Here is a 72,089-nt window from a genome sequence, read left to right as displayed (position 1 = left end):
GTCAGATTGTAAATCAGTAGTCGCTTGATAATGCCATAAGGCGAAACAGCTGTCGTGACAAAATTCAATAAATGGAAGAAGGAAGTCTGCGTATTTTTCACCAGAAATTGACGAACGAGAATCGGAAAAAACTTCGTCGGTATGAAGATACCTGCAAGAAACTTATTGATGCCACTAAAGCAATTGCTTTTAACGAAAATTGTATTAGAGAAAAACTATGCCCTAAAAGTGATATATATGTAGATATATATATATATATATATATATATATATATATATAATTATATATATTATTTTTTCTTTTTTTCTTACAAAGGCTACCGGTAGTTACTAGTAAAAAAGAAAAGAAAAAAATCATATCAAATGCTACTAAAAGTTACAAAAAGCAAAACATTTGCATGAGAAATGCTAAAAATATTTCTAAAAAAAAAAATGTTCCTAACAAATGCTGCTAATAGTTACGAAAATCATAGTATTTTTCAAGACAAATGCTATAAAAGATTATCAAAATCAAAGCGCTTTCATCACTTCAGTAACGGCTATTAATAGCAACTATTCATAACAGCTTTTCACAGAACTTCTATATTGGTATGAAGACAAGTAATTTACAACGCTTCATTCGAAATCTTTTCCAACAACGGGAGCATTAGAAAGATTCAATAAAAAAGAAGAAAAGAAAATAAAAATAAAAATAAATCATAGTACATCACTTCATTAATTATATACTTAAATTGGTACACTTTAAAAAGCTGCATCAAACGTTCTCAAAAACAAAGCAATATCTATAGGGGGAGGTGGAGGGCGGTTAACCCCCCTGTGTATCTATGGGTTAACACCCCCCCCCCCCCCCGTGTTGATTTTGAGTTAGTCAAAAATGGACAGTATAATTTTGTTGTTTAAAATTGTATAGAAAGTTTTCCCTCTAATGAATCCTCGTGTTATTTGTTCATCACACTGAAATTAACTTATGTCACCTTTTTTTCTTGCTTCAAATTAACATATACTATAATCTTTATTTCCTTTGCATTATATAATAATCTCATGGAAAAATAGTGTTGTTGTATAAAAACAAAAATTAACAAAAGATTAGGTTTGCCCTCGTAAGATTACCTGTAGGATATATATTTCATCTAGTTCAACTTGTTCAAAATTGCTAAAGTTGGTCAAAATAGTCTTTAACCCCCTTGATTCAGATGGTCCTGGCAATATCACACTCTTTAGTCAACCCCAGAAATCTTGCAAGTGCTTCAGTCAACAAAACAAAAATCCAAACAAAAGCAAAGAAATGTACACAACTCATTCTAGACCATATTAAATGTGTTACAACTTTATGGTAAAAAAGAATATATATCACTATTATCTGCCTAAAATTCTTTAACCTATCTACAAACACCACAGCCCCCTGGATCACTGGCACTGAAATCTTTTACCTAAAAAGAACATTCTGTGATTTTAAGCAAAAGCTGTACAAGCATTAAAATAAATGACAAATGAATGTTTTTGTTGCAATTCATGAACAATAACGTGTCGTAACTCTGCAAAAAAAAAAAAAAAAAATCCATCAGGGATAACAAACCATTCAAAATTTTAATGATGACACTACAAACTCGCACGGAATCAACAAAACCAGAAAAAAATTATGAATTAAAAAAATACGCTTCCCGATGTATAAAAACAAGATAGTTATCTACCGTTTTTATCCCTTATCGTGACTATGGACCGTCCAGATAACTAGTAAATCGTACGATGATAACTCGAAGTAACTCAAGTACGGCATTATCTCTCGAGTGCTTCATGGACGTAGAGAAACCCAAGCCACGTGTTGCTTGCTATTGAACGTGTCACGAGTGGTATCTTTCTAACAGTTTATTCCTGGGTTTTCATTGAGGAAAATGAGTAAGAAATGATACTGGACGAAACAAACCTTATAATATATATAATATGCTATATATATATATATAATATATTAATATATATATATAATATATATATATAGATATATATATATATATATATATATATATAATATATATATATATATATATATATATATAAATATATATATATATAGTGTGTGTGTGTGTGCATACTTGAGAAAACACGCATTTCCCAAATACTTCGGAAACTACACCTACAAAGTGTTCATTCTCCAAGGCAGACCTTCTGCGTATAACATTCCCAGAAATACTCAACTGACCTAACGTACTACACAACCATAACATCTTATTATCTAGCGTTTATCTTTACCTTGGCCTCCTTCTCATCATGCCTAACCACAAACTTGAAATTATTTAGAAGCTGACATGGTCGCCCAAAGATAGTTCGTGATCAATCATCGAAAGGCCTTGTAGTGGGGTTGAGATAAGGATTTACTATATATCTATGAATTTAATACTGGCATTACGACGTTCGGCAATGCGTTACGTAACGAACAAATTTAAAACGTAACGTTATATTTACTACCACGAATACTTCTATCAACGTTACATACGTGCTTCCAGCCAATCCGTATAAAATTAAAATCAATATTTCAACCTTACTTTTCCCGGTGAAATTAGCCAGGAGCCGTTAAATCCCGTTAGTCTTGGAAATCTTGGAAACACATAAATATTCACTATACAGCACAGAACGTAGTTTAAGACTGGGGGACGATCGATCATTGACGAAACTACAACAGCATTGCAGCACTGATTCGGTCTTTCAGTACCGGGCAAATTGAGGAAACGACCACAGTTAAAAAGGAGAATTGTCGCACAGCCATTCAGTACTTTTCACCACCGTTAACTTGATCGTTTATATGCTTGAACTCGTCTGTATCAGAAGGGGGAAAAATGCCGTTTCATTCGACCTTTATTGATTGATTTTCTTCTAAAATATAAACGTACACGCAAACTAAAAAGAGATCAACGTTTTTCTTAATCGTTTTTCTTGCTCCCTTCATCATCGTTTTCTCTATCTCCGTCTTGTTGTTCTTCATCATCTTTTTCATCCCCGCTCGGAAGGCTGAGATGCCGAGCGAACTCCTGCTGCTGTTTATCTCTCCACAAGTCTCTCTTCTTCTTCCAGATCTCTTCTTTATTAATCTGGAGCTTGATGAAGCCATCCCAGGCTAATTCGACGAAGCCTCCCCGATGCGCAATCATCGTTTTTACTCTGAAAGTTATAAGGAGGACTCTAGAACTTACGAAAAGGATCGATGCATCATCATGATAAAACTGAGGTCTGGAGTTAAAAGAGTAACAAATATATAGCTATCTATCACAGAAAATAATTTTCTAAACATGATAATCCCATTCATCCTGGGAAATAGAACCAACTGGAAACACTTTAGAATACAGTGAAGGTAGCAATCAAATCTGTAGGCCTATTTGTATTGCATATAGTAAACATTTTCTAATCTTGACCATCCTATTTACTAAGAACTGAAGTGATAAGTCAGAGCAAGGATGTTCACTAGAATATATTAGACCCATAAAAATCTGAACGAATTTGTATCAAAAGGGCATCTTACGATAATTGTGTCTAAGTACAATCGTGGTTTTTTTCCCCCACGAATTAAAAAATTAAAAATATGACATTAAATTACCCGATGTATTCATTATGAAAAAATATTTCCTATCGTGATAAACCCGTAAATATGATGGTAATAAGATAAATAAGGATTATATACGTGATGCAAAACCAGTATCGAGGAGATTTAACTATACTCTGTTTTTTCCATCTGTCCACCCGCCTGTGGTGTTTCCGTATGGTAACACTGCGTCCCGGGCTTTATATAGTTACGCTATGTGTAAGTTTTAGGTAAATAGAAGGATCTCCGGGTGTACATTTGCAAGTGGAAAGTGTTTTAATAATTTACTGTATGCGAATTACACCGTTAATATTCGAAATAGGATATCATGATTATTGTTGAATGTAAGCTGAATGTAGTAACTATCTAAAGCCTGGGACGCAATGTTACCATACGCAAACACCATAGGCGGGTGGACAGATGGAAAAAAAAACGAGTAAAGTTGTTGCTGAAAAACATAACAAGCAACTTTACGGTAAATATGATAATGATGATAGGAGAGAGAGAGAGAGCGAGAAAGAGACCTTTGCACAGTTACGTAAAACGCTACTACTATCTACAAACATAGCGACGCCAAAGTCATTCACTCGGTTAATCTCGCCTCCTGGAAAAGCAGCGTTCGAATCAATCTTCAAGATAGTCTCACCCCTTTTTCTTCTTCTTCTTTTTTTACTTATTCTCAACTTCCCGTAAAAGCACAAACAGATTCATTCACTCAGTTGTGTATACCTCTAAAAAAAAAATGTCCTGTATTCATTATCTCTTATTATCAACCTTGTGCTTAAAGAAAAAAAACACTATTCTCTTTTCTGAAAATAAAAAAACACAAGACTCTTTCCATAAATCATTCTCACTTCCGAACGCAGTGTTGCCAGAATAGAAGAATATAGGATCGAGGCAAAAAGGCCAAACGATGGGACCTGTGAGGCCATTCAGCGCTGGATGGGAAATTGACAATAAAAAGGTTTGAAGGGCGTAACAGGAGGGAAACCTCGCAGTTGTACTAGAAAATAATTGTTAGAAGCTGAAAAGGAAGTTGTCAGAGAGAGAACATGAACGGAGGTACGGCAGAAGGATTGAAAGGGGTTGCGGCTGGGGGCCCAAGGGCCGCTGCAATGAGCCTTAATTAAGTAATGCCTATAGTGCACCGCATAAGGTGCACTGACGGCACTACCACAACAGCGCAGAGGGCCTCTGGGCAAGACACACACAAGATCCGCTCGCTCCATTAGTCTCACCTCTGAGCGAAGGCAACTGCCGACTCGTTCTCTCTCCTGCGGACGGGGGGCATGTACCACACGTCGTACACGATGGCCCACGAGGTCATCATGTCGAAGGCATAGGCGAGGAAGGAGTCTTGGTACCAGAAGGCGTTGCCGTACCGTTGGTCGAATCTGATGGCGATCGGGTAGATCACGCTGTCGATCTGGGGATTGGATATGCGAAGGAAATGTGGTAATGGAAGCTGTCAGGTCGGTCGTTCAGGGCTGAATGGGAAAATCATAGAAAAAAAAATCATATTTATAATAAAAGGAAAATATTGGAATTGCACCATGTAACAATTGTCAGGAGAGGGTGGAAAGTAAGTTGGAAGTAGGAGAATATGAACGGAGGTACTGTCAAAGGAATTAAAGGGGCTGCAGACAAAGGCTAAAGAAGACTTTTCAAAGAAATTTTAGTAATACCTACAGTGGACCACGCTAGGCACACTGACAGCACTGGTAAAATAGATTGGACAATTGTTGCAAGTTATGAAACGGTTTCATTTTATTCTTTCATTTATCAAATACATGACTAGAGTGTTACAAATTTCATGTTGAAAAATCAATAGATAGACGCCATTCGTTTTGTAATTTCTCAGTGTACGAAATTGATGTACGTGATTTAAAAGCATAAGCTGTATTGAATTTGGTTATTCATTTACATATTCTCTTCTGAAATGAAATCACCTAATAAAATAGTTCGATTTTGAGCTGTATGGCTACTTGAAATTAAATCGGGTTCATAACTTCATAGATGATTTCCCGATGAAGGAAAGGACTGACGTTTTTGTTTCATATAACCTTATGTGGCTCGTTTCTGATATTACTTACTAAAAAAAATGTCATTGCATCCTACAATCTTACCTCAAAAGCTCCTTTTTTGAACTGCATAACTGCAGTGTTGTTCACGCAGGTCCCCTCGGGGTAGATGAGAATCGGAGGCAGCTTGGTGTTCTGCGCATGCGCCTGCAACCTGGGTGTTTAGGAATGGGAAATTGATGGCACGGTAGTTGGTATTAATAAATGGGCCGTTTGAACGCTATAAGGTTGTATTCTGCATCGGTAGTACAATAACGGCTTTTCTTCAATATGGTGAATCATGAGATTTTGTTATCTCTCTCTCTCTCTCTCTCTCTCTCTCTCTCTCTCTCTCTCTCTCTCTATATATATATATATATATATATATATATATATATATATATATATATATATATATATATATATATATATATATATATATACGTGTGTGTGTGTTTGTGTCGCGTATGAGGACAATTCACGACTAGTTCCCATATGCTTTTATTTAACGAAATAACACAACCCTTCAGTTGTTTATACACACACACACACACACACACACACACATATATATATATATATATATATATATATATATATATATATATATATTGTAAAGAGAGAAGGGGGCGTTTGAACTGAATACAAAAGAAAAATATGTATGCAAAAATTCATGTAAATATATCAAACATTATTACTTTCCTAGGTAATTAATGTAGTCTTCTATAAAAATATAGATTTAAACATGTAACAGAAATAACATTGGAGAATTATAAAAAAAATTTAATTAACAATTGCAACAGACTCAAAACGAGGAAAAATTCAGCTTACTGAAAAAAAAACCTACTTATTGAACGTAGCATTTCTGTCCTTGACTTCGCTTCTTTCAAACCAGATGTGCCCAGAAGACTTCGAAAGAGCCGTCATGAACATCCCCAAAAGTCCCGTGGCTTTTTGGCCCACCTGGAACAAGCAGTGAAGTTTACCTTTCGTCAGGAGTATTGCAAAGACTTATTGGTTGCATTATCATTTCGCCAAGTTGTCATGAGTTAATATTTCATAAAATAATTAAGGTTGTTAAAAAGGTGCCTTTTCATATCAATCGTCATTTTCGTTATTTATCACTTTCATTAACATTTCTCTCAGTTGTCATTATCATTTAACATGATAATTAAGGTTGTTGTTATAAATATGGCTTTTTATATAAAAATAAATCTTTATTTTCGTGATTTATCATGAAAATATAGTCAGCATAATAAACAAGGTTATTAAAAAGGTGCCTTTTAATATCAACAAATCGTCAATTTCGTATTTAATCACAGGGCCACAATCTAGCCATATCCTAATCAGTCGACATCATTGTGATTCCAGTTTACCCACCATATCGTAGCACTGATCCGTCGCCAAGACCATGGAATCTATAGGGGAGCTGTGGTTGGCAACAGCTATGCCGTGGGTCGGTCGATTTTCTGGGTTGTGGAACCTTTGGGATGGGAAATCAGGTTTCAGTTGTCAGATATCAATTCGGTTTATTGGATTATTGAAATATTCAGGACAGTATGTATGTCTCATAAAGCATAAATGAGAGTATGCAGCCAAGAGAGAGAGAGAGACTCCTTAAACCCAGTGAAAATTAACTGAAGATAAAAGAACAGCATGGAAAACTATTTATTGTTTAATATCATTACCACAAGAAGGCCCTCTGGTTTGTGGAACCTTTGGGATGGAAAATCGGGTTTCAGTTGTCAGAAATCAATTCGATTTATTGGGTGACTGAAATATTCAGGATAGTACGTATGTATGTCTCATAAAGCATAGAGGAGAGTAAGCAGCCTAGAGAGAGAGAGAGAGAGAGAGAGAGAGAGAGACTTTAAACCCAGCGAAAATTAACTGAAGATAAAAGAATAGCATGGAAAACTATTCAATGTTTTATATCATTACCGCAAGATGGCCCTAGTTGTACTATATAAACACGAAATCACCTGGTTTGTCGTTGGCACATAAATACGAACACAGACATCACCGAAAAGGGATTAAACTCGCGACCGGTACCTGGCCACAACAGAGAGAGACCCAGCGACAAAGTCGAAGCACCACGTGACGACCCAGGCGTTGACCTTCGACTTGAAGTCCCCTTCGGGGAGGAACCCGACGGCCGAGCAGAGGACGGTGAGGGTCACGACGCTGAGGAACAGCACCAGAAGTCTCATCGGGACCAGGAAGAAATAGCGGATGATGACGCCCACCATCCAAAACACCGTCAGGGAGGGACTCATTCGGAGGTTCCTTGTGTGCATCGTCCTTCGGGAGGATGGAACGGAGATGTGTGGGACTGAGAGGGACTTGCAAACTTATTGGAAAAATGACTCTCGTGTTGACTCGTTCAATGCAAATTACAGCATACAGTTAAAAGAGATTGTCAGTGACATGCTAATAGGTAAAATTCATTATTTGTCTCTTTATCTGTTTATGATTCGTTTCCTTTTATTAATAAGAATTTTTATTTGACAAAGTAGTGAGTTAATAAGCAGTTAAAATTTGAAGTTACCTTTCTCACTGTGAGGTTAAAGAAAATCAAAGCAAATTAAGATCAAAGGGAATGAAAGATGTTCATATTGCGAAAAATTATTACCCATAAACGTCATTAAAATCTCTGAAACTTCAAACAACTATTCTCACAATCTTTTACTAATTACTGTAGCAAACCTAAAAGTTACCTGCAAAAAAAAAAAAAAACTCTATGAAGGTGTGTACATTGTTAGATGCACCTAGGAACCATGTTTCATGACCAGTAAAATACTTTCTCTATTTTCCAAGGGTACTTGATAGGATAAAACATCTTTTTTTTTTCATTTCCCTCTAGAATGTTCATTGGAGTAAGACACATTGCAGTCATTGGTTCTATTTTCTAAGACTGCTAGGTCGATCAAAAAAAAATAATTCCTCTGTAGAATGTTCATTGAAGTAAGACACACTGCAGCCATTTCTGAAAATGTGTAACATATAAAAGAGAAAATGTTTATTCCTATCATTGTATCTATAGCAACGCCCTCCCCCTCCCCCACCACCACCCCCGCCCCCCACCACCACCCCGCCGCAAGAAATGTTGAATCACATTTTTGGAAAATGTGTACCACGAAGAAGAGATAAATTCTTATCATACCTGGGAATGTGTTTCAGGCAAAACAGAATCATTCCAGTACCAACCTGGAAAGCATGTTCCAGGTCCGAAGCTCGGATGGACTGAAGCTCTGGTTGACGCAGTCCTGTACAACGGCCCTCATGCCAGCAGCCATGTAAGGCATGGCATCCTCGAAAGCGTAGGACCCTTCGTGGGAATAGGATCCCGCGTGAGGTGATTCAGGATCTATCACTGCTGCACTGAAAAGGAGGAGACAGATAAGGTAAGTTAGCCGAAGTTTTTAGTGGAGAGAATAACGTCCTTTTCCCACAACGAAATCGAACTGTGAAAGAACCTTGTCGAATTGATTTGAATATAGAATTTAGGCCAAAAGGCCAAACACTGGGACCTATAAAGTCATTCATCGCTGAAACGGAAATTGACAGTAAAAAGTATAAAAGGTGTAACAGGAGGAAAACCTCGCAGTTGCATTATGAATCAATTGTTAGGAGAGGGTGGGAAGTAAGATGGAAGAAAGAAAATATGAAAGAAGGTAAAGTAAAAGATACGAAAGGGGGTTGCAGCTAGGGGACGAAGCCACGCTGCAAAGAACCTAAAGTAATGCCCACCGTGCACCGTATCAGATGCACTGGCGGCACTAACCACCCTATGGGGGAAAGAAAAAACCTTGCTAAAAAATGTTGACGGACTCCGTCCCTGAATTCAAAATGTTGTTCTTCTTTTAACGCAGTAGAAATTGTGGTCCTGAAACTTGAAAATCAAAAGGCGAAAGCAAATTTGGACTGATCAACTCAAAAATTGCAAGTGCATACTATAATCATGATATAAATATGTTTTACATGTGAAAAAGTGCCAGCAAGCATTGCCATTCGACTCTAAAGTAAAATGTCGAATGTTGTAACAGTGAAAAGCAGATGACTCGAATTTTTGAAGGAGTGAATGCAATGAGAATTGAAATGCCAGCAATTCCAGCATATACTTTTGCATATCCATGTATGATAGCTGAGTGAGATTCTATATGAAAAGAAAATGACTTAAGACTAGTAAGTAAATCGTACTCAAAGGTGTGAGGGAACTACAGTGTATGTTCTAACTACTTTGCAAGCACTTCACAATCAAGTATAGCAATTTAGAACACTGGTCAAACGGAATGAGTCTCAATTAGTCTCAGATGATATTGAAAATCAAATCTTTCATTATGAGATGAGAATGAAGGGGGAACTTAGCAGCTTTTGAGACGTGATTTCAACATTTAAAGAATGGTGTTTAATGCAATTGTGAACAATTCGACCAAATTTTGATGAAAATCAAACTATTGTCTCTAGGAATCTGGTAGCTCCAGAAATTAAAACAAAATTACGATAACGATTATGGATATAATGACATGACTTCTGAGCATGACCGTAGCTATATGGGGATACAATCCACAATGAAGTAAAATCCTCTTGTAGTTTAAAACATATATTTCTTGTACAGGATTAAAGCTTTCGACCATCAACTGTGGTCTTGTTCACTAAAATGAACAAGACCACAGTTGATGGTCGAAAGCTTTAATCCTGTACAAGAAATATATATTTTAAACTACAAAGAGGATTTACTTCATTGTGGATTGTATCCCCATTTACTTAGAGGTACGACATAGTACCTGGCTTCTGCATATATATATATATATATATATATATATATATATATATATATATATATATATACACACACACACACACACACACACACACATATATATATATATATATATATATATATATATATATATATATATATATATCACACTTACCAATTGCCTTCACCATCTTTTCGTAAATCCTCCCCACCCTCTCCTACTTCTTCTTCTTCCTCTTCCTCCACGAGAGGAGGGATGGCGACGCTAGCGAAGTGGAAGACTCTGTCCAGCACCGCTACGTACTTCCTACGGAGCCTCAGTCTCCTGCCGACGGAGGCGACGACGAGGAGGCAAAGGAAGACGATCCTTTGGCCCCAGATTATGTATGGCAGCAGGAACTCCCAGACGCCGAGGGAGAGCAGGAGGGATTCGTAGCTCTTCCTCAGCACGTAGGGACTCCAGGCTTCGAGCTCCATCTCGAGGTCTGAGAGGTCAGTGTTCTAGCTGAGTTAAGGGATGAGTCTACACACACAAAGATATATATATATATATATATATATATATATATATATATATATATATATATAATCATATGTTACAGTCAACATGCGTAATCAGTCATTACGCGTAATGACTAAAACTTTTAGTCATTTCACGTAATGGCTGAAATTTAGGGTCAGGCATTTCACGTAATGACTAAACTGAATTTTAAGAATTTAGAAATAGCAATGTTATTTTGTTCATTATTTAAAATCAATCGTTGTACACTTGACAAACAATATTCAAATTCAACAACAAACAAACAAATTCAGAAAAAAATCTCACTTTCGAATTATTTTTACACAACACTTTCTTATTAAAATCAACTGTAAGAGTCGAAGCATTTTCATTTCTATATCATTTACTTGTTTTTGCAGTCCAAACAGCTATGACAACGGCTAGAGCATTTTATCTTGCTTTTGTAGCACTTACAACGATTACTTTCACAACGTCTGTTCCCGGCACAATTGCAACGAACAAAACCTTGGCCACCAGATTTCGATTCTTTTGTTACAGCTTGGCGTAAAGATACTTCCTGTGAACTATTTACATCACTTTCTTTTAACAGCTTTTGAGGACAGAGATCAAACTGATTGCGTGAAAACCTTGCTTTCAACATTCCAGATTTTACACTAATTTTGTACATGTCTAGATTTGTGTCTAGATTCTGAAAATTAAGCCGGAGTACAAAATTATATTATTTTAAAGAAAAACAACAGATAGTATACGATAAATATAAGTTATTATAGATTACGTTAATCTAAGTATGATAAATTGATAGCAATTTAAATAAAACATTACAATAATATGGTAAAAACAGAAAAAAGGGGGAGGGTTATTACCACTGTGTTGGAGAGGGCAGGTGGAGGCGGACTGAGGAGGGAGGTAAGGTAGAAAAAGAAGAAAAGTCTGGAGTGAAGCCTTAAGTGTCTGAAGATTGAGACGAAGCATTGGAGGGAGTATTGAAGATAGCTAACGGATAAGAAGTACTTTGATTGTTTAGTTCCGGCCTAATGTGGTGTATAACTAGCGATTCGAGAATTTAAACATAATTTGAAGCATTACGCGTGTTGACTGAAACCTTGTCAGGCAACTAGTGTAATGACTGATTACGCATGTTGACTGTAACATGTTTATATATATATATATATATATATATATAATATATTATATATATATATATATATATATATATATATAATCACGAAACAGTAGCCAAGATGGCTGCAATCAACAGTACTTTACATATTTATTGTTAGAAACGTTTGGTGCTACCTAAACACATCGTCGGTCTGTAAAATTGAATATTCATATTAATTCTCTTAATTCAAAATCTAAATTAAAAACAATAGTACATTATTTAAACTTTTAAAAAAATTAAGAAGCACTTGCCCTAGGCGTTCTCTGGACATGCGTGAGCTTATGGTCTACTTTAGAAAATTCTTTCTTCATTTTTCTTCTTACCAATTTTCCTCATTTTAAAGAATATAACGATTGTTTTTAATTAGGTTTTATTTTGAATTAAGAGAATTGATATGTACCTTTCATTTTTACAGACCGATGATATGTTTAAGTAAAGCGAAAAGTTTTTAACAATAATTAGTACTGTTGACTATCGTCTTCTTTGGCTCCTGCTTCCTGATGTATACTTCCGCCTGAATATATATATATATATATATATATATATATATATATATATATATATATATATATATATTCGTGTGTATGCGTGCATACACACGAGTTTTTGTTTCAGTAAAAGTAAACCGGGATAACCCACCCTCATTTGTCAAATAAAAAAAAAATACTCCTTATCAATCCGCATTAATCAACAGCACTCAATATCACTCACCTCATTCACAAGGAAAATGGAAACAGTGAAATGAGAACACTTTTTAAAATCCTTTTACGACAGAAATACCTCTCCTTCCTCTAGATCTTACTTTGCGACTAATGTTTTCGAGTTTAGACAGAGCGAGTTCGTACTGGCAGCCTTCTACTGTATAGTGTGTCCGGGCAGACACTGAAGGAAGGTCATATTCCTTTATCTCCATCCTTAAATTTTTCTCATCTTAATCTTTATACGCTATCTGTGTGTGTGTTATCACTGATTATTGTGGTTACCTTCAATCGATTTTTTTTATTTGCACATCTATAAAGAATGCGTATATGCGTCTGTGTTATATATATATATATATATATATATATATATATATATATATATATATATATAATATATATACATACATATATATGTGTGTGTGAGTGTGTGTAGATACTAAGGTATAGGCTACTTATACAATCATTCCCACACACATAACTACACGTGTGTGCGTGCGCGCAGCATATATATATATATATATATATATATATATATATATATATATATATATATATATATACTATATATATATATATATAGATATATATATATATATATATAATATACGATATATATATATATATACATCATATCATATATATATATATAGATATATATATATATACTATATATATACATATCTATATATATATATATATATATATATATATATATATATAAGTATATCATATATATATATACATATATATCTATATATATATATATATAGGCTAATAAAAGGAGCCCATAAAAACACCAAAATGTAGAGAGAAAAGTACTATATTTCAGAGACTGCTGTCTCTCTCTTCAGGTATATGAATGAGAAAAGTTTACAGAAAAGGTGGTATTTATACCAAGAGATTCGTCCACAAGTAAGCCAATTTAGGTCACCCCGCTGATAATCTTCCTTTAATCTTCTTAAGCGTTGGTTGAATGAACACTGCGTCGACGATGTCCGATGTCCAATTCCCTTTTGAGATGTTCATTACCTGCTTCTCTTTTATTAAGGCCGATTCCATCATTTGACTCTTGTACCGGCAGTTGCTGCTATAAATTACACGTGACATATTCCAGTTTATTCTATGGTTATGTTCATTTATATGATTGAAAATAGCCGAGTTCTGTTGTCCATACCTAACTGACCGTTTGTGTTGTATTAATCTCTGGGGAAGTGATTTACCTGTAAATCCGATGTAAGATTGGTCACAGTCCTGGCATGGGATCTCATATACCCCAGAGTCTTTGGGCGATGTCTTTTGTTGGACGTTAATCAGGGATTTGGCTAAGGTATTTGGGTAGGTAAATGCAAAAGGGTGGATTTCCCAAGGGTGTGAGTTACTCTCTTAATCGTCTCCAGGTGGGGAATTTTTATTTTATTGTTGGGTGTGTCTCTGGTCTTGTCTTTAGGGGGTCGGTAGAAAATTACGTTTGCTTTTTGAATTGCTTTCTCAATTATATGGTCAGGATACTTTAAAGATGAAAGTTGCTTGCGAATTAGTTCAAATTCTTTTTCCAGGAAATCTGGGGAACAAATTCGTAAGGCTCTTAAGAATAGGTTGCTAGCTAGACTTATCTTGATAGTATTGTCATGATAGCTAAAGTAGTGAATATATGAAAGTGAGAACGTTGGTTTTCTGTATATGGTAAATTTGTATTCTGTCGTGTCTCTGATTATTAAAACATCAAGAAAAGGAATTTTGTTGTCTGTTTCCCATTCAACTTTAAATTTGATGCTGGGCACTAATGCGTTTAATTTTGAGAGGAATTCATTAAAATTACCCCACTTATTATCCCAAAATGTTAGTATGTCATCCACAGCATGTTTTTGGGTTTTATTGCATTTATTACTGTAGTTTCAAAGTATTCCATGTACAGATTGGCTAAAATAGGACTTAAAGGACTACCCATACTACACCCGAATTTTTGCTTGTAGAATGATTCCCCGAATGAAAATACGTTATTAGATGCACATAATTCAACTAACTTTATTATTTTGTCAAGTGCCAAAGGGAAATGATCTGAATAGGGGGATAATTTTTCCCTCAGATCATTTCCCTTTGGCACTTGACAAAATAATAAAGTTAGTTGAATTATGTGCATCTAATAACGTATTTTCATTCGGGGAATCATTCTACAAGCAAAAATTCGGGTGTAGTATGGGTAGTCCTTTAAGTCCTATTTTAGCCAATCTGTACATGGAATACTTTGAAACTACAGTAATAAATGCAATAAAACCCAAAAACATGCTGTGGATGAGATACGTGGATGACATACTAACATTTTGGGATAATAAGTGGGGTAATTTTAATGAATTCCTCTCAAAATTAAACGCATTAGTGCCCAGCATCAAATTTAAAGTTGAATGGGAAACAGACAACAAAATTCCTTTTCTTGATGTTTTAATAATCAGAGACACGACAGAATACAAATTTACCATATACAGAAAACCAACGTTCTCACTTTCATATATTCACTACTTTAGCTATCATGACAATACTATCAAGATAAGTCTAGCTAGCAACCTATTCTTAAGAGCCTTACGAATTTGTTCCCCAGATTTCCTGGAAAAAGAATTTGAACTAATTCGCAAGCAACTTTCATCTTTAAAGTATCCTGACCATATAATTGAGAAAGCAATTCAAAAAGCAAACGTAATTTTCTACCGACCCCCTAAAGACAAGACCAGAGACACACCCAACAATAAAATAAAAATTCCCCACCTGGAGACGATTAAGAGAGTAACTCACACCCTTGGGAAATCCAACCCTTTTGCATTTACCTACCCAAATACCTTAGCCAAATCCCTGATTAACGTCCAACAAAAGACATCGCCCAAAGACTCTGGGGTATATGAGATCCCATGCCAGGACTGTGACCAATCTTACATCGGATTTACAGGTAAATCACTTCCCCAGAGATTAATACAACACAAACGGTCAGTTGGGTATGGACAACAGAACTCGGCTATTTTCAATCATATAAATGAACATAACCATAGAATAAACTGGAATATGTCACGTGTAATTTATAGCAGCAACTGCCGGTACAAGAGTCAAATGATGGAATCGGCCTTAATAAAAGAGAAGCAGGTAATGAACATCTCAAAAGGGAATTGGACATCGGACATCGTCGACGCAGTGTTCATTCAACCAACGCTTAAGAAGATTAAAGGAAGATTATCAGCGGGGGTGACCTAAATTGGCTTACTTGTGGACGAATCTCTTGGTATAAATACCACCTTTTCTGTAAACTTTTCTCATTCATATACCTGAAGAGAGAGACAGCAGTCTCTGAAATATAGTACTTTTCTCTCTACATTTTGGTGTTTTTATGGGCTCCTTTTATTAGATGGAATTCTGTTGTTACAGAACACTTTTACCAGTCATATATATATATATATATATTTGTGTGTGTGTGTGTGTGTGTCGTGACAGTAACTGACTGTCTGTGAGTAAAATGCGAAGTAACTCCAAGTAAATCCTTACTTAAAGAGCAGTCCCATGTTTCCATTCACCTTCATCCGTAGCAACATGACGCCGTTACGTAACTTAGAGATAAACACGTTCTAGCTAACTCACTATCAAGAGAATGTTTTGCAGTCTACTTTACTCTGCCACTGATATCTTATCTCTACGACCTAGAGTAGGGTAATAGATTACGAGAGTAGGTATGCGATAGGGCAGATTTTAGTTGTTGACTTCAAACTGAGTCACGTGGTACTACTACGAATTCTTCTTAAGCCTTCTGAATTATCTGGAGAAGTAGACCTTCATAATGGTAGCAATACCAACTAAGTTAAATCCCTGCAATACCAGATGACAAATCAATAAATCAAGCTGCCTTTTATCTAAAGAGTTCCAGACTTTCTTTAAACTGAATGATTTCGTTAAAAAAATGTTTTATACACTTCAATTGAGAAATAGACCTATATACCTCTCTCCAGATCGAATCTGATAGACTGACTTATTTATTTTGTACAAACCTGCGTCGTAATCTGAGTTTTTAAAGAAGCCAAGTTATTCGACGATAGTGTGACATCACTGTACGTAACTAACGCAAACGAAAGAGCGTACAGATATATGAAAGAAAGATAAATGCTACTTGATGCAAAGTTTGTCGAAAGAAGCTAACAAAAAAGACAGATGTAATCTTGAGCGTCACAGTCCTACGACCAGTCCCAGTTAACTAGTACTTCTTGGTCAGTTGGCTTAGATTTTGTCTTTACGTGAATGCGTCTAAAATGTTGCTAACGCTTCGTTATCTCATTTTGATTGATTGATTTATTCTTTAAAGTAAAGTGAACTTTCTTGACTATAGTAATGTTCCAAAAAAAAAAAATGCTCTGCCATTCGATAGACCGCATGTGTTCGATTTACTTCAGTCAGGTTCATCGTGAAACTGGACAGTCAGTCAGTACTAATAATTTAGTTCGGTGTCATTTTGACCGTGAGTTGACAGCTAGTCTAGTCTTTTGTCATATAAGTGTCACGGGCGGTTTTTCCCCGCCATGACATTAAGATACGAAAAGAATAATACTATTGTACATATACATATACACTTTTGTCAGTCTTCTTGCCTGGAGACACAGGTTGGAGAATGGTACTGTGTCATAGTTGACACGGTGGGTATGAAGACTGACGTTTACGCTGCCTGGAAAATAGGGTAGGCCTGTCCTACCTGCTATTACATGATATTCCTTGTGTGTATGGGTCTTACTGCTGATGAGGCCAGGTGAGGTCTTCCCACTGGGAGGCAATTGAAGTGATGATTTCCATTTTAGGGGTATTGAAGAAAATTCCTGGTATTCAGCTTGTTTCTTTATTACTCATTACATCATGCCAAATTTCTCCCAGGCCTAGTCTCCTGGACTTGGTTAATTTACCTAGTCTTCAGAACTCCTGGACTAGATTTCTGGACTAGATCCCCTGGACTAGATCCCTTGCAAGGGATAGATAATCATTTGTATTAATATTTGGTAAAATAGCCAAAATGAAGAGCGGACAGGTTGACGACCCCTCACACGAAAGCATTCGTGATTCTTACATGTGTTGCTAGTGTTACCAAACTGCAGACGAAAGATTCAGGGCAGCGTCCCCATACTCAAAGTGAGAAAAAACAAAACAAGGGACTGGCTACACTGCCACACTCGTGTTCACAACAAAAACGAAAACATTTTATAGTTCCAATCATTTTACAACAGCAGTGTAAAGATATTAGAGGAGGATGATGAATCAATTCCTAAATAAATCACTAATAATTAAAGTAATATTTTTTCCATTACAAAGCTTTTCCCTCGGGGAAGAATTGATTCATGTCCACTCTAATATCAAGGACAACTTTCCCTAACGGAACCAAACAGCTCCTTAGATGGGTCTGCGACTGTGGAAAAACAGGTCTTGTACACTAGAAACAAGCAACAATCTCAACTAGAGACTAAAGGGGCTCTTGCAACAACATAACACAAGGATTTACTTGAGTACTAAATGGGGACACTACCCTATAGGTGTGCGTTCAATACAGCTTTCCTAATAGCTTTGTGTAGCCTAATACTGGGGTTAGATTGACTCAACTTACACAGGATGTCACATCACTCTGCAACAAAAGAGTTCTCCACATGTGAAGACAGAATTTACTCCTATTGAGGCGTCCTAATGATTATCAAACTCACCAGCGCTATTGGCTAGAAACGACTCTAAATTTGAATCTAAAAGGGGTTTGGAAAGTGGTGTACTCTATCCTCTAAGGTGTACCAAACCAGTACCACAAGAGCAAAACTCTGACAATTTCCTATAAGACAAGACCCATAAGACCACAATCGCATTCCCAACCAGGGCACTATGTGAATTCTTGTACAAAATGTTTTACATTATACCTTTGTTCATTACTTGGAATGTGAGACATATGTGGTGTAGACATTATGGATGGTTGAGTGTTATTATGTTTGGGTGTAAAGTGTTGTATTGTCCCCTGTATGTCAACCAACTTCTGGTCCAAGTCCTTGATTTGATTTGATAAATCTCCCACTTGAGACCAAACGTCCTGGTAGGATTGAGTGAAGCTCTTAACTGTTTGTAATGTTTGTTGTGTTTCTTGTTCTAATTGACTTGGATCAATATATGATTCATCAGTACCAGTCGCCATTGTTACAATATTTCAAACACTTACATATATATAATCAAATAACAAAATGCAAACTACATTAAGAGACAATACCATGCAATCTGTTACTATAGAAATAATGAATATGCATGTAAATAAGTCATGACCTTAATCAGACAAAAATCAACAATATTGCATAAAGAAATGCATACAATACGACAAAACATTAAAAGTGACCTACATACTATATAGGCACAGTGGGTCCAGATCAATAGCACTGGGCTACAGATCCAACACAGCTGCCACCAAATGTCGCGGGCGGATTTTCCCTCACCATGACATTAAGATACGAGAATAAGAATAATAATATTAGTACATATACATATACACTTTTGTCAGTCTTCTTGCCGGGAGACACAGGTTGGAGAATGGTACTGTGTCATAGTTGACACGGTGGGTATGAAGACTGACGTTTACGCTGCCTGGAAAATAGGGTAGGCCTGTCCTACTTGCTATTACATGATATTCCTTGTGTGTATGGGTCTTACTACTGATGAGGCCAGGTGAGGTCTTCCCACTGGGAGGCAATTGAAGTGATGATTTCCATTTTAAGGGTATTGAAGAAAATTCCTGGTATTCAGCTTGTTTCTTTATTACTCATTACATCATGCCAAATTTCTCCCAGGCCTAGTCTCCTGGACTTGGTTAATTTACCTAGTCTTCAGAACTCCTGGACTAGATTTCTGGACTAGATCCCCTGGACTAGATCCCTTGCAAGGGATAGATAATCATTTGTATTAATATTTGGTAAAATAGCCAAAATGAAGAGCGGACAGGTTGACGACCCCTCACACGAAAGCATTCGTGATTCTTACATGTGTTGCTAGTGTTACCAAACTGCAGACGAAAGATTCAGGGCAGCGTCCCCATACTCAAAGTGAGAAAAAACAAAACAAGGGACTGGCTACACTGCCACACTCGTGTTCACAACAAAAACGAAAACATTTTATAGTTCCAATCATTTTACAACAGCAGTGTAAAGATATTAGAGGATGATGATGAATCAATTCCTAAATAAATCACTAATAATTAAAGTAATATTTTTCCCATTACATAAGTAAATCTACCTCTTAACTCTGTGTTTCATTCTATGGGTGAGGTATTTGTTTTTTCATCTTTATGTTAGTGTACCTACCTTACTGGCCAATATATAAGTAATATAGAAAGAAGAACGTCAAAATAGCAAGAAACTGTATGCTGATAAAGACCGTTGATGAGAAAGGGTTGGCCACGGGCTGGAAAACCGCAAATTTAAACGTGGGGCTCATAACTCACACAATAGGCCATATTCTCATCGCATTTACAATAATGTCCCAAATTTTTTTTATATCCATGTCATTTCGCACAGAAAAACTTCATTATTAACATTATTTTTCTCTTTAGTCTTCTTAATTAATATCCTTTTTCACAGTCCTGCAATAGTAGTAGTATTAGACGGGATTTGCCTTTGAAACTGATCCCTTGCCTGTTTTATTCCTCCTTTGTTTATTTTTGTTTAAAATTCTTCTCTCTGAAATACCACAATTCTTTTAGAAATTAATCCCTATTTTCAACTTCCCGCCTCAATAGATCTGCAAATAATAGCTATCAATTCCTCTTTATTTTCCTGATATGGCTGCTGCACAAAACTATATCTATTTTTAATCTCATTGTATGCTGGGCAGTAGAGTAAGAAATGCGCTAAATTTTCATTTTTGTTTTCCTCACAGCACAAACTTTTGCATCTTATCCTTTTATTCTATTTCTGTCATTTAATCCTAGTGTACCTAGTCTGGCCCTACTGATCAACATTGTTTTTTCAGTGTTGGTGGGTCTGAATTCTTAAAAATTAAAAGAAAAAGAATTTTTAGAAGAAACTTTAAATTAGCATTTTCTTATACCGATAAAGCCAGAATCTGGGACACAGTGAAGTGGAAAGAAGACTTGGAAAATAAAGTGACCGTAAATATATATATAAAATGTGGAAAAGAGAAATAAAAGATGAAGAAATTTATGACAATACTGTTGGTTCGATACTTCTCTTTAGAGCCAGAACCAACTCTTTACATTTAAATATAGCAAAAAGGCACCAGAATGGGAGCACCTGTTGTCCTTTTTGTCATAATATAGAAGAAGACATATTTCATTTCCTACTATATTGTTGTACTTATAAAGAAGAACTAATTAAAGCAATTGGACTTCAGCAACCTTATGAAGAAAAGGACAGTTATCTTGTAGGAAAATTTCTATTTACAGGCCATAATGAAATAAGAAAAGAAATCTTATACATGATGTGGGAAAAAAGAGAAAAATAGTGAAAGAGCTAAACGGTTAAAATTAACTCAAGATTAAGAGGCGCCGTTGTAAGAGAATTGCCTCGACCCATAACCATCAACCATCATACCGTAGGGCATTTTATATATTCTTTATATATAACAAGTTGTTTCTGATGTGAAATTATACTCTTAAATTTTAATTTTATCAAAATTCATAAATTTCCGAGTAGGGGATCGCAGAATATCTTGTGCACTGTGCCTACCCTTTATAATAAGATATTAGTACCTAAGTAAATGAGGGTTTACAGTTCGCTTAACTAATTCTATAGTTTATAATAGTATTCTGCTTATATAATCGGTATAATATTATATATTTTAGTCTGATATGGTAAAGCTAACCCCTATGATAAGCCATAAATCTTGAAATGTGCGTTAAGCTTTTGCAACTCCTAATGTCTGCCGTACACCAACCAAAACAGCTGTTAGCCGTCGCCATTGCAGTAATAGTATTTGTATGACGAAATGGGAGCCGAAGGACCTCCGGAGAACGCCTTTTCTAAGGCTGTGGATACTGCCCTCGGCACATTAGAGGCCCCTGCAAAGTGGTTCAGAGGTAGATATAGTTATTTTAGTGTAATGACCGTCAAGCATTTTAAAATAAAAAGAAAGAAGCAGCCGGCAGTCTTCCTAGCCTATTGATGTTTACTTTTGGTGAAGGCTGCCGTAGTTTGGGCTTTTATTGTAATTCCCTAAGGGCTTCTGCTCTGAGAATTCCGTTAAAAACAGTTTAACCAACTTGCATAACATACGTTTGTGTGTAGCCTAACCTAAGCGAGTGTCACCCTGCTTAGCATATCTTAGGTTAGGTTAATGTAATGAAGAATGGCTGGTAACCCAGCTGCTAGGGTAAACAACCCCAATGACTGGCCCAACTCACCGACGGTCACGGCTGGCCACCCTCTGAAAAAGTACTTATAATGTGGCCTGCAACGTAAAAACACCATACAAACAAACAAACCAGAGATGGTCCTCCGTCGTGAGTTGTTGTTGGTGAGAGAAACAGCCAAATACCTTTACTCTCCTTTCGAAGTAAATATTTTCTCCAAAGTTAGCAATTAAGGCCAAATTTAAAGCTTTAAACAGAAGGTAATGAAAAGGGTGGCCAACGCAGTGCAAACTTCACCAAAACACTTTCGAAATTTCTACTTACGATTCAATAACTTAGAAGATTGACGCCATCTCGATGTTTGCGGAGTCGCTTATGTCAACAAACTTCCCATTTCCTGTGCTAAATCCGCACACCACTTTTACCCATAGACGCTGGGGCACTTTCATCACAACAATCGTAAAACGGTCCCTTGCCACAACGTTTTTAAGGAAACTACGGTTTTGGTAGAAGACGACAAAGCATGCACTAGATAATGGTATTTCTACAGAAGCAATCCGCGGTGGCCTAGACTATGGTAATTGGCTTTTTCCTATGTTATTTTACTTACTGAACAAGAATTTAAAGTAATATTTATTCAGACGACTGTAATTAACCCCCAGGGGCCAGTACTAAACATGGAGAAATACATTGGACACCCCAATCCCTAGTGGATGTCGTATCTGCGGTTACGTTCCTTTCAGTTCGTAGGGAACTATTCTTTAGAATTACCCTGCAAGAAACGTAACCGCGGATACGACATCCACTAAGGATCGAGGAGTCCAATGCATTTTGCCGTGCTTAGTACTGGAGTCTGGGGGTTAATTACAGTCGTCCGAATAAATATTACTTAAAATTCTTGTTCAGTAGATAAAACTGCATAGAAAAACCGCAACTGCCACAGTCTGGGCCGCCCCGGATAAGTACCCTAGATCTACCTAGATCATTATTTAAATAAATAGTAAAACATCAATATTTTACATATTTGTGATGATTAATTTGAAAATACTCGTTATTGAAAAAGTAACTCGATTCCTGACTCAAATTTAAGTAATTATTTTTCGGAATTAGAAGTTCTTTTAAGTCCTGTATTATGACGTCACGACATCTAGACTTTCGTACCAATTATAAATGAGTTGCTACACTCAACTTTCTTGCAGAACAGTTTACCAGTTATTCATGCAGATTGTTATCATCTATTCGTGTAATTGTTATATTGTTCCGATACGAATACAAACCATCGGTCCTTTACAATAGGAATGTAACTTGTGGCAGCTGGAACTGGTCGTAAGCTTCGAACAAGGGAGTTTGGTAGTTAACTGCTTGTCCGAGAGTCCGCGCACTGCGACGCGACTGGGAGGTGAAGATCCACTTTGCTTTCGGCCGTGCTGGTTGACAGACGTGTTCTCCACTTCTCTCTGCCCGCCTTTCGTCGTATGCTTTATGTCTTCTCTAACTTGGTTTGCTTTGTGTGTGTGTTAAAATACTGTAAGTACGTGTGCTTTTGTATTCTATTATTAATTGCGATATGGATTCCCGTGAGCTGGAGATGTCCCCACGCCCCCCCATCAGCCGCAGAGTTTGCCCTGGTGTGGAGGGCCGTAAGTGTGGGGCCTTCCGCTCCTTCCCTATAGTGGATCCTCATAAATTGTGTGCTCGGTGCCGAGGGCGCGACTGCTCTCTCGCCGAGCCCTGTGATTTTTGTATATCTTGATCGGAGGAGCAGTGGGTGCTATATGAGGGTAGAGGGAAACAACGTAAGCCTGCCAGGGAGTCCTCGGAAGGTTCTCCAGCGACTCCCTTGGTCACAGACACGTCGTCTTTCTTCCTGCCGCCATCTCAGCTCCTGCGTTATGGCTCCTTCCCCTCCCCGAAGGAGAGGAAGATGAGGAAGGTGTTGTCGTCGTCGTCTTCTTCGTCGTCGCCTGCTGCCACCTCTTCCCCTTCAACTTCCAAGGCGTCTAAGCCAAGGAAGAAGAAGGCTGCCTCCTCCCCCCCTAAGAAGTCTCCTTCGGGAACTTCTAAGGGCCCGTGTCACTCCGGTGGGACGGGGGGGTTCTTCCGTTGGTACTTCCGCAAGGAAGAAGAAAACGGGGACCAGAGGGGTACCGGCTAATACTGGTACTTCGTCACCTGGTGCTAGGGGTTCTGCCGCTACACCAGGTTCCGGCTTGGCCTCTCATTCGCGAGAGGTACTGAGTGTACGGTCACCCGCAGTCAAGGCTCAGGATTCCGAGTTCGCTCGGCGCCAGGACCGAGGCACGGAGTGGAAGACTGGCGAGGGTCGCTCAGGTGACTCCCGCCAGGCAAGCGATCGCTCTCGTAGCGATACGCAGATGACCGTGGTTGACATGACGGTCCCAGACTGGCCTTGGGCTGAGTCTAGGAAGAGGTCCCCTCGATTGCAGGAACCAGCCTCGGCTGGTTCTAGCAGTTTGACACGCCATTAGGACAGGCACCGCTCCCACCACGACAGTGGTCTCTGCAGGTCCCCTGACCGCCTCTTCCATCGGGACCGGGTGGGTAGGGGGACCAGCAGCAGCTCCTCTGACGCACGGGACCGGAGCCGCTGTTCTTGGTCCAGCCGCGCGACCAGGCCTGCAGCTCGATCGCCACCGCGGGTTGGCGATTGCCTGCAGCCCCCCAAGCACACCGATTCTACCGATGAGCGAGGGGGGGAGCATCAGGTCTTCCTCTCCGATTCCTTCAACTTCCTCGGGTTACGCCGGGAAGAGCGAGGCGATCCGAAGTGATCGTGAGGAGCGCGCTCCTCACGGTCCCACCACGACGCCCTACGAGCCAGGCATGGTGTTAGGACTGACCAAGTCGTATGCACAAGTGGCAGGAGGAGACCAGGAGGGGTCTGTCGCTGTTCCTCCTTCTGAAGGAGGAGGGTCTCGAGAGGCGTTCTTGTTGGAGGGACTTGACGGTCCAACTCCGCAAGACGCAGTCACTCCCGAGATCCAGAGGTCGTTTGTAGAGGTTATTGCGCTGATTTGTCAGCACAAAGACCTCTGGGAGGGATTGCCGCTCCCAGCTTCTGAGCCTTCCTCCAGGCTCGAGTCGTTCTGGGGTCCTAAGAAGGAACCCAAGACGACGGTGGGTCTGCCGCGATCGGCTCTGGCTGACTGTGCTGGGCCAGGTGGACTCTCTCGTCTTCGGACAGGAAGGTTCGCTAGGGTCTGGCAGGTCTTCCAAGCTACTTCCCCCGCCTCTACTGAGACAGAGGAGATTCTACGTGCCATCGGAGGACCCCCTGCTGCCCAAACAGGTTAACCCGGAGCTAGCTAGGCTAACTCCGGGGGTGTCTCTGCAGCAGCTCCTGTTGGAGAACTTATGGTTCTCGCAGCAAGAGGCACTCGCCTTGGAGCCAACCGCCATGGTGGCATTCCAAGCAGTCTCCTGGTTACACCTGTGGTCTCTCACAGTGTCTAAGGTCGGGGCCACCTCGGGAAATATCACTCCTGAAGGTGACCCGGCTTTTGGGAGACTGTGCCAGTCTGGAGGTAGAGCCATCTACCTAGCCAACCAGACGGCAAACCTGTGGGCCAACCTGGTTCTTCGGCTTAGGGACGCAGTCCTCAGCCAAGTGACCAGGGCGGCTGGGCGTGAGGCAGCTCTGGGTCTTCGCAACAGACCGGTGCGGAGTTCCTCCTCTCTCTTTCCTGGAGAGATGGTGGACGCTGCGGTGGAGCGATGGCGCACTGATGACAGTGACCGTCTAGTACACCAGGCAGTCTCGAAGGCATCTGGGCAGCCTCGAGCTACTGCGGCCAAGCCCAAGAGCTTGGTTAGCGCTTCCTCTGCAGCCAAGACGATCGCATCGTTGAAGCCCAGGGGAAAGACTGTCTTCGACTTCTTCTAGGGGCGACCGTAACCAGCCCTCCTCCCAGCCCTCCTTCTCACGAGGGGGAGCTGGGAAGAAGCAGCCAAAGAGAGGCGGGAAACGCTAGGGACGACGTTCCCCCTCACCTGCTGCCGGAAGTGGTGGTGCCTGGCGAGCCATTGGGCAACTTGGCAGCGCTATGGAGCGGAGACCTGGATAGTAGACGTCCTTCGGGAGGGGTATCTACTACCCTTTGAGTCTCAGCCACCCCTCACCTCCAACCCTGTCCACCTTCAGACCTAAGTACCTGGAACATCCAAGGACGTAGCACTTCAGCAGGAAGTCCAAGCCATGCTGAGCAAGGAGCTGTGAAGATCGTCAGGGATCGATCACCGGGCTTCTACAGCCGCCCTTTCCTGGTCAAGTCTTCATGGGGCTGGTGCCAGGTGATAGATCTCTCTCCCCCAGAACCGATTCGTTCGCCAGTCTCAGTTCACGATGGAGACGGCACGCTCTGTGCTCAACTCTATCAGGGAGAACAACTTCATGCTTTCGGTGGATTTGAAGGACACGTATTTCCAGATACCCGTTCATCAATCCTCCAGGAAGTACCTCCGCTTCATCCTCGACGGGACGGTGTACCAATTCAGGGCACTTTGCTTCGGTCTCTCAACTGCCCCACAGGTGTACACGCGAGTGTTCACTCTGGTGTCTGCTTGGGCCCACTCGTCTGGGATACGTCTTTTGGGGTATCTCGACGACTGGTTAGTCCTGAGTTGCTACAAGACAAGGATCGACTCCTCGAGTTCTGCTACAATCTGGGGATCGTGGTGAACTTCGAAAAGTCAGATCTCGAGCCCAAGCAGAGGATGAAGTACACCCAGACTTGGCGGAAAGGCTCTTCAACCTAAGGGGGCGTCCAGTCGTGGATCTGTTCGCCACCCGGCACAACAGAAAACTTCAGGTTTCATACAATCAACTTACCTGTCAGATATATACTTAGCTAAGACTCCGTCGTCCCCGACAGAAATTCAAATTTCGCGCCACTCGCTACAGGTAGGTCAGGTGATCTACCGGCCTGCCCTGGGTGGCAGGACTAGGAACCATTCCCGTTTTCTATCATATTTTCTCTGTCGCCGGTGGTATCAACATTGTTGTTACTACCTCTTGACTGGAATTCGCTTTTCAAGACTTTTTGATCAACTTTATTGGATTTTTTGGTGACGTACCTGGATCATTGTTTTGGCATTCGCTACCGTGGACTGGATTTGGACTTGCTTTTGATTTTTCTGCTAGAATGTCTGATTCAAGTGTTAGTGTGAGAGTGTGTGTGAATGTAGGCTGCAAGGTGAGGATACCGAAGGCTTCGGTTGATCCTCACACTGTATGTCGTAAGTGTAGGGGGTTTGATTGTTCTTTAGCTAACACCTGTAATGAGTGTGAAGAAGTTAGAGAGGGATAGAATTAGACGGGCTGCACATAAGGGTGTAAGTACAAGGCCTATTGAGCCTTTTTCTGAGTCTAACTCTCCTGTTATTAATTATTTTTATACATTCAACTTCCCTGCCAGATATATACTTAGCTATAGACTCCGTCGTCTCCGACAGAATTTCAAATTTCGCGGCACACGCTACCGGTAGGTCAGGTGATCTACCGCCCTGCCCTGGGTGGCAGGACTAGGAACCATTCCCTTCCCGTTTTTCTAATCAGAATTCTTCTGTCGCCCGGGCCATCAACATTGTTGTTGGTTCCTCTCGATTGGTTTTTCTTTTTTCACCGGCAATTGATCTTCTTGACCGACTTTTGGTGACGTATCTGGATTGTTGGATTGGCATACGCTTTTGTGGACTGTTTTGTGGACTTGATTTTGGAATTTTCTTTAATAATGTCTGACTCTGGAATGGTTGTGAGACGTTGTGTGAATGTAGGCTGTAAGGTGAGGTTGCCGAAAGCTTCGGTAGACCCTCACACGGTATGCAAGGGTTGCAGGGAGTATGAATGTTCTTTTACTAATACTTGTAAGGAATGTGAGAACTTGAGTGAGAACGAATGGAAGAATCTAACTAATTATTTAAAAAAGTTAGAGAGAGAAAGAGTGAGGAAGGCTTCTTATAGAAGTTTAAGTAGTTCTAGATCTGAACTAATTCCTAGCTTGGGATCTTCCCCAAGGGTAAGTATTGCTACTTCTCCTTCCATTGCAGCCCCTTCTCCTATTGCAGAACCTGTAGATTCAGCAAAAGAACTTGCGGATCTAAAAGCAGCCTTCAAGTTGATGGAAAACAAAATGGCTGCCATACAAGGTAAGGCTAGTGATTATTCAGTGGACAGTGATATGAGTGTCCCCAGTGTAGTGGAGGGGGCATCTGGTCGGCTCAGCAACGCTCCTAGGTCTAGACCTCTTCCAAGCTCACATGCCCAGAGGAGAAGGAATGTCGAAAACCGAAAGGAGGTTGTGGAGAATCCCCACCGATCAGGTGTCCCTTCGGCGGTTTCTGTGACACCCCAGACTGCCAAGGATCGCTATTGTAAAAGCGTCCTGCGTGAGTGTTTTTCGTCGTCGGGATCTTCATCTCCGAGACGTGATTGGAGAGATTCAGATCGATCTCGGCCACTCAAGAGGAGTTGGAAGGCTCCGACTATTGATTCGAGCAGAAAAATTCCCTGAGGAGTCTCCCTCGGGAGTGAAGAAGGCAAGAAGAGCCATTCTTTCAACCAGATGAGAGGAGGCAGGAGGTGGAGGCTATGGACTCCTCCCCTCCTCCTTCCCCTCCTCCCGAAGAGGATAAAGAGGAGGTTACGAAGAGATTCATGATGGCGATGCAAGAGCAGATTTCGTCTTTTGTAGGAGTTCTGTCAAAGGAGCCTCCTAGAAGGAAAGACTCTTCCCTTCCGATCAAAAGATCCTCCAGACGTATGGAGGTATCTGCCGCCATGATCGATACTCCTACTCGAGGTGAGGTTTCCAGTACGAACCTGGATGAACCTATCAGACGTCTGGCACCGGCCAGGAGTGAGGAGTCACCCAGGAGGCAGGAGCCAAGAGCCAGGAGTTGAGGAGTCAACCAGGAGGCAGGAGCCAAGAGCCAGGAGTGTGGAGGCATCCAGGCAGAGGCAAGAGCCAAGAGGCAAGAGTCAGGAGTCAAGAGGCAGGACCGCCAGGAGGCAGGAGTACAGGAGGAGGCAGGAGCAGGAGTCCGGAGTCAGGAGGCAGGAGTCCGGAGTCCGGAGTCAGGAGGCAGGAGGCAGGAGTCAGGAGGCAAGAGTCAAGAGCCAGGAGGCAGGAGTCGGAGACTCGTTCCTGGAATTTATGACTCTCTCCAAATAGGAGCTCCTCTCCTTCAGAGCGTAGGAGGTCTTGGAAGGACTCTCCCTCCAAACGTGAACTTTCTCCTTCGTCTGATCGAGGGTTAGACAGTTGTTCTGATGACGAACCTCCTGCTAATGAGGGACTCTCGAGGTTATAAAGTCTTAGCCTCATTTATTGCTTCAAGCATTTGGAGATTCTCTTAGTCCGGCGGCCTCCTTCCTTTCCTCGTTCTCTCTTTTCGAGCTCGGCTACGGCAAAATCTTCGGCCTTTTTGAAAATGAAGCCTGCTATATCGATGAAGAAGGCACTCCATTCTTTAGATTCCTTGGATGGACAAGAAGAAGGAGTTAGGAAAGACGGTATTCTGCATGCCTCCTTCCAAACTACATGGAAAGAGGAGGTATTTGGTATGGACAGGAGAGACTATGGGTCTTTCCTACCTGCCTCTGCAGATGCGGACTTTTCCAATTTAGCGGAGGCCTCTAGACGTCACTCCTTAGGATCGGTCAGAGCGACGTGAGCACTTCAGAGTTGAACCACTTTCTAAAGGACTTTTTGTCACTTTAGAGGTGTTCAACTTCTGGATTGGTCACTCGGAGTTCTGGCCAACAAATCTAAAGATCCGGAGTTTCTTAAAAAACCCAGAGATTCTCCATAAAGCGTCCTGTCTTGCATGGACAAGGCAGTACAGGACGGGTTCGGGTGAAGTGGCTTCCCTTTTTGGTGCTGGTCTCCTGAAAAAGAGATCAGTATATGGATCCCTATTATCGAAAGGGGTTTCTCCGAGCCAGAGGACTGCTTTATTGTTCGCCCCTCTATTCGGATCATCTGTTTCCTTCTCAGTAGTGAAGGATATATCTCGCTCGCTAACTGAGAAGGCGACACGACTACTAACACAAACGTCCAGAAAGGACGCCCTGTAGTGTCGGCGATTAAGAAGGACTCTCGTCCTCCTCAGCAGCCCTTTCGTGGAGGTACAGCGGCTCGTCCCCCTGCCAGAAAGAAGAGCTCTGATAAGAGAGGAAGGTCTTCCTTTGAGGCTTCCCCTTCAAGAAATCCAAAGTGACTTGTTGCTCCTTCAAGCACCAGTGGGCACCAGACTCCTGAACTTTGCAGGAGTATTGGGGTGGGCCCCCCCAAAAAAAGGGGAGCCGACCCTTTGGTCAGTGTCTGTCCTAAAGAAGGGGGATATGTAATCCCCTTCGAGAACAGCCCTCCCCTAACATCTACGCCTCGGGAACTGTCAGCGAGGTACAGAGACCCGGTAATGAGAAAGACTCTCCTTCAAATGGTGGAACAAATGTGGGAAAAAGAGGCCATCGAACTTTGTGCAGGATCCACACTCCCCGGGATTTTTACAATCGCCTTTTTCTAGTACCAAAGGCATCGGGGGGGTGGAGACCAGTTCTGGACGTAACGCTCTGAATCGCTTTGTTCAGAAAAAGAAGTTTCGCATGGAAACGTCCGCCTCAGTAATGTCGGCTCTTCGTCCAGGAGATTGGATGGTCTCTCTGGACTTGCAAGACGCCATATTTCCACGTTCCCATTCACCATTTGTCAAAGAAATATCTTCGTTTTGTAATAGGAGACAAGATCTTTCAATTCAGGCTCTGTGCTTCGGTCTGTCTACAGCTCCGCAAGTATTCACCAACCTGATGGCGAATGTGGCAAGATGGCTTCACCTAGAGGGAATAAACATCTCCCTCTACTTGGACGACTGGCTGATCAGGGCCAAGTCGAGATTCAGTGCTTGGAGGACTTATCAGTAACAAGAACATGATAGAATCGCTGGGATTACTCGTGAACCTCGAGAAGTCGCAGCTGATCCCCAGCCAGAGCTTGGTCTATCTTGGGGATTCAGATGGATTCTCGGGGTTTTCGAGTATTTCCTTCGCGAGGAAAGAATCACTCGAGGTTTTGTTGAAAAATCTCGAGCTTCTTAGAGAAAAAGAACAGTTCAGCGAGGGATTATCTGAGCCTCTTAGGGACCCCTGTCCTCACTAGAAAAGTTCTTCTCTCTGGGGATGGCTTCACCTTCGCCTCTTCAGTTTTTTCCTGAAAGGGGTGTTTGGAGTTGGAAGACGGGACACTCTCGGACATCTTCCCGCTTCCACAGAGGTAAAGGATCATTTGAAGTGTGGATCCTCCCTCTTCAAAAGAACGAAGGCGTATCGCTTGCCCTGCAGAACCCAACCAAGTGTTATATGCCGATGCTTCGGAGTCGGGATGGGGAGCGACGTTAGGAGCAAGGGTAGGTGTCAGGCACCTGGACAAAGGAACAGGTGTCCTGGCACATCAATTGCAAGGAACTAGTGGCCATACACCTAGCCTTAAAGTTCTTTGAAGAGATAGTCAGAGGCGAGGTGATACAGATAAACTCGGACAACACCACGGCTCTGGCTTACATACGCAAGCAAGGAGGCACGCACTCTTTCTCTCTTTCAGTTTAACAAGACACCTGTTAACCTGGACAGAAGAAAGAGGCATAACGGCTCCTCCTCACAAGATTTGTTCAAGGCATCAAGAATGTGAGAGCGGACAGACTGAGCAGGAGGAATCAGGTCCTTCCCACAGAGTGGACTCTACACGAAGAAGTGTGTCGAAGTCTTTGGTCCCTGTGGGGGAGACCTCACATAGACCTGTTTGCGACGTTCCTCTCCAAAAGAATAGAGATCTTTTGCTCTCTAGTGGAAGATCCGAGAGCCTTCGCAATAGACGCGTTTCTCCTGGATTGGTCGGGTGTGGACGCAATACGCCTTTCCCCGTTCAAGATCCTGGGGGAAGTGTCAGGAAGTTCGTAGCTTCGAAGAACACGAAGTTGACGCAAATAATAGCCCCATTTTGGCCAGCCCACCCGGAATGGTTCACAGAGGTACTGGAGTGGATAGTGGACTTCCCCAGATCTCTTCCAAACAGACCAGATCTACTCAGACAACCCCACTTCGAGAGGTTTCATCACAAACCAATCCCAGGTCTCGCTCTGACTGCCTTTCGACTATCGAAAGATTGTCAGAGCGAGGGGCTTTTCTCGCAAGGCTGCGGGCTCTATCGCTAGAGCCCGCAGAGCTTCGACGAGAAGAGTATACCAATCAAAGTGGGAAGTCTTTAGGAGGTGGTGTAAGAGTCAGAAGCTGTCCTCCTCCAGTACCTCTATAGTGAATATTGCCGATTTCCTCCTCTTTCTGAGAGAGGAATCACACCTTTCTGTCTCAACAATAAAAGGATACAGAAGCATGCTGTCTTCAGTATTTAGGAATCGAGGGTTAGATATTGCAAGCAACAAAGATCTACACGATCTAATTAGATCCTTTGAAACTTCAAAGGCAGCTACTCCTAGAACACCTAGTTGGAAATCTAGACGTGGTACTGAATTCCTTTCATCGGATAAATTCGAGCCTTTACATCTGGCTTCCTTCCGCGACGTCACTAGGAAATGCTTATTCCTGGTGTCTCTCGCTACAGCCAAGAGGACGAGCGAATTGCACGCTCTAGATTCCACAGTGGGGTTCAAAGGAGATGCTGCCATCTGTTCTTTCCAGACAATGTTTTCTGGCAAAGACGAAAACAAAACCCGTCAAAACCGTGGCCCAGAAGTTTTGAGGTAAAAGGCCTATCTAACCTCATAGGCAGAGAGATAGAGAGGTCTCTCTGTCCAGTGAGAGCTCCTTAAATATTATTTAGAGAGGAAGAGAAGACAGATGGGAGCTTGTCAACAAGGTCTTTGGTGTGCGGTGAGGAACCCCAAAAGACTCATGTCCAAGAACGCCTTGGCTTTCTTGTGAGAAGCGTAATTACGGACGCTCACAAGAACTGCTCGGAGGAATCTTCGGTCTTCTAAAGGTCAAGACCCATGAGGTGAGAGCAGTAGCAACGTCCTTGGCGTTCCAAAACGAATATCTCTAAAAATATCATTGAGACTACATTTTGGAGGTGCAATTCAGTGTTTGCATCTCATTATCTGAAGGATGGTGAGAGTGACTTATGAGAAGTGCTTCTCGCTAGGTCCATTTGTATCAGCAGATACAGTGCTGGGTCTTGGAGCAAAGACTGATCCTTAAATATTGTGTGTTATCGTACATAAACCCTCTTGTCAGATATGTGCTTCGGGAGCATAGTGTCATTGCTGGTAGGGGATCAAGGGTATGTTATGGCTAGTAGGGGAGTACAAAATTTTTTTTGTATTTTTTGTAATGAAAGTGTAATTATGTTTCGGTTTTTGGTTGTTTTTAAGAGTTCGGGATAACTCCTTGCAATCTTAGAACTAACATGGATGTTAGGATCAGGTGATCGGGATCGGTGTTGTGCTCCTTGAACAAGGTGTATTGTCATGTTAGTGGAATAGCACCCAATGACAAAGGCCTTTAGCTCTGCCGAGTAAGTGGATAAGACCCCATTGGCACCCACACAACTCTTAGCCATAGATCAATATCTCGCTGAGGCTCTTGAGGCTAAGCAGACTCCAAGGCAGTAGCCGCGAAGTCTTCAGCCTAATAAGGTAGGAACCAAGGTTTATTAATACCTACAACATATGTTGTTTACCTGTCTATTTCAGTAGTTAGCTGTCTCTTACCCACCACCAATGGGTGCTAATCAGCTAAGTATATATCTGGCAGGGAAGTTGAATGTATAAAAATGAGATTGTCATGTTACAATAAAGTTTTATATACATTACTCCTGACAGATATATACGATTAATGGCCCACCCCAGCCTCCCCCGCCCCCCCCCCAGGAGACAGGGGTGGAAGAGAAGAATTCTGATTAGAAAACGGGAAGGTTCCTAGTCCTGCCACCCATGGCAGGGCGGTAGATCACCTGACCTACCGGTAGCGTGTGCCGCGAAATTTGAAATTCTGTCGGAGACGACGGAGTCTATAGCTAAGTATATATCTGTCAGGTAAGTATGTATAAAACTTTATTGTAACATGACAATATCATTTTGATTCTCCCTCTGTATCTGAACCCTCACAGGCTTTGCATTCAGATTCGGCTTCTGAAATCGCCGATCTGAAGGCTACTCTTCATAAGATGAGGACAAAAATGGTGGCCATGCAAGGTAAGGGAAGTGATAGCAATATGCTTAGTGAGGTGAGTGTTCCCAGTGTTGTGGAGGGGGCGTCTGACCATCCCTGCGATGCTCCCAGGCCTAGACCTCTTCCAAGCTCACATACCCAGAGGAGAAGGAAAGTCGAAAGCCTTACGGAGGTCTGGGGGTAATCCCCAACGTCAGGCGTCCCTTCAGCAGGCTCTGTTTCGCAACAGACTGCTCAGGACCGCTTTAAAAGGAGCGTCATTCGAGATTGTTTCTCTTCGTCTGGTTCGCCTTCACCTAAACGAGGGTGGAAGGACTCGGATCTATCTAGGCCACTGAAAAGGCACTGGAAGGAACCCTCTTTTGACTCGAGCCCGAAGCGCTTCTCAGAGGAAGCCCCCTCATCTATCAAGAAGGCAAAGATGGTCTCGACGTCTCCACAATCTGAAGTTGAGGATCGTACTCCTTCGAGGTCTCCTGCTTCTCCCATTGAAGAGGACGCTGGTGTGGCTTCAAAGAGGATATTATTAGCTGTACAAGAACAGTTAGCCTCTTTAGTTGGAGTTCTTTCGAGAGATCCTCCTGTAAAAAGGACGCTAGGCTTCATTAAGAATCTCGTCTTCAAAGTTCTCGTATCCTTTCTCCTGCCAGGCGCGAGACTCCGGCCAGAAGTGAGGCCTCCTCTTCCAGGCGCGAAGCGTCCGCCAGGCTTACGGTACCAGATAGACTAGAAAAGTCTTACAGGTCCGAACAGCTTTCTAGGCACGAACAGCCTACCAGATATGAAAATCTATCTAGGCATGAAGAGCCTTCCAGGCGCGAGACGTCTTCTAGGCACGAAGAGCCTGACAGGCGCGAGACACCAGCCAGGTGCGAGACGCCAGCCAGGCGCGAGACGCCAGCCAGGCGCGAGGCGCCAGCCAGGCGCGAGGCGCCAGCCAGGCGCGAGGCGCCAGCCAGGCGCGAGGAGCCAGCCAGGCGCGAGGAGCCAGCCAGGCGCGAGGAGCCAGCCAAGAGCGAGGCGCCGGCCAAGCGCAAAGCGCCAGCCAAGCGCGAGGAGCTAGCCAGGCGTGAGAAGTCAAGTAGGCGCGAGGCACCAAGTAGACTTGAGAGAGAGACTGTTCACTCGATGAGTCCTTCTCCTAGTAGGAGTTTGTCTCCCGCAGAGAGAGAAGTTTGTGAAGATCCTCTCGTATTTAAAGCGGATTCTCCTCCAGGTTTGGACGAAGATTCGGAAGACGAGGCTAATGGTAGAGAAGGCTTCTCTAACTATAAAATTTTGACAGCCCTTCTTTTGCAAGAGTATGGAGATTCTTTGACTCCTGCTGCTCCTCCTTCTCCTCGATCGCTATTTTCAAGTGCAATTGTGCCAAAGTCTTCGTCGGTTCTGAAGATGAGACCGACTATCTCTATGAAGAGAGCTCTACAGTCTCTTGACAAATGGATGTTGACAAAGAAGGAACTGGTCAGAACCACCTTCTGTATGCCTCCAGCCATACTTTCTGGAAAAAGAGATGTGTGTGGTAACGAACTGGGGAGAACATGGGCCTGTCTCTCCCAGCCTCGGCTGAAGCTGATTTTTCAACCTTAGTTGATTCATCGCGTAGACACGCATTGAACGGAGCTCGTGTGACTTGGTCTATTTCTGAGACTGATCATCTCCTCAAGGGACTCTTCCATATTTTGGAAGTCTTTAATTTCCTAGACTGGTCCCTTGGGGTGATGTCAAAGAAAGCACATGACTCGGAAGGTCTAGACCCCGAAGTCATTCTTAGTATACTGTCATGTATTGACAAGGCAGTACAAGACGGATCGGGAGAAGTCTCCTCCCTCTTTGGAGCGGTACTCCTTAAGAAGAGGACTATATTTAGTGCTTTTCTAACCAAGGCTGTTTCTCACTCACAGAGAGCAGCCCTGGTTTTCGCTCCCATGTCAGACTTTTTGTTTCCTTCTCAGTTAGTGAAGGACATTTCTCGCTCACTGACTGAGAAGGCGACTCAAGATCTTCTCCTTCAGACTGCAAGGAAGAAGAGACCCCCTGTTGCGGTTGAAAAGAAAGGACCTACTTCTACTGTTCAGCCCTTTCGAGGAGGCCCTCCCTCCAGAGCTCCCTCAAAAAGGAGAGGCCCTGAGAGGAGAGGTAGACCTGCTTTCCGTTCCTTTAAGAAAGGGAAATGAGACAGCCAGCCTCCAAACACCAGTAGGTTCCAGGCTACTCAAATTTGCAGACGCCTGGACACTCATAAACTCGGACACCTTGTCGATGTCAATAATCAGGAAGGGATATCTTATCCCCTTCCAGGACAGTCCTCCCCTAACGACTATTCCGCGGGAACTGTCAGCCAGATACAGGGACCCTGTACTGAGGGATACTCTTCGTCTGATGGTGGATCAAATGTGGGACAAAAGAGCTATAGAATTAGTACTGATCAAAACTCTCCTGGGGTTTTACAATCGTCTTTTCTGGTCGCAAAAGCCTTGGGGGGCTGGAGACCGGTACTAGACGTCAGCGCTCTAAACAAGTTTGTTCTAAAGGAGAAGTTCTCTATGGAGACTTCGGCCTCAGTCCTTGCAGCTTTACGACAAGGAGATTGGATGGTGTCTCTGGATCTCCAGGACGCTTATTTTCATGTCCCGATTCACCCTTCTTCGAAGAAGTACCTCCGTTTCATGCGGGGGGAAGGTCTTTCAGTTCAGGGCCTTGTGTTTCGGCCTGTCCACAGCTCCCCAGGTCTTCACAAACCTGATGAAGAATGTGGCGAGGTTTCTTCACCTCAAAGGCATCAACATCTCTCTGTATCTGGACGATTGGCTCATCAGGGCCAGAACAGAGAGACAGTGTTTGGAGGACCTTACTTTGACCCTAAACCTGATAAAGTCGTTGGGACTACTCGTGAACCTCGAGAAGTCACAGCTGATCCCCAGACAGAACTTAGTCTATCTGGGGTTTCAGATGGATTCTCGGGGTTTTCGAGTATTTCCTTCGCAAGAGAGAATCGTGAGAGGCTTGGAGAAAGTCTCTCTCTTCTTAGGGAAAGAACGAACTTCGGCGGAGGAATGGTTAAGCCTTCTAGGGACCCTTTCCTCGCTCGAACAGTTCTTTCCTCTAGGAAGACTTCATCTTCGTCCTCTTCAGTTCTTCCTAAGGAGATCATGGAATTGGAAGACGGGACTTCTCTCCGACAGTTTTCTCCTTCCAATGGAAATGAAACCACACCTGGAATGGTGGTTGTCTCCTCTAAAAGAGAACAAAGGAATTTCTCTGGAAGTTCCGAATCCAAGCTGAGTGTTATATTCAGACGCATCGGAGAAGGGTTGGGGAGCAACACTATGACCGAGAGAAGTGTCAGGCACCTGGAAGGCAGCACAGGTGTCCTGGCACATAAATTGCAAAGAACTTCTAGCAGTACACTTGGCTCTAAAGTTCTTCGAACCTTTTGTGACAAACAGTGTGGTACAAGTGAACGTGGACAACACTACTGCTCTTTCCTACATTCGGAAACAAGGAGAAACACACTCCTTGTTCCTTTACGAAATAGCAAGAGATCTGCTACTTTGGACCTCCCAGAGGAACATCTCCCTCCTAACAAGATTCGTTCAGGGAACAAGGAACGTCAGGGCAGACAGGCTGAGCAGGAGAAGCCAGGTCCTTCACACAGAGTGGACCCTTCACTCAGAAGTGTGTCAGAGTCTTTGGTCCCTTTGGGGCACTCCTCATGTAGACCTGTTCGCCACATTCCTTTCCAAAAGGCTGGAAGTCTTTTGCTCAGTGGTGGAAGACCCAAGAGCTCTCGTGGTCGACGCCTTCCTGCTAGATTGGTCTCATGTAGACGTGTACGCTTTTCCCCCCTTCAAAATCCTGGGGCAAGTATTGAAAAAGTTTGTAACGTCCAACGGAACAAGAATGACCCTGATAGCCCCCTTTTGGCCAGCACAGGATTGGTTCGCAGAGGTGCTGGAGTGGACAGTAGACTTCCCCAGATCCCTTCCAAGAAGGATGGATCTTCTCAGACAGCCACACTTCGAGAGGTATCATCAAAACCTCCCCGCTCTCGCTCTGACTGCCTTTCGACTATCGAAAGACTTGTCGGAGCGAGAGGGTTTTCTCGCAAGGCTGCAAGCGCTATCGCTAGAGCCCGCAGAGCTTCCACTAGACGAGTCTATCAGTCTAAGTGGGAGGTTTTTAGAAGGTGGTGTAAGTCTAAGAAGTTGTCCTCCTCCAGTACCTCTGTAACCGAAATCGCTGATTTCCTTTTGTTCCTGAGAGAGGACTCTCACTTGTCTGTATCTACTATAAAAGGATACAGAAGCATGCTTTCGGCAGTCTTCAGAAATAGAGGCCTAGAGCTTGCTGACAATAAAGATCTACACGATCTTATTAGATCGTTTGAAACCACAAAGTCTATAGAGAACCAGCTCCTCCCAGCTGGAACCTTGATGTGGTTCTCAAGTTCCTTTCGTCTGAAAGATTCGAGCCTCCTCATTTAGCTTCGTTTAGAGATTTAACAAGGAAATGCTTGTTGCTCTTATCTCTGGCGACAGCCAAAAGAATTTGTGAACTTCATGCCCTAGAAGATGAAGTCGGATTCAACAGAGACTCGACCTTCTGCTCGTTTAGAACACTTTTTCTAGCGAAAAACGAAAACCCCTCGAATCCCTGGCCCAAGAGATTCGAGATTAAAAGCTTATCAAGTCTCGTTGGTAGAGAAGCAGAAAGGTCTCTTTGTCCTGTAAGAGCCCTGAAGTTCTACTTGCACAGGAAGAAACAAATGGGAGGCTCTAGACAAGGTCTTTGGTGTTCGATTAAAGACCCCACAAGAATCATGTCAAAGAATGCGTTAGCTTTCTTCGTAAGGAGCGTCATTACGGATGCTCACAAGTTCTGTCCTGACGACTCTTTTACACTCTTAAGAGTGAAGGCTCATGAAGTGAGAGCAGTGGCGACGTCTCTCGCTTTTCAGAAGAATATGTCGCTAAAGAAAATTCTTGATACGACGTATTGGAGGTGCAACTCGGTATTTGCATCTCACTATCTGAAAGACGTTCGCGTGACCTACGAGAAATGTTTTTCTCTGGGGCCATTCGTATCGGCAGATACGATTCTGGGTACGGGAGCAAACACCAATCCTTAACTTTATACATACCTTCTACTAGATATGTTCTAGATTTCTGCTGACAAAGAGGGCTCGGTGCTGCACAGGCGGCCAGTCACTGTTGTTCAGTAAGGAACTCTTGTGGTATCTTTTTGGAGGAGTATGGTAACAAAAAAATTTTTGGAATTTTATGTATGTATGCGTATTGTGTTTTCGAGTTTTGGTTGTTGTAATGAGTTTGGGGATAACTCAGAACAATAACATATGTTGTTTACCTGTCTATTCCATATTAGCTGTCTCTTACCCTCCACCAAAGGGTGCCAATCAGCTAAGTATATATCTGACAGGTAAGTTGATTGTATGAAAATGATATTGTTATGATACAATAAAGTTTCATACATACTTACCTGGCAGATATATACGATTAATGGCCCACCCAGCCTCCCCGCAGGAGACAGGTGGAAGAGAGAAAATATGATAGAAAACAGGAATGGTTCCTAGTCCTGCCACCCAGGGCAGGCCGGTAGATCACCTGACCTACCTGTAGCGAGTGGCGCAAAATTTGAATTTCTGTCGGGGACGACGGAGTCTTAGCTAAGTATATATCTGCCAGGTAAGTATGTATGAAACTTTATTGTATCATAACAATATCATTTTTCTACTCGGCTGTGCCGGACCCATGGGCACCTGCAGAGGACGCTCTTCAACACCCGTGGGACAACCTCTTCGTTTATGCCTTTCCCCTGTTCTGTCTGATTTGCAAGGTAATCAACCGAGTGCTGACCACCCCAAATCTCAAGATGATCCTGGTGGCTCCCAAATGGCCTATACTTCACCGACAACGATGTGGATGAGATGCTGCTTTGTTCTGTGAGGGCGCTACGGCGCTATCTGAAGAGAACTTGGCCCCTCAGGCCTGAGTGTTGACACCTCTTCGTTAGCACCGGGGTGACCAAGAAAGAAGTATCCAAGAATACTCTTTCTTTCTGGCTGCGTGAGATGATCAGGAGGGCGTACGAAGCTGATGGTAGCGACAACATCCGTACCCTTCTTCCGAGAGCCCACAAAGTCAGAGGTATTGGTCCTTCCCTTGCGTTCCTCAAGAACCTCTCCGTGGCGCAGGTACTGAAGGCAGGGGTCTGGTCCAGACCACCTTCACCTCCTTCTACCTTCGGGATATAGCCCAGAGGTCCTTGGACGCTTTTTCCTTGGGACCCGTGGTGGCTGCTCAACACGTTGTGTAGCTTACCCAGCACCCGAGCAGACAGAACAGCATCGCATCCTTGTGTGACTGCATGAAGGGATGGGTGAATGAGAGTGTGACTAGCCTTCTCTTCCCCATCTTTTTCTCTCCTCTACCTGTGGGCAGAGGGACGCAGTCGTCACTACGCTGGAACAGGAGGTGATGCAGGTAAGCTACTCGACCGAGCCCCATCCTTTCCCTTTCATTAGGGATAGGAGCGATTATCCACCACTTCCCCCAACAAGGGGGGGGAAGTGGAAGCCAACAAGAGACAACCCATGACTTCATATTGCCTCTTGCATTAGGAACAAGTTCTTGCTTGCTAGTTTTAAGAGGTACGCTTGCCTCCCTCTTATTACTTGGGTCCAGAGGTCTGACCATTGATCCTGCGGTACATACCCCGATCATTGGGCAGAGGCTAGGATCCCTCCCAGGATCCTAGTTCGTATGGGGCTTTCATATATCACGTTATGTTGACGAAACTTCAATCTTTTGAATGGTATGCTTAAAGTTGTAATTGTATTCTTGTTTCACCAATTAAATATCGAGTGAATAAGGCCTGGCCAGTGTGCTGACGATGGATCGTCAGTGATTGTTTACCCTAGTACTGTAGATCTACCACGTTGTGTAGTCTATCGGCAGACCAACCTAACTTAACCAAATGCTCGACAGTCTTAGAGAAGGCTGTGGCCTGCAAGCCCCCACCTCCCAAACTACCCCCTAAACCCTTATTCTTTATCTGCTGATTGGTTTTGGCCTTTGGGTAGAATGCAATTAAGGATTAAGGGTTTATGAATTACTTAAGGGGGTCCAGGACCTGCCAGGATAGGATACAGCATCCAAGGTTTCATCAGGCTCGACGTTTAGTTAAACGAAGACTTTGGGTATCTAGCCTTAGTTCGTCGACCAATAGCTGAGTTAGGTTGTGATCAATAGACAAACCTAATGTAGACTGTATATCAAATAAAATTATGTTCAAAGCTTTTTTTTAGTTCTGTTTGGTTGTCCCCTAACTTCATATACTAATTACGAACTGGATATTGGTACGTCAGCCGTATCCTGATTGCGATAGATATTGGTACGGCTGTGAATTGCGCATGCGAGAACCTTTGTTTACCGCCTCAGGCTTATCGGCAAGAAAATGCCGACCAAGCAACGTGAATCATGTAATAATACATCAGTTTTCGCTGAAAAACAGATGTGTTCAGGTTTCAACAAGCTGAAAAGGACAATAGATGTCTACAAAGAGTCAAACTTCCAGAAATTGTATAGCCGTAGGTCACGAACGATCGAATTGGCCCTGAAAAGAACTCCGAAGAGGATATTCAAAGAAGATTTGAGGCCTAGCTAGTAAAAGAGTACAGCAGTCAGCAGTGCGTCCAATATAGGAAACATGCTGTTAATATAGACCTGATTTGGATGATTACTTACGATTGATTAGGCCTTTTACCAGAGGATCGACTTTGGTAGTTTTCCTTACCACCATGACTACAGCAGAGCACGGTTTCTGTGTACTTCAAATCTTCTTTGAATCTCCTTTTTGGAGCTCTTTTCAGGGCTGATTCGAATGTTCGTGACATCCTGTTATATAAGTTCTGGAAGTTTGACTCTTTGTAGACTAGTCTATTGCCTTATTCAGCGCATTGAAACCTCCAGTCGGGTAGGACTCTTGACCATCAGACAAGCAGTTACTGCCGAACTACCTTGTTAGTAAATCTTATGACCGGTCCAGCTGGCGCTGAATAGTAATTCCTTATGTAAAGGACCTCAGGTTTGTATAGTTAGGAAAAATACAATTTACTTTTAAAAATTGTGATTTTCAGTTCAAACCATGACCTCGGGAATAAGAAGTCTCATACTTTCACTAATAAAGGAAACAAAATGTTGTTTTCTTGTGCTGATTACAACTGCAATCTTGAGTAAGATCAATAAACGTTACATATATACGCTAATATTGTTCAAATGAGTATTGGGAAGGACGAGGAGACCACACGAGCTACAAAAGGGACCGGAGGCGGTCGACGCATATTGGATTTAAAAACTGCCTTGAAAAAATATTTTATGAAGACCTCACATGCTTATTTTAGTTTGTATGGCACTTTCATATATCACATTGTTAACGTAACTTCAATCTTTTGAATGGTATGTGTAAAGATGTAATTGTATTCTTGTTTCACCAATTAAGTATCGAGTGAATAAGGCTGATCCACCTGAGTATGATGGATCCAAGGCGGATATATAAAACTTACCATAAAGTTAGGGTAAACTTAGTCTAGCCTGTGATTGTTAACTTGAGTGCTAACATAAATTGAAATAGGTTCTTTAAGGTCAGTCTATTTTTGTAGTCTATTTTGTTATTTCTTTTTAGAGTATGTCAATAGTCTATTTACCTTTACAAATTTATGAATTATATAAATTTTGGTGTGTATCTTTGCACAGTACGTATTGTACAAAGATTAATTCTTTCTTTATGAAGAGGTTAACATGGAAAAAAATTTGTAATTTTGACCCATATTTGACGTAGACAATGTTTAATTGTGGCACTGAATGGCCTTTCTAGCCCCAGTTTCACATTGTACATCGATTCATCTTAGTCTTATTTTTCCGTGTGAATTTGGGTATCTGTTAACAAAAAAATGTTTAGAAACGGTCATTCAGTATGAAGCTACCTATTTTATATTACTTTTGATAACATGAATGTATTTGCAGAAAACGTCATTGAGAAGAATCGTCCAAGTTATCCCTGGTACCACTTTCAGTTTCGCCGTGTCCCTACAATAGATGAATGCTACACTGATGATGTTGTCTGCTACATTGAAGCAAATGAGCAGTTTAAGCGAGACAGGTAGGTTAACAAAAAAATTTTTAATTTTATGGAGGCCTATAATGCTGCTGACATATGGTTCCTGTAAAGTTATGGTAAAGCTATTTTTACAGATTCCTGACAAATGACACTATTATTATTGTGCTCCCATAATGACTGTAGGTTGCATGGTATTGATGCCTAAGTCAAAAAGGTTAAGAAGGATCTGGGAAAATGTCCAAACTCAAAAAGAGTGTTACTTTCATGTTTGGCACAATTGTCAACCAACTTCCCAGGGAAAGCACCTACCATTATAAGTATTCTAGAGGAAATTGTGCTTAGAAATGTTTCCTATGCTCAGTAAGGAGTACGATACTCTTATCAGACTGAAAGAAGTTGTTGACCACATGTTTCATTCAAACCAACCTGTCAATCCTTATTGATAGAAGTTTTTTGGTTCTTCTGAATGAATTGAATCAGAATCCTACATTCTTCATAGCATAAACTAATGCCTTTAATACCTTTAGCTAATGCCCACCCAAACCTGCCCACCTTCCGTATCACTAAATTCCCCCTAAGGGGGTAGTGCCGTCAGTGCACCTCATTCAGTGCAATGTAGGCATTACTTGAGGTTCTTTGCGGCGTTCCCTCAGCCCCTAGATGCAAATACTTTCATTCCCTTTACTGTACCTCTGTTCATATTCTCTTCCATCTTTCTGTCCACCCTCTCCTAACAATTGTTTCATAGTGCAACTGCGTTGAGGTTTTACTCCTGTAACACCTTTCAAACCTTTCACTGTCAATTTCCATTTCAGCGCTGAATGACCTTAGTTGCCCCAGTGCTTGGCATAATGCCAAAAATCTATATAAATCAAATGAAATCATATCACTAAATTAAATCTAAAATAGATGCAAGAGCTGCTCGTATGCAGTAAATTTCAGAAATGTTTGGGAGTAGTATTGAGTTTTAAATCTTAAGCCTACAGCATTTCAATGCTGTGATAATTGGCCTAGGAACTTTCATGCTGTTGGAATTTCATAAAGCTGTTTATATCATTTTTGAAATGGTTCAACAGCACATTCAGCTGAAAGTACGGAATGGGACTAGTATTTAGAGACAAAAAGTGAGCTGAAGTTGGTGTTCTGATTACTACGTACTTCTCCTTGCAGAAAGACCTCCTCACAGGCTTGTAGTTAAAGCCTTCAAAAAGTTATTCAAGAAATAGTTTCATGTATGACACTTACCTGGCAGGTATATATATAGCTATATTCTCTGTTCGCACTGGCAGAATTTTCAAAACTCGCGGCGAACCGCTAGATCACTGGTAGTTCAGGTGATCGCCACCCCCCGCTCACCGTGGCGCTGGTGCTCGGAATCATTCCCATTTTCGTCAGATTTTTTTCTGCCACTGAACCGGCAACATCGTTGTTGGTTCCCTGCTAGAATTCGAAACTCGTTAGCTGACTTTCGCTGTACTTGGATATTGGGTATCGTATTGGAAAGTTGGATTGGCAATCGCGATTGGAAGTTATTAGAATGTCTGATTCTGGTATAGTATTTCGAGTGTGTATGAAAGAAGGGTGTAAGGTGAGACTACCGAAAGCTTCGGTAGACCCTCACACACTATGTAAGAAGTGTAGAGAGGTTTTGTGTACTTGGGACAATAGATGTAATGAGTGTGAAAGTTTAAATGAGAAAGAATGGAAGACTTTCACCAAATATGTTGAGAGACTTGAAAAAGGATAGAGTAAGAAGATCGGTGTCTCGGAGTGAGAGGTCAGGTTCTTCTAGTAAGGCCTTGAATAATTCTGTTATTTCTCCCCCTTCTTCCCAAGTAGAAGTTGTTAATCCTTCTCCTCAGGTCTCTCCTGCGCCCGCTGCTGTTTCTGAGGATACTAATATTGTGAAAGTGTTTGCCGCCCTTGCGTCAATGGGCGATCAGATTCAGCGTCTTACAGACAAAGTGGGTACGATTGAAAGTGTCAGTGTAGTTGGAGGGGGCGGCTGATCGTCTCAACTCGTGCTCCTAGACCTAGACCTCTGCCAAGCTCCCAGACCCAGGGAGAAGGCATGTCGACAGTCGAAGGGAGGCGAGAGGGGTTCCCTTACGATCAGTCGTCCCTTCAGGCCAGTCCTGTTGCGTCCCAGGCTGCAGCAGTGCGCCATAGAAAAGGCGACACTGGGAAGTGTCTTTCCTCGACAGATAGTGCTGCGTCAGGCAGGTATGGACGTTATGCGGAAGTTTCGCGTCCTCTGAAGAGGACGCATAGACCTACGTCTTCTCAAGATGAGCGTTACCCGCAGTGGAGTAGTCCCGAGATTTTCTCTTCTAGTGATGAGGAAGAGGTGGTTCCGATTAAAAGGAGGAGATCCTTTAAGTCAAGACAAGACGCAAGACCTCATGTGTACGACGGTTCTCGGGATAGGAGCTCTCCTTCTGAATACGGAGCAGTCTCTCCGATATCTTCCCCTTATCGTAGAACTCAAGATCGAGTTTCTCGTGTTGATGATCCGTCTCGTCTTTGTTCTCTGCTTGCTCAGACTTCACGCCAGGAAGCAGAGACTAGGAACTTCCTTGAAGAGATGCAAGGAAGGTTAGCCGATTTGGTTAAATCGTGGGGAACATCGGAACTTCCTCCTACAAGGCGTAAGGACGCATCTCTCCCAGTCAAGTCGTCTAAGAGGACGCATGATGGTTGGCCGCCTTCTCGTCAGGCTTCGGAGTCTCGGGTAGGACGCAAGTTACGGGAGCAGGACGCAGGACGCAAGTTAAGAGAACAGGAAGCAGGACGCAAGTTTTCGGAGCAGGACGCAGGACGCAAGCTTCCGGAACAGGACGCAGGACGCAACCTCGGAGCTCAGAAGGACGCAGGACGCAGGCGGCAGGAGCAGGTTTCTTCACGTGAGGTTGGAGAAGATTTTCTGCAGCAAGACCTGGGTTTACAGGATGTGTCTTCGGCAGAAGAGGAAATAGAAGACTTAGAATCTGAGGAGGAAAAGAAGGTGAAGCACCTTCTTCAGAATTATAAGAAATTGACGAATTGCCTTCTTCACTTTTTGGAGGGGATTTTTCAGCCTGCAGCTCCGACATCACCCCTTTCTCAATTCTCCAAGAATAAAACTCCGAAGAAGTCCTCGTTTTTGAAGATGAAGTTTTCGATTACGGCTAAGAAGGCCCTTCAAAGAATTGATACGTGGTTGAAGGAAAAGAGGGAAGCGGGCAAGACTGTGTTCTCTTTCCCTCCTGCCAAATTGGCATCGAAGTCCGGAATTTGGTATGCGACAGGGAAATCTCGGCCTGGGAGTGCCTGCCTCCTCCCAGGGGGATTTTTCCAACATCGTGGACAGTTCCCGCAGACATGCCTTGAATTCGGCCAAAGTGTGGTGGTCTCCATCAGAATTAGATCATCTCTTGAAAGGGATTTTCCGGACCTTCGAGGTTTTTAATTTTCTGGATTGGTCCTTGGGAGCTCTGGACGACAGTGGAAGATAATGAAGCAACGGCTTCTCAACTCCCAAGCAGTATTATGTCCTGCATGGACAAAGCCTTAAGGGATGGAGCGAATGAATTGGCATCTCTTTTCACCGCAGGAGTTTTAAAGGAAAAGGTCACTCCCTATGCTCTTTTGCTGCTAAGGGGCGTTTTCGAACGCCCAGAAATCCGAATTGCTTTTGTTTTTTCCCCACTTTCGGAGCAATTGTTTCCTGCGGATATTATCAAGGATATTTCGCTTTCCCTAACTCAGAAGGCGACGCAGGATCTGTTAACTTCCTCGGTAAGGAAATTTTTACCCAACAAGGTAGTTAAGAAGACTCCTAAGGAATCAAGGCAAGCTAGTCAGCCCTTTCGAGGCAAGTCCTTTTCTCGTCCGGCCTTCAGAGCAAGAAGAACTCCGTCCAAAGAGGGGTTCGAAACCAGTACTAAACAATGAACAGCAAGTCCTTCAGACATCAGTAGGTGCCAGACTCCAGAAGTTTTGGGAGATTTGGCAAGAAAAGGGAGCAGATCCTTGGGTAGTCAAGGTGGCCAAAGAAGGTTACAAGATCCCTTTTCTAAAGAGACCGCCTCTTGCGACATCACCAAGAGAGCGTGGGAGCTCACTACAGCGATCCAGGAAACAAGAAGCACTACAAGAACAAGTTCTTTCTATGCTCAAGAAAGGAGCAATAGAACCTGTTCTGGATCACTTATCTCCGGGATTTTACAACCGGCTGTTTTTAGTAGCAAAATCCTCGGGGGGATGGAGACCAGTACTGGACGTAAAGTCAACTCAATTTATTTGTGGAGAAAACAAAATTTACGATGGAGACGACCGATTCAGTACTGGCAGCGGTACGTCCAGGGGACTGGATGGTCACCCTGGACCTTCAAGACGCATATTTTCATATCCCAATTCATGCAAGATACCGGAAGTACCTGAGATTTGTGATCCAGAACAGGGTTTTTTCAGTTCAAAGCCCTCTGTTTTGGACTGTGCACAGCCCCACAAGTTTTTACAAGAGTGATGGCGAGCGTGGCGAAGTGGGCTACACATTCTAGGAATAAGAGTGTCTCTATACCTGGACGATTGGCTCATAAGAGCCCAATCAAGAAAGCAATGTCTGGAGGACTTAGAAATGACGTTAACATTAACGAAAGAGTTAGGGTTGATGGTGAACTTAGAAAAGTCGAATATGAACCCCAGTCAGGAGCTAGTTTATTTGGGGATTCTGATCTCCTCAGTGACTTTTCGGGGCTTTTCCGTCTCCCAACAGACAAGATCTTGTGCATCCGGAAAGTGCAAGCCTTTCTAGAGAAAGAACAATGTTCAGCACGAGAGTGGATGAGTTCTTACTGGGGACACTCTCGTCCCTGGAACGGTTCGTTTCTCTAGGAAGGCTTCACATGAGACCCCTACAAATATTTTTGAACCAAGTCTGGCCAAGAAAATCGCAACCAGATTCCTTCCTGTTTTCGAATTCCTCGCAAGATCAAAGAGGAGTTAAAGTGGTGGCTAACTCCGGGAAGTTAGCAAAGGGAGCGTCTCTCCAGCAAAGAACCCAGACCATGTATTGTTCTCAGACGCCTCGGACGCAGGCTGGGGAGCGACTCTCGGACTTCAAGAAGTCTCAGGTCGTTGGTAGCAAGGAGGAAACGGCTTGGCATATAAACAGGAAGGAACTGATGGCGATTTTCTTGGCCTTGAAGGAGTTCAACGCGGTGATTCGCAACAAGGTGGTACAAGTCAACGCGGACAATACCACAGCTCTGGCGTACATCCGCAAACAAGGAGGGACACATTCAATCTCTCTTTGCAAGTTGGCGGAGGAGATCCTTCTTTGGGCAGAGAAGGAAAACGTAACCCTTCTCACCAGATTCATTCAAGGGGAGAAGAATGTGAGAGCGGACCTGTTGAGCAGGGAAGGTCAACTTCTATCAACAGAATGGACGCTTCATTTAGAAGTATGCCAGAGTCTGTGGAAATTATGGGGTCGCCCAGTGTAGACTTGTTTGCGACAGCAATGACGAAGAGATTGACGACGTATTGCTCTCCAGTCCCAGACCGTCAAGCAGTCGCAGTAGACGCCTTTCTTCTAGATTGGACGGGGCTAGACTCTACGCCTTTCCCCGTTCAAGATATTAGGGAAGGTTTTGAAGAAATTCAGGGAGAGTCAAGGGACAAGAATGACTCTCATAGCTCCATACTGGCCGGCCCGAGATTGGTTCACAGAGGTACTGGAATGGACAATAGATGTACCAAGGACACTTCCAGCAAGAGTAGAATCTACTCAAACAGCCTCCCACTTCAACACGGTTACCACAAGAACACCCGCTCTGGGTCTGACTGCGTTCAGACTATCGAAAGACTTGTCAGAGCGAGGGGGTTTTCTAGAGAGGCGGCCAGAGCGGTGGCCGGAGCTAGAAGAGCCTCTACTATTAAGTTGTACCAGGCGAAGTGGGGAATCTTTCGCAGTGGTGCAAGAGTCGGAAGATTTCTTCATCCAGTACCTCTGTGACCCAAATTGCCGACTTCCTTTTATACTTAAAGAAGGAAATAAATTGTCAACTCAGACGATTAAAGGGTATCGGAGTATGTTGGCTTCTGTATTTAGACATAGAGGTCTAGATATTACAAATAATCTAGATCTGAGAGACCTCATAAGGTCCTTTGCAACAAGGAAGGAGCCCCAATACAGAGCGCCTTCCTGGAATCTCGAGGTGGGTCCTGAAATTTTTAGGAACTAGTAAGTTTGAACCGATGGATCAAGCTTCGTTGAGAGATATCACAAAAAAGACCATCTTTTTGGTGGCATTGGCCACAGCTAAAAGGGTGAGTGAGCTGCAAGCAATTAGCAAACATATTGGTTGGAAACATGACAAAGCAGGTTTGCTCTTTTCGGGAGGGGTTCTTAGCCAAGAACGAGAATCCAGCTCATCCATGGCCAAGGTCATTTGAAATTATGGGTCTTTCAGATCTAGTAGGACAGAACAAGAGATAGTTCTTTGTCCAGTAAAGGGCATTGCGCTATTATTTGGATTAAAACCAGTAAGATTAGAGGAACTTCAGAATCACTGTGGTGCTCTGTGAAGGACCTAGCAGAGCAATGACCAAAATGCTATTGCCTTTTTCCTTAGGGAACTAATTAAAGAATCTCATATGTTATGCCAAGAAGAAAATTTCGGCATCCTTAAGGTTGAAGGCACACGAAGTGAGAGCAGTAGCTACTTCGTTGGCTTTTAAAAGAATATGGCCCTCAAAGATATCATTGAAACGACGTTTTGGAGGACTAATTCAGTGTTGCAATCATTAACCTTAGAAACGTCAAAAACAACGTTTGACAATTGTCAAACGTTGGGTCCATATGTATCCTCAGGAGCAGTATTGGGCAAAGGATTTTCCACCCCATAACTTACTAACATGCTAGGTATTTTAATGAAGTGTGGTGTTGTTTTTACGGTTGTCTGAGAGGGTGATTTCCTCTTCAGTCTGTGAAGTGTAGTGTGTTAGGTTAGTGTTGTGTGTGGTTCAGGTGGTCTAACTTATCCTAGCATGAATGCCCGTGGTAAGAGAGGGCTAGGGTTTCCTGTCAACAAATTGGTCCCGTCCAGTTGTCAGACCCTTGTATTTAGCTTCATCAACTAATAGGTCACGTCCTAGTTGGAAGCTACTAAGGCTTAGCAGGCTAAGAGGCAGGAATGCTGAAGTCAGCTAACCTTAGCAGGTAAAGGAATCTAAGAGTATTTTAAATTTTTAAATTTTTAAAAAACTCTTACAATGTTGCTGTCTTTGACCCACCTCCAAATGTGTCAATCAGCTATATATATACCTGCCAGGTAAGTGTCCATACATGAAAATGATGTTATTATGATATAACAAAGTTTCATGTATACTTACCTGGCAGGTATATATAATTAATTCCCACCCACCACCAACCCCCTCAGGAAGACAGGGTTCAGAGAGAAAAATCTGACGAAAATGGGAATGATTCCGAGCACCAGCGACCACGGGAGCGGGTGGCGATCACCTGAACTACCAGTGATCTAGCGGTTGCCGCGAGTTTTGAAAATTCTGCCAGTGCGAACAGAGAATATAGCTATATATATAACCTGCCAGGTAAGTATACATGAAACTTTGTTATATCATAATAACATCATTTTTCACTCTTGGATAAAGTAATCAATCTTTGGTAAATGCTTGTGTCTTTACCATGTGAGTGTGATGTATTCTGTATAATTTGCAAGATGTTATTTTTTGCGATCACTCTGCCTTAAATTAATGAGATCATAAGAAACGAAAACATTTTGACCTCTTTTGGGACCCAGTGAGGAATGGTTTATGTTGGATATAGAATGGAGCTAAGAATTCTCTGTATATACAGCAGAAATGAACAAATGTGTGCAAACTTTAGTCAGGGAATTGGCTTCCCCCTTGTCTCGTGGAATTTGCCATCGTCCTTTCAGCAGAATTTGGGTCTGTAAGTGGGTTGTCTTCGCTGGCCCTGATGTGATCCATCAATTATTTTTAAATATACAGTGGTACCTCGACATACGAAATTAATCCGTTCCGAGGCGGCCTTCGTAACTTGAGCTTTTCTTATCTTGAACGGCATTTTACATGTAAATTGCCTAATTCGTTCCAAGCCCTACAAAAACATCCCAGTAAATTTTATAATAAGGCTAAATTAACTAATAAACAGTGAAATACAACAATTTGGACCATTCAGTACCTAACTTAATACGTACTACTAATATGTACTACATAGTACCTGTAAATAAAGTGTATTAGTGTCTGGGTTCAAAGAAATATCTAGTACATATGTAGTAAAATGTGGAACCTTACCTTTCGAGTGAGGCTATCTCCGAAAGTGGCGACAGAGGAGGAGGACAAACGGCAGAAAACTTGTTAGTTTGTACACTTAACTTTACGAAACACATTAAAAAATGTGAGGAAAAATATACTTAACTTTACGAAACACATTAACAAATGGCACAAAACCATATCACTTAACTTTACAAAAAACTTAAAATTAATTTTTTATTTTTTTTTAAATAAAATTTTTTTGTGCTTTTTTATACTTTACGTTTTTTATAAAATGTCAATTTCTTCACCACTTTCAACTTTCTGTTTTTTCGTAGTATCAATTGGATCTTTCTTTTTGCTTACTCCTACTAAAGGCCTCTTTAAAAAATAACCATCCAAGGAAGATTGCTTCTGCCTACTTTTCACAATGTTCCTGAAACGACTCTGGCAAACGTCATCGAACTACGCAAGCATATGACCTGTGTAAGCATTTTCGGGGTGTCTCTTTTCTACAAATGATTGCACCTTATGAAAGGCAGCTAGAGCATCCTTAATTTCTGCCGTTGTCATAGGGTCGTTGTCCTCCTCCTAGCTGCTGCTAGAGAACTCTTCTTGAACGACATTATGTTGCATGGCCTCCAACACCTTCAGGTCATCTGTCGTAAGGTCCTCTTGGTGCTCCTCGAGAAGGTCATTGATGTCGTCCTTGTTGACGACCAGCCCCATGGACTTGCCGAGCGAAATGATCTCGTCAAGATCTGGTTGCGAAACAGTTTCAGGGTCGTCAACTGTTTTTGAATCTGCACCAGCTTCGCCCACGTTGACTCCCTCGAAGTCTTGGGCGGATACGGCATCAGGCCAGAGTTTCCTCAACAAAGAATTCAAGGTTCGCCTCGAAACCTCCTGCCAAGCTTGATCGATGAGTTGGATGCATATGACGAAGTCGAAATGCTCCTTCCAAAATTCACGTCAAAACATCTCCTGAAAAGATGTTTCGTATATAGCTTCTTGAAGTTCGATATCACTTGCTGGTCCATGGGCTGGAGGAGAGGGGTGGTGTTAGGCGGAAGATGAGGAACCTTGATAAAAGAATACTCCACTAGGATATCTTCCTCGAGGCCAGGAGGGTGAGCAGGGGCATTGTCCAACAACAGCAGACATTTCAGAGGGAGGCGCTTCTCTTCCAAGAATTTCTTCACTGTCGGGCCGAAACACAGATTTACCCACTCGGTGAACAAAAGTCTCTTTACCGAGGCTTTCGCATTAGCCCTCCACATCACTGGAAGCTTCCCCTTTAGCACTTTGTGGGCCTTGAAGGCTCGAGGAGTCTCAGAATGATAGACAAGTAGGGGCTTCACCTTGCAATCCCCACTAGCATTCAAACAAAGTGCGAACGTAAGTCTGTCTTTCATAGGCTTAAGCCCGGGTAGCTTCTTCTCTTCCTCAGTTGAAGACTTGCTGAGAACTGTAGCCTTCGTTGATTGTCATCTCGTCGAACATCTTAAAGGCTTCGGCCGCTTTCGTGTCCGAGCTGGCCACCTCCCCATGCCGCACCACTGAATGGATGCCAGTCTGTTTCCAGAATTTTTCAAACCACCCATGAGAAGCCTTGAAGTCTGGGGTTGGTGTCGATGTCCCTTCTCCTCCGTTGTCTTCGGCCTGGGCAATCAAATCGCTGAAAATAGCGCTGGCTTTGTGGCTGATTGCTGTCTCGGTTATCGTATCGCCAGCGATTTCTTTGTCTTTTAACCAGACAGGAAGCAGCATCTCCATCTCGTCGTGCGCGTGGCTCCTCTTGCTAGACAAAATAGTCATGCCCTTGGAAGTTGTAGCTGCTTTGATGGCTTTCTTCTTCTTAAGGATGGTGCCTATCATCGACGGATTTCGGCTGTATTCCTTAGCAATCACACTCAACCGCGTGCCAGCTTCATACTTTTTAATTATCTCCACCTTCTTCTCCATAGAAAGCATCCTCTTCTTTCCGTGAACTTCAGCAACTTTCTTGGGACCCATGACTACGTAGTATATACTACTGTACGTAATTAAGTTATGTAGTATACGTATGTACTAAAGTTCTCACACAACATGATAAAGTAGTACTACAACGAAATCACTAACGATTTACATTAATAAACAAAATCGTATAGAACGAACGAATTTCGCGTGCGTACACAAACGATGATGCTTCGGAGTGACCGAAGAATGCTGCTACGTAGATGCACTATGGGAGAGATGCTGACCAATAGGAGAGCAGGATCTTATGGCGGTGACTAGCATCAGGAACCAATGGGAGAGCGGGAGGATGGTGGCGAGTCTACTCAGTTGGCGGTGCGCGAGTTTTAAAATTGTTATCGGTGGTCTGGGCAAATCTCGGGACTTTACAGCAACCTGTTGTAACCTGAACTATTTTCGTATGTAGAGCCAAAAAAATCTTCGTATTTGCTTTTGTAACTTGAATTTTTCGTAAGTTGAGACTTTCGTATGTCGAGGTACCACTGTATCATGCATGTAAATGTAATTAATTCATCTCGTACAAGAAATGTTAAGGAACAAAATAGCATTATAAGGAGTCTGTCATAACACTAATTCATTGCGTTACTAGGAATACATATTTTAATGCAAAATTTTCTTGCTCTGATCCTGTTTTTAAAAGGTGTTGCTGTATTCAAATGATGAAATAATGTATATGAAGGCAATTCCTACTTTATCTCAGGTTTTAATATCAGTTTTAATGTTTTTACTTTGTTTCAAATTGCCTGTCAATGCTCAAAATAGTTTTAGTCTTTAATAGCTATAACAATCTATTTTCTATTCATCTCCCCATTGTTTTATTTACAGAATGGTTGACAGTGAGGTTTTGAACATTCTGCGTAAACGCATGGAGGACTGTAATTTGTATGAAGCTCCAAATCATAGAGAAAAATGTGCCCCAATGTTACAAGCTTATGAGAAAGCTGCAGAGAACTGGTTCATCAAATGTAAGGCCATATTCTTTTGATGATAATGTACTCTGTGGAGCCTTTTTGCACATTTAAAAAGTGTTGTATCAAGTTTAGAAATAATACTGTAGGTGGTCATAGATATTTCTGCAATTGTGAATCAATTTTCTGAACTGTGAGTGGTATTTAGATATGTAGAAAATCAGTGATACTAATTTATTTTTCCAGTTATTTAATATAATAAAAAGTAAGTTGTTCATGCACAAATACAAACTGCCACTCTTTACGTAGTCAAAAGCAAAATTTGGTTTGTTTCAAACTATGAATTTGAGACGTAACAGAAGTACCTCTTTGTTCGTGAATAGTAATTTTAGTCATAACCTATTGATATACTTTATAACAGAAATTGGTTCACGTAATGCAAAATTTTTTTTATTAGTACGTATGGTAATTTTCTTAAACTGGATCTGCTCAACTGTTAATACATAATTATAACATGATAAGCTCAAGATTTGCCTCAAGTATTTTTTAAGCTACAGATGACTAATGTTAATGAGTAAGCTTATTAGAAAGATTAGGTTTGTTAACATTTCAAAATGAAAAAAAAGTTTTAATTTTTTATTTTTTTGAAGAATTTCTTTGGTGAAATTTTTTGTCTTCAAATATTTACTCTTCTGTAGCCAGAGGTTTGCCTTAGGCAGTGATAAATCTCTTTGCTTCTTTGTGTCCTATTTTATTAAATATTGTATTGACATATTTTGTGTGTTGCAGCCATTAGTATTTTTATTTTTTAACATTCTTCTAATATCACTATCATTTATGCATTGCATAATACTGTTATAGCTCTTGACAGGTTTGGTAAATTATTTTGTTCAGAAAAGTTGCATTAATATTGACATCCATATTAGAGATGTTTTGTGCTCTCAACATGTTGTATAGATGCAAAAATGGTTATACTGGTAATTTAGGTTAACACATACAGCCCATTCCAAAGACAACCAAATGTATCACTTTAATTCTGATATTAAATGAGTAGTGATCATAATCGTAATACTTACTGTGTAAGGTAACTGTTTTTGTGGTATTTTTCATAATGTGTATCCTTTGAGAATTAGACACAGTGTTTAATGGAATGTGGCAGCCATATTTATTTTAATTCTTTTCAAGACAAGGAAACTGATTTCTGTTTGTCTTTCTTCCTCTCTGACAGATGGGGATCTGGGCGCATATGGGGATGTGAAGGATGCTTACATGAAACAAAAACACCGGATGATTTGGGAACGACGCCATGGATCTGTAGGGTCAGGCATGAAAGGAGACAATATACACTAAGATTTTTTACTTGTTGATTATTACACTACCCTGCTCATCAGCATCTTTTGTTACAGAAGGAAAACCAGTTGAATTTATTTTATCTATTTAGCATGATGTTCATCATGCATTTAGGTAAAAATGCCAGAAGCCAATCAATTTGGCGAGACATTTATGATTTCCCAGTGATATGTTCATAGTATGAAACCGGGATTGTAATGAGATGTAAATAAAATCAGTATTTATATTAATAATGATTTTTATTGAAGTGAATCTCTTAAATCTGTGGTTTTAGTTAGGAATGACAAATATGTTATAGACAAATATTTTATAGGAGTGAATGTGAACCATTTGAAAGATTGACATTTTTTTAGAGTTGGTTAAAAATACGTACAACCAGGACTACCTTTTTATTGGAAAAACCAGCGAGCCAATGTGTAACAAACAAATTCTACATCACATATAAAACAAGCTGATGTTAAAATGAAAAATAAGTGCACAAGTGGTAGATAATATTTACTACCAATCATAGCATTCAAGCTGAAGAATGAAGTTTTGATTTTTAAAATAATTTTTACTCGTTAAAAAGACAAACAAATTGTCAATGATCATGTGACAATAGATTGGTTCTAATATTGACATGGGAGTGTGTAGGCTTCACCTAGGAAACATAGTCATGGATAATGTCTTTTCTCTTTATACTCCTTGAAGCTTCATCCCCAATTTGAAATGAAGTCCCCTACGCCATCTTTGATGATACTAGTGGCTTAGACTTACAGATGACAACTCACTGCAAATCCCTGGAAAAGTAAAGCAATAGACCTTTCAGTATGTGGGGTTTATAGAAGGAAAATAATCATGATCATTAAATTCTCCCAAATAATATGGTTTCACTGTCATGAGGTAGCCTACAATGCCTGGCTTTAAAAATTCCTTATCTGGCTGCCCAACCACTCCAACTCCTATTTACTGTCTTAAGTGCTGAATGGCACCTGAAGGTCTTGGTTCTTGGGTTGACAGCCTCAGTTTCATTGAATCAAACCAAACCAGAAGCTCAGAGAAATCTATGGTTCTTTTAGACCAATTGAAAACTAATGTAACGGTATATATTTTAATCGAAATGAAAGGATATCCAGTTAGGGAAGAAATATGTTTCTGGAAATTAGGAAATATCAGGATGGTAGCCTACTGCATCCTTCTCCATCACTGGATATGGTCTAGCAAATGCGAATAGGTGTCAGGTGGTTCCTGCTAAATCACTGCTTAAATCAATGAAGGCAAATTGAGATTTTATAGAAATTGCCCTGTGTTCTGTCTTTGTAAGGCCATTATCATCATTCCATCGCTTATATTTGACATTTAATAGCCATGAGGTGAAGCTACAAGTGGCACCAGACTTAATAGCGATAGATATTGGGATTAATTTCTAGACTATGTAAAGTAGTTAATTATTTACCCAAGAGTAGGTTCCAGCCAGGACGGTTAGGGTCTGTGATTTGTAACCTCATCCGCATTCATAGTTCATTTTTAAATATACAGTATTGTTCTTTAAAGTTAACAACAGAATTATGCAAATCATTGAGAAATGTACAGAAATAGTGGTATTAACAAACAAATTGTATCTTATTCACCCTTACCATGTTTGCCGATGATATTCAGAACCATCTAATGGCGGGGAACTTTAGTGGTTATATCATCATAGTATTCATCATCATCACCATCGTCGTCATCATCATCATCATCATCATCGTCGTCGTCGTCGTCGTCATAATCACCTTCATGCGTCGAATCCTCGGTATCTTCACTGTATTCATGGTCAGTATGAGCAGTACCGTTATTGTCACTATTTGGCGCTCCACTGGGTGCAGTGTCTGACGCAATGAAAGGCAGAGTGACTCCAATCAAAACCAGGAGGACTGTGAGCTTCAGTGATGACCTGAAAATGGAGGACAATGTGAGGAGACTGTCAAATCTAAGGAGACTGCAATCATCAGTGGAGACCTGAAAATGTAAGATGATAAAGCTTTACAGGAGACATGAAAATGTCTGGGGATGTTTGGCTGTCAAAGCTAGGAAGACTGTGGTGTTAGGCAGACCTGAAAATGTCAAGAAATGTGAGAATGTCAAAGCTAAGTAGACTGATCTTTAGTTTAGACCTGAAAATGTCTGGGAATGTGAAACTGTCAAAGCTAAGAAGCCTGTGAACTTTAGCATAGACTTGAAAATGGCAGGCGATGTGAGACTCAAAGCTAAGAAGACTGTGGTCTTTAGCAAAGAGCTGAAAATGTCAGGGAATGTGAGACTGTTCAAAGCTGAGTAGACTGAGCTTTAGGAAAAACCTGAAAATTTTAGTATGCGAGACTTTCAAAGGGAGAAAGACCTTTGCTGCTTTAATGATTTTATTTAGATAAGAATCACAGGGAACAGAAGATACTGGCCCTAACTCTGACTGATTTACTACTGCATTCAGTGATTTCAAAAAACTTCGCAAAAACTAAGGTTTGGCACGTGAATTTCTGTATCATGGAAGATATACTGTCCAATTCTTTCAGAGCTATGCTTTCCAGTGTTTATCCCCTTTTTACTTTTTAATTCTTACCTCATTTTTAAGCGTCGAATGTGGACAGAACTGAGCGCGACAGGAGCAGAAGCAAGACTGAATCACAGCAGGTCACAACCTCAGCACCACTATCGCTGCTTAAATACGTTTATCTACAACACTTGGAGAATAATACTACCGCCCACCCGAAAACCGATAAAAAAAAAAGAACTAGTTCCGAACTTCTCGTTGCTGACTAGAAAAGAAGAGACCGAACATTTCCCCAACTCTGTTCTTATGCAGTGAGGAACAGTTCTCGTTTCCAAAGGTAAACTACAATCGGATGATGGTAAGTTTTCGGAATGACAGCCAATTTACTGTAAGTTTCATTGTATTTTGTTGTGTTGGCAAGATAAAAATTGACGCTTTCGAACGTCTTTCGAAAAGACCATTTAACAAAACGAACTGTAACAGATGTTGTGAATTGTATGACTAACGCTTAAATGACAGGTGGTCGTTGTATGACTGTTCCACTGTCTAGAGACCGACATTTCTTCGTACTTTTGGCTTTTCTTTTAACTTTTTGATCTTCTTAGAGATTGAATATTTTTGCTTCCTAAACATTCATTTTCGTGAACTGTTTGTCGTGATTGCTTTTCAATCATTTATTTATTTATTAATATTCTTTACAATTATCTTTCTGAGGCCGAGAAAGTTCGTAATATTCATGATGTATGTGTTAGTTAAATTACTTTTTGAAAATTATTTACCTATATAGACAGCCATAGACGCACATACTGCGCGCGCGCGCGCGCACACACACACACACACACACACACACATATATATATATATATATATATATATATATAGATATATATATATATATACATATATATATATACAATTTTCATTAATGGCTTTATTTTATTTTTAGTCTGATTTTTTTACGTGGCATCTGTTGCAATAATTTCATTAAAGCACGTGGACACCCTTCCCCCCCCTCTCCTCTCTCTCTCTCTCCCTCTCTTCTCCCTCTCTCATCTCTCTCTCTCTCGTTCCTCTTCTCTCTCTCTCTCTCTCTCCCCTAACAGTCTTCGTTGTCATTTGAATCTTGAGCTCTGCAGGGAACAGTTGTCCTTATCCTGGTGCTTTACGTACCAAATTAAATAATGAGGAGAGGAAAATTTTCAATAAGTTTCTTGCGGTTTCAGTAGTTCAAAACGATACAGTCCTGTTCGAAATATTTTTTTATTTCTTTTACTGTACCTCCGTTCATATCCTCTTTCTGCCATCTGCCTTTCCACTCTCTCAAACAATTGTTTCATAGTGCAACCGCGATGTTTTCCTCCTGTCACACCTTTCAAACCTCTTCTTTACTGTTAATTTCCCTTTCACCCCGTAGCACAGTGGGCCAGGAGGTGGACAAAAACCAAAAAAATATTGTTTAGTTTGATCAAAATTATATTAGAAACGTAAATTAGAATAGTTTTTAGAAAGGGAACCGTATATTATATTATTATTTAAGGAGTAGGGGTTAGACTGGCGTTATGGTTTTTTAGACGCAATCGGCTAAGTACATTTTCTCCCAGTATGCTAGTGATCAGTCTACATCAGATTTGTGTGCATGTAGCATCTGTGATATCAGGTCTGTGTTTCATTAGTTTATAAGAGAGTTTCAACAAGTTCACTACGTGTTATTTCTATGACTGAACATTTCAAATATTGTGCATAACATGCAATTAATCCATGTTATATAGATATATACAAAAGTACTTCAAATATTTTTTAACAAAAACAAGTATGCAGCAATTTTTTCGCTTGCATTTGCTTCGTATCTCTTATGAATTTTATTATACTAGAACTTGAGTAGAAAGGGAAAATATTTGTTTTCTTTGCACCAATTTGTAATTCGAGCTTTTGTGGGCAATAATAACCGAAGCGCTACCTCCCCTTTCATGGCGCCATTCAACCGGGGAGTCTGAGTAACCAAACGGCATAAAGTGACAAGAGCTGCCAACGAGTAGGTACTTCGTCATCTTAATAATTAACTACACAGTGTTTACAAAGGGTTTGTGGCAAATCCCAACCTAAAAAGTTGGAGGGGGTTAGGTTGCTAGTAGTTTTGGATTTTAAGGTTGTTCAAAGGATTAGCTTGGTTTAGGGCAGGAAAATATCTAGAACCTGTAAATCAGGAAAGTCATGGAGCCATTGCATAAGGAAATATTTACTGCTTATACTACTACAATTACTAATTTGCAATAGAGATCATCAGTGGGTCAATAGCAAAGCACTTAAAAGCCAACCCTGTGATTCTGAGATCGATCCCTGGTTCCATTGAAGAGTTAGAGAACTGTTTTTCTGGTGCTGGAAATTCACTTCTCGTTACTCATCCATAAATGAAATTCTCAATTGAAACTAAAAATGAGACTATAAGAATGCTACATCTAATGATAGGAATATTGCTTGCAGGTTTTTCAAGGATGCAGAAATTGCATTCGAAATCACTGGCCTTGATCAATCCTTTGTTTATAAACTTTATTTGATTTTACCAACAATGTCATCTGGTCTTGATATCGATGCGCATCAGTGTGAAAGGTTTTGCTTGGATACTGCACAAAATTATAACTGGTACTACATGCCCCAAAGCTTGCATCGGTTGTTAATTCATGGTGCTTCAGTGACATGCAACTTCAATCTACCAATTGGCATATTATCTGAGGAGGCACAAGAAGCAAAGGATAAAGAATTCAAGAAGTTTAGGGAATCTTTCACAATGAAAACATCACGAATAAAGACAAATGAAGATTTAATGATCAGATTACATGTCCATCTGATCCCTTGGTAAGTTCTTTAAGAAAAGTAGACAGGCCTGTAAAAACTGAACTACCTGAAGAAAGCAAAAATTGACACCCAAAATACCCTTCGATTTGTATCATGTAGTCTTAATACGAGTGAAAGTTCCTTGTTATTTTAGATTTTTTTAATGGATTAAATGCTTTTATTTCTATATTTATATTACAATAGTATAATAGTATAGCCAACATGTTATTCTTTACGTTCATTAAATTAATTATATTGTAAAATCTTCAATGACAGCATTTGATAGAAATAATCTTATTTTTAAAAAATTTTATTCTTATCTTTTCTGCATTGAATAAAGGTATCAAATATAAAGGTTATATATTCCTAACTATATTTTACCAAATACACAAAAAAAGGGGTAAACGTATCACTCATATTATTACATTTGCTTGTAAATACAATACTCTAAACGTCTATACTGGAAAATGATAAATAATACTTGGATGTGAAAGCAAAAGATAATTTTGTCCATAAAATGACTGTTCTGGCCCACTGTGCTTAAGGGGGTAGCGCCGTCAGTGCAGGCCCCTAGCGCCAACCCCTTTTATTCCTTTTACTGTATCTCCGTTCATATCCTTCCTTTCATCTTACATTCCACCCTCTCCTAACAGTGAAGTTTTCCCCCTTTTAAACCTTTCAAACGTCTTCCTCTCAATTCTCTCAATTTTCCTTTCAGCGCTGAATGACCTCATAGGTCCCAGAGCTCGGCCTTCGGCATGAATTATTATATTCTATCTTTGCCCTTCAATCTATCCCGTTTCTTCGAACATGCAGGGAGTTCTCTGACGCAATGTGGACGAGTAATCGATGAGGCAACACCTGAGCCGAGCTCTACATGTTTCTATCGACATTGATTGCGCAAATCTTACAAAATCTCTTGCCGCCTCTTCCTTCGTCCGAGATATTTGGTAATCCCAATTACTTCAAAACATATGTGGAGTCTTTCGTAATTTCAGCCCACACACACACACACACACACACACACACATATATATATATATATATATATATATATATATATATATATATATGTATAACTGAATCACGAAAGTTAGGAACGTGATAAATCCATAAATAAAGATAAATGCCACGAAGGAAAAATAAACGAGGAGTCTGCAAGATCTTTCGACTTAAAAGTCCTTTACTGAGCAGAATACTGACAAAAATACGAGAAAAGACAATACAAGAAGGTTCGTATAACTGACAGATAGGGATTATAAAGGGATTAGTACCTAGAATCCGACACACCTGGAAGATAAGAAACCTTCCCAAACAAGCATAAACAAAGGGTGCAATTAAAGGTTTAAGACAATCATCTCAGATACAATCTCCAGACAATTAAAGGATTATAGGTGACAGCTATTCGGAACCTGGTAAACAAAACCATATTCACAAAACATTACAGACATACATTACAATAAAATTTAATAACTCTAAGGCTTAGAAGTAAGGCTAAGCCAGCATAAATACTCTGTAAAAACTGGGCAAAAATCTAATGCATTATTTATTCATTTAAGTGAAAACAACCACCGAATTAATTGGATTGACAGTTCAGTAATTGCACGGTCAAGAGATGTCTTATCACGAAATCTTTTAGAATCTGCTTTAATACAACTTACTTTTCATTGTAATTTCAATGTTAGTCGTGGCCTTTTTCATTTAGACCCTTGTATCTGTAACATGTTTAAGAATGAAATCAAAGATATAATTACTGACTTAAATAAAAATCAGTTGCCTTAGAGTTATTAAATTTTATTGTAATGTATGTCTGTCATGTTTTGTGAATATGGTTTGGTTTACCAGGTTCCGAATAGCTGTCACCTATAATCCTTTAATTGTCTGGAGATTGTATCTGAGATGATTGTCTTAAACCTTTAATTGCACCCTTTGTTTATGCTTGTTTGGGAAGGTTTCTTATCTTCCAGGTGTGTCGGATTCTAGGTACTAATCCCTTTATAATCCCTATCTGTCAGTTATACGAACCTTCTTGTATTGTCTTTTCTCGTATTTTTGTCAGTATTCTGCTCAGTAAAGGACTTTTAAGTCGAAAGATCTTGCAGACTCCTTCGTTTATTTTTCCTTCGTGGCATTTATCTTTATATATATATATATATATATATATATATATATATATATATATATATATATATAATCTGAACAATTTACACGACATTACAATTAAATGAACGAACAAAATTTAAATTGTTAAATATTGTTCATTCCTTTAATTCTAATTTTGTGCAAATGTTTGAAATTTTTGTAACAATAATTTATAGCTTTTTCAATTCATTCATATATGTGTGTATATATATGTGCGTACGTATGTGTGTGTATACACAGTACACGCACACTGTATATATATACATATATATAATATATATATATATATATATATATATATATATATATTATATATATATATATACACACTCACATATATATATATATATATATATATATATATATATACACACACACACACACACATATATATATATATATATATATATATATATATATATATATATATATATATATATATGACTCACACAGACAATGACGGATCCAGGATTTAGGGGGGGGCCGCTATTTATTAAAGTACGGGCTGCTATAAAGCAAGAGCCCGTGCCAGCATAAGGCTGGCTAAATCTATGTCGTCGGGAGAGAACGGTATCTCCCCCTGCAAAACGCTTGGAGGAAGGCAAAACGCTTTCACAAGCATTTAGGGGCAAGTTTTGGTACATTTATGGTGGTTAATATGAAAAAAAAAAAAAAACCTGTAACCCATAATTCTTGTAAGATACCAGTTACAGATCTCTAGTGATTGATTGAAATTGGGATATATAATACATTCCAGTTTTAATTGGGAACACCTACAGACCAAAACTGAAAAATAGATCATTCATACCATTCTTTACCACATATGTTAAAATTATCTGCTATACTTGCATTAGTTGCACACTAGTAGTTAAGTAAATAAAGCAATGAACATAATTCATCAGTAAAGCAAAAGAAAAATACATATTTGGCACGGGTTTAATATTTATGTTTCACAAACGGTAAGCTGGGTAAAGCATTTGTCATACTGACATACGTATTTTTAACAGTAAAGTTAAAGAACAAATTCCAGTCTATGTTTTCCCTCTAAAGCAAACTTATCAATCACATCCTCTGCATCTACATTTATTTCGGTATCCCTATGCACATGGATAATAGCCAAGCTAGAAAGTCTTATCAGCATCTCTCTCTCTCTCTCTCTCTCTCTCTCTCTCTCTCTCTCTCTCTCTCTCTCTCTCTCTCTCTCTCTCTCTCTGTGTTGGAACTTACGAATTTGTTTCATTACTTTCCACATTCTGTTCTTTCTTTCTCGTATTCTAAGTCCCTCTCAGCCCGTTGTTTCATCGTTGAATTTTTTTTATTTATTTAATTTTTTTTTTTTAGTTTATGCCTGATTTCTGAAAATCTTTTCTTGATGCTACTATTGCTACAAACGCAACAGCAACAACAATTACTACTACTAATATTGTTATTATTGTAAGTTGATATTTGCTGACATTGATATTTGATAATAATCCACTCTTAGGGACGCCATTCAAAGGTGAAGGGGGCGGGGGCGACTTCCCCCTCCTCTAATTCCGCCACTGCACACAAAGGACGAATCTCGGTCTCCCGAGCATCGTTGCCAATTTAGTGGAGCTTCACACACACGGTTTTGTGTAAAGTCTTTTAAACTCAGTTTGGAGGGTAAATACATATCAATTGGCAACCCTGTTCCCAGGCGACTGACGCCTGGTCTAAGAAACCATAGACTGAAGAAGTTGCAGCCCAAGTACTCCATACCTAAAGCCTAACGTACCTACCAGCAAACTTGACCCAATTTGACGGTTCGTCAGGCGAGTCAGTCGCTACCGTATCATTCGAATTTTTAGTTTAACCTTAGCTGTGAGACATAATGAAGATAATGGACACTTGCGCACATATTTCACGGTAACTGATATCTGACTCTCCCGATGTGAATCACAAATATTATATTTCTGTGAAATACGTTTCCATGTGTTCATTATTTCTATTATATATATATTAATAATATATATATATATATATATAGATATTATTATATATATATATTATATATATATATATATATATAGAATAATTATTACATCACCGTGATTCATATAAATTATTCGAGCTACAAAATATGTCCTTTTTATCAACTAAAAAAAATTCCCCTTCGGTTTACATATATGAAATACATTAATTCCGAGACAGAGCGAATTAGATATTAAAGGACATTTGTAGTTTGAATTATATATATATATATATATATATATATATATATATATATATATATATATATATATATAACCACCGACTAAGAGTACTCGATAATAATAAAAATAATAATAATAATAATAGTGTACGTAGGAAGCAGACCCTCTCTCAAGCATACTGTATTAAAAGTAATGGCTATCTCAGCATCATTACGCTTGTAGAGATTCTTCTTTTCCTTTTTGCGAATAGTGGCTTTTTTCTGTGCTACTTTAAACAGGTTAGTAGAGCGCCTATGAAGGTCATTATCAAATAATATAGAGTCAAGATTGGTGTATATATACTTCTATAATAGTTTTTACATGTAAACAAGTTCCTCGCTGGAGTGGTTTTCGTGCTCAGCTGCCAATTCGGTGGTCCGAAGTTTGAATCCCGGCTAAGCCAACGCGGAATCTCAGGAATTTATTTCTGGTGATAGAAACTCATATCTCGACATAGTGTGGTTTGGATCCCACAATAAGCTGTGTTTTTTTTGTTTTTTGTTTGTATGGTGTTTTTACGTTGCATGGATAAGCTGTAGGTCCCGTTGCTAGGTGACCAACTGGTTCCTAGCCACGTAAAAATAACTAATCCTTCGGGCCAGCCCTAGGAGAGCTGTTAATCAGCTCAGTGGTCTGGTAAAACTAAGATATAACTTTACATGTAAACTATGATACCAAAGTTATAAAAATCAATAATGGGCTCTCTCTCTCTTTCTTGTAGCGAGAAATAGAAAAGAATCTCTACAAGCGTAATGCTGCTGAGATGGCCAATGATATAAAATAATAACAATAATGACGCTCTCATGTAAGTAAAAACATGATAGCGTAACCTACCAAGTAGAATATTGCTACAGGCAATAAAAGGTCAGCTAGTGAAAACACGTAGACTTTAAGGTTTTGTAAATATAAAAAACAACTTAACAAAAATGAGAAAGCGTACATTACCTTCCTTAGAACAGGGAACGATTATTCTGCATGATAGATTCAATGGAAGAAAGGGAAAACAATTCGCATAAATGCAGATCTTTGAAAAATTACATTTATATTCCGCCGTATGCCATGCCTTACTCATACTATTGACTCTGCCAGTAACTACACGCACAGTTGAAAGGTCCTTCAAGTACTACACTTCGGCGAGTGAAAACTTGGCTGAAACCTATTATGTCAGATGAACGACTTTCCGGGTTATGTATGCTCGGCGTACATCGTCATAAATTCAATTTGAACAAAACAGATTTCATAGAAAAGGTAGATGAAAAATTTGGATGTGACCACAGGGACAGGTTACAGTTCCTTTTCAAACGAAAAGTGATAAAAAAAAGACCTATTAATTTAACACCATCATTTTGTTTCCAAATATGTATCCTTCTTATATTGTATAGTATTTGTATGTCGTATATAACTGCGTTATTCTTTCAAGAAATGTTTGATTTCAGTTGAACAGTGTATATGGAACTATTGAAAAAAAAAATCAACGTAACTTGCTGTATTTTTTTTCTTTATCGCATTTTGCTTCACTTAAATTATTGGCATCGCAATGCCACTGCATATTATATATATATATATATATATATATATATATATATATATATATATATATATATATATATGTATATATATATATATATATATATATATATATATGTATATATATATATATATATATATATATATATACACATATATATATACACACATATATATAACATATAGATATATATATATATAATTATATATATTATTATTATATATATATATTATATATATATATATAGATATATATATACACATATATATATTTACACACTATATATCAGATATTTATATATATTATATGATATATTATAATCTATATATATCTATATTTATATATATATTATGATATATATATATACACCATATATATACAACACTATATATACATATATATATATATATATATATAATTATATATATATATAATATATATTATATATATATATTATATATATAAGATATTATATATAATAATTGCTTTATTCATCTAAGAAATACAGACACTGATAGGTACTATTTTTAGAATTAACCTGTTAGTTCAAAGGGTCAAAAGTTTGTTTATTGTATAAAAATGATTAGGCCTATGACATAAAAATAAGGTAGCATATTGAAATCCAACTATGAATTGAGGCCGCCACTCGAACAACCATCTATCTGGAAATTTTCGGATTTGAGTTATACCAAGACCACCGAGCTAGAAGGCCTGTACGATGTTTTGTGACGTAAGCAAGGGTAGTCCGAGCGGCGAGCACTGGCTACGCTGCCAGACGAAAGAAATGTAAACAAAACGTCACCAAAGTAGACAATTTTTTGTTTGCTAGTTATGGTAATAAGATAATCTACTTATTTTTCTTGTCTAGACTAATTGGTGTACACCATATATTACTAACCCGAAACACAGGTTATGAGATTAATATAAAATACTGCACCAAAACACTATTTATTTACTTATAATACAGTACGCTTATACCGAAGCACACAAATGTTTATCATTTGAATAAAAAAATTATTAACACAATACCTAGTTTTAACGTCAGATTACAAGACGGCAGTGCATTGGTTTACATACTGTCATGAACCAGGTTCTAGTTCTAATGGTACTTTAAAAGAAATAAGGGAAGGACTGGAATGACTGGTAGGAACAGACAAACCATGGAGGAAGGTAAAAAACAAAACCACAAAATTACCTTAATACTAATTTATTATACACTGTAAATTACCATAATATATGTACAAGTGAGTCAGGTTTAGCCCAACATTAATCGATCAATATTACCACCAATGTAATGAATGATTAACAGCAGCAACACACAACTTTCAAGTGTTAAACAAAACAAGGAATAAGTCTTAAACATCACTCTGAGGACTTACACACAAATGAGCTACTATGCTCCATATAAACAAATACTGCAATAGAAAAGCATCTCAAACTAACATACCAGTCCTACAATGCTCAACACTTTTATAGTGATAATAAAGTAATAAAAAGAATTACCAGAGCCATACACGCTCGAACACATTTAATACATAAAATGTAGTGGAAAATCATTACCGAGCATACACTGCTCGACACCATTAAATACAATAATGTAGTGAAAATCATTACCAGAGCCATACACTCCTCGACACCATTAATATAATGATAACAGTAATGTAATGAAAATAATTACCAGAGCCATACACTGCTCGACACCATTAAATACAATAATGTAGAGAAAACACCATTAAATACAATAATGTAATGAAAATAATTACCAGAGCCATACACTGCTCGACACCATTAAAACATTGCAAACCCATATAATACATACATCAAAAGAAAAAAAAATGACTTACTCTGCTAGTATATTTGTGAATGAAATAACTATCATATTTTAAATACAGCCATTTATTTGGTAATTAAAGTTCCAAACTCTCTCTTTTTGTTTAAGTTTTTGTTGACTACAATAGAGTTATTTTCTTGTGAACAATAATTATTCAGTAAAACGTTAGTAGACGCCCATATTATTAATTTTGCTCTTTTTCCTGTGCTATGACCTTCATCGCAGACAAGCGCATTATATATCACTGTTGATGCTAAATTTCTCTGACTACTTGATAATTTGAATTTGGGTGTCTGTGTCAATTTATTAATGATGATATAACTATACATTACCATATTTGCCGTAATATCATCTGGGCATAATGACGAACCCCTACTGATACCAACAAGGTAATTGCAGTTCTCTGATAAATTCTCCTCATCATCTAGACACGTTATCAAATCTTTACAAGCGATGCATTTTACCTTTCTGCAAAACTACATAACAATAACCTGCCAAATAAATTATTATAGGAAAAATAGGAAAAACCTCCTTGCAATTTTCAATATCACTTTCTGTTACTTTCAGAACAAATCATATATACAAAACTCCTCCTGACTATAACTGGCACTCTCCAAATCGTTCCATTTCAAATCATCAAAACGTCTTAGCCTTACATTTTTTATCGTGGAAAGGTAATTCTTCCTTTAACACTGAAATCATCCTAAGCTTCTTTTCACATTCAAACACTTGACGTACGGAAATATTGTACTGGCCACCTGCAAGCTGACGATATTGACCAAACCTTGCCTCTAGATTATGTTTGAAATTTCCCTGTCAACACATAACTCATTTTCAACTCAAATACACATACAGTATTCTCTTATTTCTAATATTGCATAAGTGGTATGTTTCAGTGCTGTAAATGTTTCTTTTGTTAGTGTTCCACCAAACTTTTAAGCTATCCCACTTTTGTAGCCATTCGTAGAAATAGTTGAGAAATTGATATTTTATGTCATAAGCGTCATTACTTAATGGAGTGGCATATTTATCATTTAACCTTAGACCTTTATATGGGGATTTTACATTCATTATTGTCCACCAAATGTAAAAAATTTGTACATATTCTGCAACTTCTGAATAAAATGGTATACAGTGATTTTCCCCTAGAGTTAATAAAGCTTGAATGAGGTATTCACTGAATATCTAAAACTAAATTAACATTTTGTTTCTCAAAGGTGGAGGGGGATAACACTTTCAATGACAGTGTATATGCATGTTTCAGAAGTAAACCATCTTCTATATTATGAAGTTTTTCCAAAGAACTGAATGGTGGAAAATGAATTTCATCTTCTAAAATATTACTTCCTTCAAAGGAGAACCCAGGGAACATCATTGTTTTATTTATATCTTTTTGACCAAGCCAATTATTCCTGATGCATTTCAACAAATGTACTGAATCATATATGAAAAAGAGGGGTCTGTTACTCTGAAATGGGTGGGGATACACTATAGACAGTTGTGGAGGACTGGCAAAATAGGACATTGCTTTCCCATTGATAGCATTATTATCCGTTACAACACAAAACACGGTGAAACCTATTTTTTCTAAGCCTACAATAACTTTTTTCAGGATGCGGTGCAGAACATCAGCTTTCATGCTTTTAGTGGGAATGACATGTATAACTTCTTTGAATTTGGACTTTACACTGTTCAACATAAAAACAAATGCACTTGTTGCAGCTTCACTACTATCAAAGGCTGAACCAACAATATTTCCACCTTTATAATCAAAATATGGCTTCAAGTGAATTTCATCCACCATAAGTATCACAGTTTTGTCATTTTCTGGTATTGATGATTTACATTTATTCTTAATGTACATTAGAAAATGTGAGTCATTTTGTTCTGATGCTGGGCTGAACTGCTTGGAAACACTCTCCTGAGAGTAGAGTAACTAGGCAATATTAAGAATTCTTATCTCTCAAGAGTCTATAACTTTGAGGGGAACAATTGTATAATAAAGAAGACAATATTACCAACTCTGATGAATAATCAAATTTATTCAGTCATTAACTTCAGTTGTTCAAATACAAATTTCAGCATAGGCAAGTGCTTGAAAGACTGATCATCTAAAATTATTGCCAAAAATGAAATTACTAACTTTATAACAGCAATGCTATTGCAAGTTTTATAAATATTTTCAGCATTGTCAGCTTCCTGCAAGTTATTTAATACCTGCTCAATGATATCTGTATCATGAACTTCTGTAGGAATATTAAAATCTCCTAAGCAATGTACTTCAACATCATGATCAAATGCATGTACCATGCAGTTCGCCTTAATCATTAATGACAGTTATTCTAGTACAAGGGAATTGTACAATACGACAAATTAAGAGACAATCATCCTGTTGTACTACTGTCCAATATTGTCTGTCAAGAAACTGTAGCCTGGTTAAAGTTCTGTGACCGAATTAAATTCTCACGCTTCTCTATATGAAATACCTTCTTGTAAGCTTGCTGACCCTTCTCTCCGACCTTTCTTCTTCAAATCAGATGCCTCTCTTCGGTATGATGAAGCAGATAAACACGAAGGGCAATTAGGAAACTGGGATGGAATGGCCCATTCACGAAGCTGCGGTACTGTCAACTTTGCTTTCAGAGTGGTCCCCATTTTCTCATCAAAATAGGAAGCTTCCCACCTAATGTCCTCGGATACAAAATGTAGACTGCAAACCTGATAAAAGATTTGCAAAATTTTAATTACTACCCAGTAGCAAGTGTTATAATAACACAATTATATTTAGACAGTGTTTACACTGACCAAAATTTAAGCAACAGATTATGATGAAGTTCCTGCTTTCCCTCAAAATCCATTGAACTTAACCAAACTTTTGACCAATAAAAGATATGTCACACATAAAAGTACATAATACATGATACTCACTCTGCTATATTTTGTTGGGATGTAGTTATCCCTCTTGATTGCATGAAGCCATTTTGAAGACAGGTGGTCATCCTCAGGGAATTTAAAAACATTGAC

The 72,089-nt window shown here is 40.2% G+C and overlaps 3 protein-coding genes across 5 annotated transcripts; 1 reads left to right on the top strand and 2 right to left on the bottom strand.

The window, feature by feature from the left end:
• Window positions 1–2,166: 2,166 nt before the first annotated feature.
• LOC135196874 (glycerol-3-phosphate acyltransferase 3-like) lies at window positions 2,167–12,952 on the bottom strand. Of its 3 annotated transcripts, none has more exons than XM_064223658.1 (9): window positions 12,878–12,952; window positions 10,569–10,878; window positions 8,839–9,012; window positions 7,684–7,932; window positions 7,012–7,114; window positions 6,479–6,594; window positions 5,698–5,806; window positions 4,810–4,997; window positions 2,167–3,153 (listed from the first exon to the last, which is right to left on the bottom strand). In XM_064223658.1, the coding sequence occupies exons 2-9, from the start codon at window positions 10,868–10,870 to the stop codon at window positions 2,916–2,918; spliced, it is 1,479 nt and encodes a 492-aa protein (XP_064079728.1). In that variant the 5' UTR covers window positions 10,871–10,878; window positions 12,878–12,952; the 3' UTR covers window positions 2,167–2,915. The 3 variants fall into 3 exon arrangements, with proteins under 3 accessions (XP_064079728.1, XP_064079737.1, XP_064079722.1); XM_064223667.1 differs by having other exon boundaries at window positions 10,569–10,916; window positions 12,787–12,945; XM_064223652.1 differs by having other exon boundaries at window positions 2,168–3,153; window positions 12,787–12,945.
• Window positions 12,953–21,682: 8,730 nt separating this feature from the next.
• Window positions 21,683–56,243, top strand: LOC135201567 (NADH dehydrogenase [ubiquinone] 1 beta subcomplex subunit 10-like). Its single transcript, XM_064230584.1, has 4 exons — window positions 21,683–21,843; window positions 43,363–43,498; window positions 54,578–54,717; window positions 55,889–56,243. The coding sequence occupies exons 1-4, from the start codon at window positions 21,753–21,755 to the stop codon at window positions 56,008–56,010; spliced, it is 489 nt and encodes a 162-aa protein (XP_064086654.1). The 5' UTR covers window positions 21,683–21,752; the 3' UTR covers window positions 56,011–56,243.
• Window positions 56,244–56,386: 143 nt separating this feature from the next.
• LOC135201572 (uncharacterized) lies at window positions 56,387–58,743 on the bottom strand. Its single transcript, XM_064230596.1, has 3 exons — window positions 58,589–58,743; window positions 57,627–57,925; window positions 56,387–56,789 (listed from the first exon to the last, which is right to left on the bottom strand). Exons 1-2 carry the CDS (start codon window positions 58,591–58,593, stop codon window positions 57,655–57,657), a joined length of 276 nt encoding a protein of 91 aa, XP_064086666.1. The 5' UTR covers window positions 58,594–58,743; the 3' UTR covers window positions 56,387–56,789; window positions 57,627–57,654.
• Window positions 58,744–72,089: the final 13,346 nt, after the last annotated feature.

This window comes from Macrobrachium nipponense, chromosome 23, assembly GCF_015104395.2.
Source record: "Macrobrachium nipponense isolate FS-2020 chromosome 23, ASM1510439v2, whole genome shotgun sequence".
Classification (NCBI taxonomy): Eukaryota; Metazoa; Arthropoda; class Malacostraca; order Decapoda; family Palaemonidae; genus Macrobrachium; species Macrobrachium nipponense.
This window is presented reverse-complemented; position numbering and strand designations above follow the sequence as displayed.

Coding starts and splice junctions, on each gene's coding strand:
- LOC135196874 (XM_064223658.1), bottom strand. CDS start 10,870: ATGGAGCTCGAAGCCTGGAGTCCCTACGTGCTGAGGAAGAGCTACGAA. Junction 5,807..6,478: donor AGAAATGCTACGTTCAATAA/GTAGGTTTTTTT, acceptor CTAAACACCCAG/GTTGCAGGCGCATGCGCAGA. Junction 3,154..4,809: donor GCAGTTGCCTTCGCTCAGAG/GTGAGACTAATG, acceptor TATAACTTTCAG/AGTAAAAACGATGATTGCGC.
- LOC135201567 (XM_064230584.1), top strand. CDS start 21,753: ATGGGAGCCGAAGGACCTCCGGAGAACGCCTTTTCTAAGGCTGTGGAT. Junction 43,499..54,577: donor GAGCAGTTTAAGCGAGACAG/GTAGGTTAACAA, acceptor TTTTATTTACAG/AATGGTTGACAGTGAGGTTT. Junction 54,718..55,888: donor AGAGAACTGGTTCATCAAAT/GTAAGGCCATAT, acceptor CCTCTCTGACAG/ATGGGGATCTGGGCGCATAT.